The 56,645-nt window shown below is 49.4% G+C and overlaps 2 protein-coding genes across 7 annotated transcripts; both read left to right on the top strand.

The window, feature by feature from the left end:
- The first annotated feature begins 8,371 nt into the window (after positions 1 to 8,371).
- SERPINA5 (serpin family A member 5) lies at positions 8,372 to 19,415 on the top strand. 3 transcript variants are annotated; one of them, XM_037831963.1, is made up of 5 exons: positions 8,372 to 8,499; positions 15,309 to 15,941; positions 17,030 to 17,300; positions 17,686 to 17,833; positions 18,349 to 19,415. In XM_037831963.1, exons 2-5 carry the CDS (start codon positions 15,326 to 15,328, stop codon positions 18,532 to 18,534), a joined length of 1,221 nt encoding a protein of 406 aa, XP_037687891.1. In that variant the 5' UTR covers positions 8,372 to 8,499; positions 15,309 to 15,325; the 3' UTR covers positions 18,535 to 19,415. The 3 variants fall into 3 exon arrangements, with proteins under 3 accessions (XP_037687891.1, XP_037687893.1, XP_037687892.1); XM_037831965.1 differs by having other exon boundaries at positions 18,311 to 19,415; XM_037831964.1 differs by lacking the exon at positions 8,372 to 8,499 and adding an exon at positions 10,849 to 10,973.
- Positions 19,416 to 33,569: 14,154 nt separating this feature from the next.
- SERPINA3 (serpin family A member 3) lies at positions 33,570 to 48,195 on the top strand. 4 transcript variants are annotated; one of them, XM_037831959.1, is made up of 5 exons: positions 33,570 to 33,669; positions 35,694 to 36,345; positions 41,813 to 42,086; positions 45,047 to 45,197; positions 47,218 to 48,195. In XM_037831959.1, the coding sequence occupies exons 2-5, from the start codon at positions 35,709 to 35,711 to the stop codon at positions 47,419 to 47,421; spliced, it is 1,266 nt and encodes a 421-aa protein (XP_037687887.1). In that variant the 5' UTR covers positions 33,570 to 33,669; positions 35,694 to 35,708; the 3' UTR covers positions 47,422 to 48,195. The 4 variants fall into 4 exon arrangements, with proteins under 4 accessions (XP_037687887.1, XP_037687886.1, XP_037687888.1 ...); XM_037831958.1 differs by having other exon boundaries at positions 33,591 to 33,673; XM_037831960.1 differs by having other exon boundaries at positions 33,598 to 33,673; positions 35,697 to 36,345.
- Positions 48,196 to 56,645: the final 8,450 nt, after the last annotated feature.

Raw genomic sequence — 56,645 nt, 5'->3', positions numbered from 1 at the left:
CCTGGCCCTGGCTTCTCTCTGTCCTCATCTCCCACTTGTCACTGGCTGGCTCTTTTCTACCCCACAACCCACCTCTACTGCTTTGGGCTGTGCTGCCATTATCCCTGCAATTTCCTCATCTAGAAATGCAGCCCCACCCCCTGTGGGATCTTCTTTCCATTCCCCCTCTCCACTAAGCGACAGCTGCTAAATATCTAGACAATGGTGAAAACTCCAGCTCAAATGTTGCTGCTTTCACAAAGGATTTCCTTTTCCCTTCCTGACTCCAGGCAGGCAGGATGGTGAGGAGCACAAGGAGGTGTGGTGGCTGAGAGTAGGATCTTAGCAGATGCTTAGGTCAGTAGTGCCACCCCTCAAAGATGGAGAAGAGAACACAGGAGAAATAGGAAAGTTGTTAAGGCACAAAGCCTACATCAGGACCCCGACTAAAGGTTGGATCCCAGGATCAAGGCAAGGGCCTAGAAACTTGGTGACCAACCCACCCCGATTTGCCTGGGACATTCTGGTTTTAGCACTGCAGTTGAAACTCTGCGGTTCCAAGCCAACTGGACAGCTGGTCACCCTACCAAGAACCAAGCCAATGTCCAAGTCCAGGGCAGAAGCAGCAGCCAGGACCTAAAGTGGTATCCCCTAGGGCTCCAGAATCAGTGTCCCCCAGCCACCCCACCCCCCCCAACACACACACACCCAAGGCCAGGATGAGCCCCAGGTCCAGTGCTGGGAAGTCCACTGCTGGGGTAACAAAGGATGTGGAACCTGAGGGCCAAGCAGAACATTCGCTCTAACCAAAGCAAGACACCGAAAGGGCCAACATTCATTTTTCAGCCTTTCTTCCAAAGACCATTTCCCCAGTTTGAGCCCTCCCATCCCCCAGAGGCTCTAGGAGATCAAATTCCCGTATTCTGGCCAGTGGCTGACCCAATGCTTCCCTCCTAGAGTACCATGATCTGACACCTTCTCCAAACCTGCCACCTTAAAACGTACACATCTCCAGTCATGGTTCTTCCAGAGCCCTATCAGAGTGCCGATGGGAGGTCATGAGTCACCATAGACATTCCTCAAATTACCAAGATGTTATTTAAAATGTAAACTTGGGAAATAGTGCATGTGATATCTCTTCTCTCTTGAACAATCACAGCATAAACTGCACAACTAGCACACACATTATTGAGAAGTCCCAAAGTAACGTGGTTAATACCATCTTTCCAAAAGTTCTTTCATCTCATAATGATTTGGGAGTGTGTATTCCCTCTTGCTGCTATAATGAATTTCACAAACTTAGTGGCTTAAAACAATGCAAATTTATTCTCTTAGAATTCTGGAGGTCAGAAGTCTAAAACAGGTCTACTAATCTGAAACCAAGGTGTCAGCAGGGCTGTGTTCTTTTTAAGGGATCAAGGGGACTGTTTGTTTCCTTGCCTTCTCCAGCTTCTAGAGACCATCAGCTTTTAGAGACCATCATGGCCCCACATAATATCATCTTTCCCCTCCCTTCTTCCATTGCAACATCGCCTTCTTCCTCCTTTGACTTTCTTGCCTCCCTCCTGTAAGGACCCTTATGATTATACTTAGGACCCACACAGATAATCCAGGATAATCTTTGCATCTCAAGATCCTTAACTTAATCACATCTGTAAAGTCCCTTTTGTCATATAAGGTTTCAGGGCTTAATGCATGGATATGTTTGGTAGGTCATCATCCAATCCATTATCTGATCTCCAAAGATTCATATTCATCCCACATGCAAAATGCATTCACCCCTTCCCAACATGCCCCAAAGTCTCAACCATTACAACATCAACTCAAGTCCAAAACTTCTTCTAAATACCATCAGCTAAAAAAAGTCCCAAATCCCATCATCGAAATCAATTAAATTGGTATGGGTGAGTCTCTAGGTATGATCTATCTGGAGCAAAATTCTTCTCCATCTGTGGACCTGTGGACTGGAAAACAAGTTATCTGCTCCCAAAATATAATGGTGGGACAGTCATGGATAACAGTTTTGGACGTTCCCATACCAAAGGGAGAAAATAGTTGGGAGAAATGAGTCTTCGTTCCCAAGCAATTTCAAAATCCAACCAAGCAAACCCCATTAGGATTCAAGGCCTGGGTATAATTCTCAATCCTCTTGGCTGGTGGCTTTGTCCTCAGAGTCATCCTTTCCTCTCCATGAAAGGCAGAAGGTGTTTGCAGCTAAGTAGTTTTATTGGCCCGTTTCCTGCCTATAGAATTTTGGGAGTTCAATAGCTTTCTTTCATGTCACTCTCTCTGTTCCTTTTAGCCCAACCTGGCAGTGTTTCTGCTATTGTAACATTCTCAAAAATCTTGTGTGCCTCTCATGCATGTTGTGGAGATCCACAAGATTAGACAAGGGGATCCTCCACAGATCTTTGCTGGATAATCCCACCTCTATTTTTGGTTTCTGTTGAGATGGCTGAAAGGATCTATGAGTCACATGCCCAGTCACAGAGCCCTCTGTGGGGACTGCATACTCTGAAATTTGATCCTTCATAGGCACTAGCAAAAGGTTTTCTGTCCCCACATTTGACTTTCTCTGCAGAGCACACTTCCCTGGCAGTGAATCTCCTAATTTCAGGATCTTTTGCAATCTGAATAGGCTGATAATTTCCCAAGTCATCCAGTCCTGATTCCTTTTTGCTTAACAGCACTTCCCTCAAACTGTCTCCTTCCCCCAGCATTTTACAAGAAGCAGCAAGAAGAAATCAGGGTGCACCTTCAACAATTTGCTTGCAAATCTCCTCAGCTAAATTTCTGAGTTCATCCCTTACAAGTTCTGCCTTCTGCATAACTATAGCATACAATTCAGCTAGGCTTTCTGCCACTATATAACAGTATCCCCCTTCCTCCAGTTTATAATAACATATTACTTATTTCCTTCTGAGCCCTCACCATCAGATCCGTTAATGTTCAGTTTTCCACCAACAATGTACGATGACAATTTTGGTATTCTTGTAAGATGGTGTGCCAGTTTAGATGTATTATTTCCCCAAAAATGCCATGTTCTTTGGTACAATCTTGTGGGGGCAGACATTAGTGTTGATTAGGTTGGAACCTGTTGATTGAGTGTTTCCATGGAGATGTGACTCAATCAATTGTGGGCGAGACTTTAGACTGGATTGTTTCCATGGAGGTGTTGCCCCACCCATTCAGGGTGGGTCTTGATTGAATCACTGGTGTCCTATAAAAGTGCTCAGAGAGAAGAAGCTCAGAGCAGCTGAGAGTGACATTTTGGAGAGCCGTTGCAGCTTAGAGAGACATTGAAGACGGCCATTGAAAGCTGATGCTGACATTTTGGAGAATGCCATTTTGAAACTCAACCTGGGAGCAAGCAGATGCCAGCCACGTGCCTTCTCAGCTAACAGAGGTTTTCCAGATGCCAATGGCTTTCTCCAGTGACGGTACCCAATTGTTGATGCCTTACCTAGGACATTTTATGGCCTTAAGACTGTAACTTTGTAACCGAATAAACCCCCTTTATGAAAGCCATCCATTTCTGGTATTTTGCATAACAGCAGCATTAGCAGACCAGAACAGATGGTGTTCCGGTTTGCTAATGCTGCCAGATTGCAAAACACCAGAAATGGATTGACTTTCTTAAAGGGGGTTTATTTGGTTATGCAGTTACAGTCTTAAGGCCATAAAATGCCAAGGTAACGTGCTGACAATCAGGTGACTTCTCTGGAGGATGGCCAATGGTGTCTGGAAGACTTCTGTTAGCTGGGAAGGTATGTGGCTGGCCTCTGCTCCAAGTTCTGGTTTCAAAATGACTTTCTCCCAGGACAGTCTTCTCTAGGCTGCAGCTCCTGTTCAAAATGTCACTCTCAGTTGCTCTTGGGGTGTTTGTCCTCTCTTAGCTTCTCCAGAGCAAGAGTCTGCTTTCAACACCGTCTTCAAACTGTCTCTCATCTGCAGCTCCTCTCTCAGCTCCTTTGCATTCTTCAAAGTGTCCCTCTTGGCTGTAGCAAGCTCACTCCTTCTGTCTGAGTTTATATAGTGCTCTAGTGAACAAATCAGGGCCCATGCTGAATGGGCTGGGCCAACCTCCATGGAAATTATCCAATCAGAGTTATCACCCACAGTTGGGTGGGTCACATCTCTATGGAAACACTCAATCCAAGAATTACAATCTAATCAACACTAAATCATCTGCCCACACAAGATTGCATCAAAGATGATAGCATCTGGGGGGATGTAATACATTCAAACTGGCATAGGTGGTATAGGTTTTCTCTACCATGATCCTCACTCCCTTCAGAACCCTAAACAACAGTGCCTTTAAAATGTTTCTACCAATAGTCTGTTAAAGATGATTTAGGCCTGTGGAGAATGCAGGGGTATTCACTTACCCCACCTCGATGGTTGCTAACATGACCACAGACATAGGGGACTGGTGGTTTGATGGGTTGAGCCCTCTACCATAGGTTTTACCCTTGGGAAGACGGTTGCTGCAAAGGAGAGGCTAGGCCTCCCTATAATGGTGCCTAAGAGCCTCCTCCCAAATGCCTCTTTGTTGCTCAGATGTGGCCCTCTCTCTCTGGCTAAGCCAACTTGAAAGGTGAAATCACTGCCCTCCCCCCTACGTGGGATCAGACACCCAGGGGAGTGAATCTCCCTGGCAACGTGGAATATGACTCCCGGGGAGGAATGTAGACCTGGCATCGTGGGACGGAGAACATCTTCTTGACCAAAAGGGGGATGTGAAAGGAAATGAAAGAAGCTTCAGTGGCAGAGAGAATCCAAAAGGAGCCGAGAGGTCACTCTGGTGGGCACTCTTACTCATACTTTAGACAACCCTTTTTAGGTTCTAAAGAATTGGGGTAGCTGGTGGTGGATACCTGAAACTATCAAACTACAACCCAGAACCCATGAATCTCGAAGACAGTTGTATAAAAATGTAGCTTATGAGGGGTGACAATGGGATTGGGAAAGCCATAAGGACCACACTCCACTTTGTCTAGTTTATGGATGGATGAGTAGAAAAATAGGGGAAGGAAACAAACAGACAAAGGTACCCAGTGTTCTTTTTTACTTCAATTGCTCTTTTTCACTCTAATTATTATTCTTGTTATTCTTGTGTGTGTGCTAATGAAGGTGTCAGGGATTGATTTGGGTGATGAATGTACAACTATGTAATGGTACTGTAAACAATCGAAAGTACGATTTGTTTTGTATGACTGCGTGGTATGTGAATATATCTCAATAAAATGAAGATAAAAAAAAAAAAAGATTAGATTTCTGAGGCCATAAAAATGTCCAAATTAAGGCATCATCAGGATGATACCTGAACTCCTCTATCAGATGGCAAAACATCTCTAAATAGCATCCTCTTATAGATATTCCAGTAAATGGGCTAAGACTCACTGGAGGCGTGCCTCAACTGAAATAACCTAATCAAAATTTCCCACACACATAATACTACACTCATAGGAATGGATTATCATTAAGAATATGATCTTCTGGGGTCTATAAAACTTCAAATTATCACATAGTGTGACCCCACCACATTCAAGATAGGCCTTTACTTCTCTTATTTGAGTCCTTTACAGTAGAATTAAATTCAGGTAAAGAGAGAAAAACCGTGGAGGCAAGGAGCTGAAAGCAACAAAATCTGGAAAAGAGGGGACCAGCAGACACCACCATGTACCTTGACTTGTGGCAAAGGAACCAAGGATCACTGACAGCCAGTCTTTGGGAAGAAAGCATTGTTTTGTTGATGACTTGATTTGGAAATTTTTCTCAGCATCAAATCTGTAAGCTAATAAATTCCCATTGCTAATAGTGAAAAAAAAAAAAAATTTGTTTTGTATGACTGCGTGGTATGTGAATATATCTCAATAAAATGAAGATAAAAAAAAAAAAAAAAGATGATTTAGCTATTCTCTAAGACACCATAGGTTTTTTCTACCTTGTTCCTCACTTCCTTGTGAGTCCCCACTGGCAGAATTTTTAACATCCATGTTTCTACCCTATCATGTTCCCCAAATTCTTCAAGCCTCTGTCCATTACTCAATTCCAAAGCTACTTCCACATTTTTAGGTATTTCTTATGCAACAGCTGACGTCTAGCGTTAAAATCTGTATTAGTTTCTTAGAGCTGCTGCGCAAACTACCATGGATTTAGTAGCTTAAAATAACACAAATTTATTTTCCTACAATTCTGAAGGTCAAAAGTTGCAAAGAGTTTCACTGGGCTTAAATGAAGGCATTGGCAGGTCTGTGTTCTTTCTGGAGACTCTGAGGGACAGTCTGTCCCTCGCTTTGCCAGCTACTAGAGGCAGCCAGCATTCTTTGGCTAGTAATGTCATCCCCTCACCTTTTCTCCCCCTCCTTTTGTGATCACATCACCTTCTTCTGACTTAGATCTCCTGTATCTCTCTTATAAAGACCCTTGTATTTATATTAAATTATATTTACATTAAGATAATCTTTATCTTTCTAGACCCTTAATTTAATCACTTCTGCAAAGCCTCTTTTGCCATATGGGGTAACATCACAGGTTCTGGATATTAGGAAGTGGATATCTCTAGGGGACTGTTATACACCCCACCATAGGTGTGTAACACCAATTTCCAATTGTGAATCTTTTTAAGGTCATGTGTCAATTTAACTATAGTGTCTAGTTGTTTGGTCAAGCAAGCAGAGGCCTGATTGTTACTGTGATGACATTTCATGGATTTAAATCATTGGTCAATTGATTACATCCATGGCTCATTACCCGTACAATCAACAAAGGAGACTGCCTTCAGGACTGTGAGAAGTCTCATCCAATTAGCTGAAAACTTGAAGGGAGAACTGATGATTTCAGCAGTCAGAAAGAAGAATTTCTCTCTCTACTTCAGCCAGCCAGCTTCTCTTGGAGAATTCTTTAAAATCTCCAATGGAGTTCCCAGCTTGTGGCCTGCCCTACGGAATTCGGACTTGCCAATCACAACAGCCTCTTGAGCCAACCCCTATCATAAATCTCATAATAATTGCAATATATATATATTTCTTGTCAGTTCTGTTTCCTGGAGAACTCTGACTAATACAAACATAGATTAGGAATCTCGGATTAACAAAATAAAGGATTCTTGCTTGTGCTACATGGTGCAATGGAAACGTGAAAAACGTAGACACTGGGTACCTAAATTTCCCCTTATCAGTTCTCACCCTTACTACCTGTGTGGCTTTGGGCACATTCCCCAATGTCTTCCCGCTGCTGGCTTCTGGCTTCTCAGTGATTCACTGGGGAAGATAATGGCCCCCACCTCTCAGTGCTTTATGAGGACACTGAGTGCAAAATAAGCCCCCAACACCTAGGGGGTGACTGTATTTATCTCTAAATTGATGCAGAGGCCAGGCATCCTGGCAGGATTGTTGCAAAAAAGAGAAAATGTACGTAAAGCACTTAGTTCAATGTGTAGTCTGTTTTAGGGTCTCAATTTGTATGATTCTTATCACTCCTGGGAAAATCCAAAGGTCCCTAAACCAGGCCCCAAAATTATGTAGAAGAAAAAGGAAATGTCTCGGAGGTTGTAGAGTGAGCTGGTTTGCTGACCATCACGATCTCTTCCTCTGGGTAATACCAGGCCCTCTCTTTCCCTCTCCCACCCTCTTACCCCAGCAGCACCCACACAGGCTTCCTGACTCATGGCCCCAGACAACGCCCAGGGGTGCTAGGAAGCCCCAGGCACCGGACCTCTAGAAAGAAAAGTGTTGAGCCAACACCCTGCACCAGCATCTTGGAAATACTCCCAGAAGGGTGAGGTTGAGTTTGGGATCCTCGATTTCAAGGTAGAAAAGGACAAGTCTAGCCTAACCCAAAGAAATCCCAGAGACAGTCCTTTTTTGGAGTCAGTGGCCCGGGCACTAACCCACACTCGGCCCCGCACTTGGTGTGCGACTTTCAAAATGCCCTTCCTCTTTCTGATCCTCAGTTCTGTTGTTTGTGGAATACAGGGATTGATGCCATGATCCCTTCAACTCGGCCACTCTGAGGCTCTCTAATCCCTTTAATTTAGACCAGAATCTGACTGTCAGGGTCTGTGAGTCCCGGAAGCACAGGAAACCTGTGGCCAGCTTGGGCTCAAGCCCCAACTCCACTGGTTCTACAGCAAATTGGCTTCAGAGAGTGAAAGAATGGAGACTAGTGAAAGTGAGAATTTTCCAGATGGTGTCCCTTTCCCTGTTTCTGGAATGTCGGCAGCGGGTCGCCTGGTCTCTCTGGAAGGCCAGGGCCACTGCAGGCAAACAGTGGCCGGGGTGGGGACTGCAGGGCTGTGAGGCACTGGCTGGGGCAGCCTTGTGCCTCGCTTCCCTCTTGGCTGCAGGCCTGCAAGGGTGCACACCGGGGCCGGCCAAGGCGGGGCCAGGAGAGGGGTGGAGCAGGACCCGCTGCCATCGGCAACAACTGCTGGCTCCACTCCTGCCAGCCCTCTGCCCCTACTGAGCCTGCCGGACCACTGCCGCCGTTGTCTGCTGTGCTCGGCCACCGGCCACCGTGAGTACAGACACGTGGACTGCAGACGGGAGCTTTCATAGGCTTAAAGGTCATGCAAGGAGGAGTGAGGAAAGGACCCTAGAATTATGGGGTTTGGAGGTGTCCAAGAGTGATAGCAGACCAGAGCAGGAAGGGCCCTCTGTCGTGGCAGGGCACAAGGCCAGGTTTCCATGCAGCAGAAGGGGGTCCCCACGAGCTGTGTGACCTTGGGCACGATTCTAAATCTGTGTGATGGTCAGTTTTCTCATCAGTGAGATGGAAATAATTATTCCCTGTATATGGTGTGACATGAAGACTAAATAAGGCGGTGGTTCTCATCTGGAGTGGCGTCACCCAGGTGACATCTGGCGTGTCTAGAGACAACTTTTGGTTGTGACAGCTGAGGAGGGGGGCTGGCTGCTGGCATCTAGTGGGTAAGGGCAGGGGATACTGCTCAACACTCTACAGCGCACAGGACACCACAAAGAATTATCTGGTTCAAAGTGTCCATACTGCTGAAGTTGAGAAACCTTGAGATAAGGTTCTGGGGACAAAACATCCGGCACATCGGAGGGGCTCAATAATGATAGCTTTCATTGGTTTCTGTGTCTGGGAACCCTAAGAAATCAGGAATAACTGTGAAACCTAACCTGCTGCCCTGGGACAAGGCCACCCGGCTCTGTCCTGGAGGCTGCCCCTGAGCAGTGTCACTGGGGCTACTCAGGGACTCAGGATGCTGTGTGGAAGTTTGGTAAATAAACAAAACATAGACATAAATCAGTGGAGTTTTCTTTTTTTTTTTTATTCTTAGACTAGAGCCCTTGGCAAGCAATGCAGTAATAAAAGGGGATGCCCTCCCTCAGTCCCCCCCCTACTCTCGCCCCCATCTCTCCCCCCACCGGGAGCTGTGGGGAGGGAGCTACCCAAGGTCACCTGGCAAGTTAACCCCTGAGCCGGGAGAGAGCCACCCTGGGACTGCAGCCTGGCTCTGCTTCCGCTCCGTGGTGCCCGGTGAGTGGTCTCACACCAAAGAGTTACAGAGCCAGAGGCAGGGGTTCATTCACTCACTCGCCCATTCATTCATTCATTTCACAGAGGTGTCTGGAGCACCTTTCCTATGACAAGGAGGGCTCAGGGCCCCTGCTGTGAGCACACAGCCTGGTCAGGGAAGGAGCCGGATCAAATGAGGTCAAAAGCACATATGTAACTGCACAGTTCTAAGATGGAACTAGGGGAGAAATGCTGAAGGGGCTGGGATGGAGACAAACAGTGGAGGGAGAGGGGGTCAAACTGGCTTTGGCAGGACATGATGAAGAAGCGGTGTTTAAGCACAGACCTGAAGTCTACACGGTGAATCTGGTGCCGGTCAGAGGTGTCCTGCAGAGCAACTAGGATGTGCAGAGACTCAGGGGCAGGATGGAGCTTGCTGTGCTTGAGGGATTGAGAAAAGATGCAGTGTGCCTGGGGGAGGTGAGCCAGGGAGAGTGGGTGGAGGTGAGGCTGGTGGGAGCCAGGCAGATCCAGGTCACAGGGGCTTGTGGATTTTAGCACGAGGCAAAGTTCCTTTCACCCCAAAGCTTTCGGGCAGCAATGGTGTTTGCGAGCGGGGCAGTGCTCTGACTGGGTTCACGATGGAAGGAGATTCCTTGAAATGCTGCATGCAGAGTGGCTTGCAGGGGCAAGAGGGCAAGCTGCCGTGGTGGTTCACCTTAAAGATGGAGAGAACTTTTTTAGGATGGTGGCAGGGAACATGGAGAGAGCCAAGCAGATTTAAGACATATTTTGGAGATAGAAATTGACAAGCCTTGTTGATGGACTGGAAATGGAGAAGGAGGGTAAGAAGGCTTCCCAAGGTCACTTGTCCCACAAAGCTCTGCCACTGGGTCTCTTCCACTCCTAATCCAGTGGAAAGTGAAATTTTGTCTTGTCTCTCTCTGGGCAGATATTGGGCAGATCCCCTCAGCTACACACCTTCCAAAGTGGCCTGAGTGGGACTTTGTTGCCTAACATTTGGAATAAAAGTCCACAGATCAGGTCCAAGGACAGTGGGAACATCAGTGGGAGGACTTGCCTACCCTCCACACCCCAACTCCTGCCATCAAGGCACCTTGGCCTGAGACCCACAGACAGGCTCAGTTTGCTCAGGTCTCCACTCTTCCCTCAGACACACTGGGGCATTTCTGCCAAAATCCTAACTTCAGGGGCCTAGGAGTGGATGGCCAGGCCAGAGGCTCTGCTGGGACCCTGTGTGGGTCTGGCTCCCGAGTCCTGGCCTCCCAGGGCCTGGGGAGACCCACCCCTGGCTCAGAGTCGGCATGAAAGAGCGTGGGTTTCCCCTAGAGCACTGTCAAAGCTGCATGTTTCCAGCAGGAGCCGGGAATCCGATGGTTAAGAGCCTAGGCTGGAACTAGAGATTGCAGTGGGCCCCCTGGGACCTCCATTCCCCAGCTGAGCAACCTCTCTGAGCCTCTGTCTCCTCTTCTGTGTAATCGGAGGTGAGTAAATGAGCAATGCAGTTAGAGAGCTTTGAAGAAGCCTGGGGAATGCACTCCGGGAGCTGCCACCCCCAGAACCCCAAAAGGGAGGTCAGAGGGCAACATGTACACTGGGGGCAGGAGAATCTGGATTTCAATCCTGGTTCTGTCCCTCAATGGCTGGGACAGTCATTTCCATTCCACTGATCCTGCCTAGTCATCTACTTAAAGGGGTGAGTGTCTACTTTTGATGAAGATTAAATGTGGTAGTATTTGCAGAGTGTCTAGTAGGTCCTCAGTAACCAGCAGCTTTAATGAAAGCTAGACAGAGGGGGCCCAGATACAGCAAGGTTTCTGGGTCCCCACCTCGCCCGAGGGGAGCCTGAGTGCTGCTGGGGCCCTCTCCAATGAGACGTGCTCTCGAGGGAGACCCAGAGGGCCCTGGACACAGTGGCTCCTGCCCATCCCCCTCTGGTGTTCATGGCGGGGGGCAGGGTGACAGGCCTCGTGCCGCTGCTGAAGAGGCTGGGACCGGAGAGGGGAACGGCCCTGTCCAAGGCCATGAGGATGGGAGGGCGGGAGGCCAGCCCAGCCCTCCCGCTCCCCAGCCCAGGGCCTCTGGGCTCAGATCCCAGAAAGAAACACCCTTCCCCCAACTCCCCCCCAATGCCATTTTAGGAGGTGATCAGCAGGTGGACGCTCATCAAATGTGTATTAAATTGAGCTGAACTGTTTTTTTTAGAAGCATCCTGATAAACACTGCAGGAGGGACCATATTATGCTATAAAATATTCTGGTTTAGAGGACACAGAGATTAAACCACTCACGTGTGCTCTCTAAAGACCTCTCCCCACTGTGGGAACAGAAAGGGAGTGTCAGGACGGGAAGCCTTGACTGTGCTTCTAAATTATCTGCAGATTAGGGGCTACACCCAAGGCTTTGATACAAAAATGAAGACCATGGATGTCAGGAAGCCAAATGGTGCCAGGGTTAAGAGGCATCAGGGTAAGAACTGGTCTGAGGCCAAGTTTTGCCACTATTAACCAGGGACTTGGATTGCGTGTCTGTAGGATGTAGCTGGTAATACAGCCCATGCCCAGGGAGGGGGTGAAGGTTAGAGGGGGTGTCCTGTGTCAAGGCTGCCCGGGAGCCTAACAGAAGGCGAAAGTGATGCTCCTGGGCCCCCCACCCCTGCCATGCTGGGGGCTGCGGCTGCTGTACTGGGGTCTGTGTACAGGGAGGTCCTGGAGGGAGAATATTCTATGAAAAGCCTACTTCACTCCAATAGATGAGACTGCAGCCAGGTCTGCCTAACTCCCAAGCTTGAGCCCGTCCCCCTGGCAGTTTCCAGGGCATCTCTCAAGGCCCTTTGGAGTTGGGTTTGAGCCTTGTGCACCATGCCGCAGGCTGGCCCTGCTTGCACTTGGGTTGGGGACCTGAAGACATGGTGCCCTTGTTGGGGAGACGCCCAGTGGGGCTCCCAGGAGAGCGTGGGTGCAGCTACACAGGTGGAAGTGGGGAAGAGGAGTACAGGAGGAGGGGTGCTCAGCCAAAAGTTCAGAAAGCCATTTGGTGGTGGGACTCAAAACAGTTCAAATGCAGAAGTAGGAGAAAATTGCCGTGGAGACAGTAAAGTAGTCACTGCTCTACCAACAGACTGGGACCCTCTTCCTGGGGCCCTCGAAAGGGCAGAGGGTGGCCACTGTCCCCTCCTTCCCCCAGCCAGGAGCTACACACTGCAGGGAGGGAACAGATAAGGCTTTGCAGATCTGCTGCCAGCACCAGTGGTTCCCGCCTCCAGTGAAAGTTCTAGCACCAGCCCCTCTGGGCATTAACTCCTTAAGCAGGACGGGTTTGTCGGATCCATTACTGGGAGGTGTGATGGGCAGATCAGTCAGGATTCTCCAGGCAGGCCCAATAGGAGACTTTATAAATATGTATGTAAGGAATTGGCACCCAGAATTGCGAACTGTTAACTGTGAAATCTATAGGGCAGGTGAAAGCCTGGAAACAGCTGCGGGCTTCAGGCAGAAACACCCCATCCCTAGAAACCTCCATTTTGCTCTTAAGCCCCCCAGCTGACAGGTAGGCCCCCCACACTGTCGAGAGTGAACTCCTTTGGTTAAAGTCAGCTGGCGGCTGACCGCATCTGCAAATACCTTCCCAGCAGCAGTGAGAGTAGTGTCTGACCAGACAGCTGGGCCCCGTCACCCAGCCCGGCTGACCCAAGGCCTGGGATAGGTTGGGGGCCCAGGGCTCTCTGGGGAGGGCCAAGGGGAGGCTTTGCCAAGGGTGAGGGGGGAGAGAAATGTCCACCAGCAGGGCTGCAGGGTACGGGGAGCATTCTGCTGCTTTGAGACTGCAGCCCCGGGTTCAAAGTTGGCCTCGGCCACTCGTGGCTCTGTGAACTTAGGCAGCTACTGTTCCATTCTGAGCCTTGGTGTTCTCAGTTGTAGAAACAGCAATATTAATCTCTGATTGATGGTGTGTAGAGTAAATGAGATAGCAGAAGCTTAAAAAAAAATAGTCCTAGCACAGTGCCTAGCTCTTCAGAGCCACACATCGTTCCCTTCTTGTCCCTGGGCTGGACACACACTTGTGATCTCCACGGTGATGGGGAGAAGCTCCAGGTCAGGGCTGGACGAGGGGCTGCCTCCTCTGGCCAGGAGACATCAGAGCTCCAAGGCATGTGGCTGGTTGGTAAAGCACACTGTGACGTCATCACCCCTGAGCCCCCTCCTCTGTAAACAGGTTAGAATGACACCCACCCCCAGGCCTGGGTACAGACGAACACAAGAACTCCACGAAAGCACTGGGCGCAGAGCCTGGCACAGGCAGTAAGCCCCCAATTGCTGATGCCAGCCTTGGTTCCACTGTTGCAGGTGCTTAGGACCCGCCAGGGACTGCTTCAAGCACTTTGCACATTTTAACTCATTTGAGCCTCATAGCACTACTCTTGAGGCAGGTGCTGGGGCAAAAAGAAGAGCAGCCTTTGTTGTTGTCATTGTTGTCCCTATCGTTATGACCTGAACCCAGGGGGAGGCGACATGTGGCAAGGCCTGAGAATATGGGACGCTGCCACACCGAAAGTTCACACCCCTGCACCCCTGTTCTGTGCCAGCTGCTGCTCCAAATGCTTTCTATTAATGTCCCCCCACCACCCCACGATGTAGGTTCGATTAGGTAGGTACTGAGGTTACCTCCATCCTGCAGGTGGGGAAGCAGTGGCACAGAGCTGAGCAGACTGGGCTGAGATTTCCCTGCCACTTCCTTGTCCTGTGGTTCCTGCAAGTCAAGAAACGCACCTTATTTCTGTCAGGTGTTCCACTAGGTGTTTTCAGGCACGGAAATCACCAGAACTTTGTTGCACTTCTTTATACTTATGTTGGACATTTTCTAACCCGGGCAGTGGGGCTCCAGCATCTGGGCTCTTAACCGTGACAGGGGCTGGCAGAGGCCTCTGGGCTGCAGGTAGCTGCAGGAGGCGTGGGGAAGCCTTCTGGTTGGAGGGAGGGAGAGGGTGAAGGTCGAAGACGAGGCTGGGGTGATAGAAGATGCCGCAGAGACCCACCTAAGAGGGCCTCCTCCTCTGGAGGATGCAAAGAAGGAGAGGAGGGGGGATGTCAGGGCACTCACATTGCAAGGGCCGAATCTCCTCTGGGAGGGCGAAGTGCCTCTGACGAGGGCAGAGGGTGGCCTTGCAGTGTGCTGAACCTCCCCGGGGAGAAGGGGCCGATCGGCACCCACTGTGTTCACTAATCAAACCCAGAAAACTGGCACCCCATAGCTGCTCAGTGCATAGCTGTTGAATGAATGAATGAGGAGAAAGCCAGCTACCTGGAGTAGCTGGTCTGAGTTCAGAGAGGGGCCAAGAGTCCTTGCCAAATGCTGGATCCAGGACCAATGAGGTTAGAAGCCAGATGTGGAAGCAGGCCACTAGATCCCTGGTAAGCTCAGAGAGGCTGGCAAAGCTCAGAGAGCTTACCAGGGAACAACCCTCCACCGCCCCCACATCCCCCTTGCACACCCACATACCTGGATGAGACAGGAGGGTCCTTGCCCTGTAGGCCAGCCCCTACCTCGGGTCTGCCCATCCTCTCCCAGCCTTAGATGTCGCTGCTCCCAAGTTGCTGTCCTTCCCTACTTTGCCTCCTTAAACCCTCACCCTCATCCTCATGGGGAGCATCATTTCTCTTTGAGGCTGTGTGGCCCAAACCTACATATTGGGTGGTGGCATTTCTCGGGAAGTTTACTCCTGCACGTGCCCATCCTGTCTCTCTTTCTCACAGCCCATAGCTCTGAGGGGCAGTGCTGGGTCCAGAGCCTCCCTGAGATCATTTCCTCAATTCCTTGCAGGACAAGGCACAGCCACAATGCATCTCCTCCTCCTCCTGGGCCTGATGCTTCTCAGCCCTCTGGTCACCACCCTTGGTCACCACCACCGCCGTGAGCTGAAGAAGAAAGTCAAGGAACACCCCATGGACACCACGGCAGCTACCAGCAGCAGGGACTTTGCCTTTGACCTCTACAGAGCCTTGGCGTCTGCTGCCCCGGGACAGAACATCTTCTTCTCCCCCCTGAGCATTACCACGGCCCTGGCCATGGTCTCCCTGGGGGCCAGGTCCAACACGAAGACTCAGATCCTGGAGGCCCTGGGCCTCAACCTCCAGGAAACCCCAGAGGAGGAGCTCCACAGAGGCTTCCAGCAGCAGCTGCAGGAGCTCGGCCAGCCCAGGGACGGCTTCCAGCTGAGCCTTGGCAACGCCCTGTTCATGGACCAGAAGCTGGGCCTTCAGGAGGACTTCCTGAGTGCCGTGAAGACCCTGTACCTGGCGGACACCTTCCCCACCAACTTTGGGGACCCCACAGGGGCTATGAAGCACATCAATGATTATGTGGCAAAGAAAACTCAAGGCAAGATTGTGCACTTGGTCAAGGACCTGGATCCGACAGCCGTTGCCGTTATGGTGAATTACATTTTCTTCAAAGGTGAGACCTTTGGGCTGGAACATGAAATTTCTCTCCCCAGGCCTAAGAAACTGACCCCATAACTAGTCAGGGCAAGATCCAGGACCTTAGAGGGGTTTTATGGCATTTCCCAGCCCCTTCCCCCGCCACCCAGATCCTTGCCCCTGGGCCCCTCTAGAGACTGTTTCCTCTGCCAAAGAGCCTGGACCGGCACCTGTTCCTCTAGAAAGTCTCTTCTTTCCTGCTCAGCAAGAGCGGACCTCTCCATTTTTTTCTCTCTGACACTTCTTATAAACATGCCTATGCTTATCAGCTCACACGTCTGCTTCTCCTAGAGGCAGTGTGGGGTCTGGCTGAGAATGGAAAGGGCAGGGGAGGGGAGGGGAGGGAGTAGTTACATGGTTAAACTCCTCCTGCCCCGCTAGATGAACTTGCCTATTGTCACAATGGTGAGTATCAAGCTTGGGTCCTGAGATTTCTTGTCTCCTAGTCCAGGGCTCTCCCCATTGCATCAGGGGACAGAGAACAACTAGGAAATAAGCTAAATAGGGTATCTATTAAGGGGATGGAAATGATCGCTAGTAGCTCTTTGATAAAAAATACGCACAGGAAGCAGCCGGAGAAGGAGGCATAATCGGAGGCTTCCCAACAGGGATAATAATGCATTCCCAAGGACCTTATGAACTTCTCTCCCAAACTTGGATTAAAATTCAATACTGAGAAAAGAGTGGAAAACAGACTAACTCATCCAGATATCATACAGCATTGTCAGCTATTCATATGTTTTCACTCTCTTCATTTTGACATTTGACCTGAGTGAGGATCAAAGAATGTTAAGGTGAAGGGGCTCTAGAAGGTATGAAAACTAATCTCCTTGTTTTGCAAGCATGAAATGAGAAAACCCACAAAAAGTTGAAGGATATCCTCAAAGTTATAAAGGGACTTGCCTTTTTTCAAGGGGGTTTCGTCCTCACTGCTACTGAGGAGAAGGTGCTCAAGTCAACCTTGGTTGACTCTCTTGACTGTCTCCACTTTTAATTTGCACCTGAGAATTTCTAATTCTTGCACAAAGTTCCCTTCAACTTTTCCTTTCCCATTTTAATCTTTAGCTAAGTGGGAGACAAGCTTCAGCCGCCAAAGCACCCAAGAGCAGGACTTCTACGTGAACTCGGAGACGGTGGTGCAGGTGCCCATGATGAGCCACGAGGACTTGTACTACTACCTCCACGACTGGACCCTCTCCTGCAGGGTGGTGGGGGTCCCCTACCAAGGGAACGCCACCGCTCTGCTCATTCTGCCCAGCGAGGGCAAGATGGAGCAGGTGGAGAATGGACTGAATGAGAAAACGCTGAGGAAGTGGCTCAAGATGTTCAGAAAGAGGTGCTCTTCGGATGACCCCTGGGAAAGCCTAGCCCTAGAACCCCCACCCCTTGGGGGGGCCATATGCCCCTCTAAGGCCACATGGCTCCCCTAGTCCGGGGCCTGCCACAGGCATCACATGAAGTCCCAGCCCCTGGGGTCTGGCCCAGCTGGAGGGATCAGAGCTGGAAATTGGGGTTCATGGGGTGGCACTAGACTTGGCAATGACTCCCGGGGGCATCCCAAATGCAAGTCGAGAGCAGGCTGAGCCCCACTCTAGACAAAGGGCAGTGAGCCACGTGCCCGAGGGAGTGTGACCAAGCAGAGGAAGGACAGTGGGGATAGGAGCTCTGCGAGTCGCTGTCTCTCAGACAAAAATCTAAGGCAGCTCCTGCTCTCTTTCCAGGCAGCTCCAGCTTTACTTCCCCAGGTTCTCCATCACAGGCTCCTATCAGCTGGAGAAAGTCCTCCCGAACCTGGGCATCCGAGACATCTTCTCCTCCTTCGCTGATCTGACCGGAATGACTAACCACTCGAGCATTCAGATTTCTGAGGTGAGGACAAAGGCTCCTGAGCATCTGCTTTCAAAGACTCATCTCTTGCTCTCGTTCTGTTTCCCTCTCTTTCCCTTCTTCCCTCCACCTCCTCTTTTCCCTCAAAAAAAGGAAAGCTTTCACTTTGTATATTATCCCACGTGCAACAGGAGCCTTGCCTTAAGGGATAGGAGTCCTGTATCAGCACATAAAACTAAGAATCCAGTGCTAATTCCTTCACTGACTAGCTGTGTGACTTCCACAAAACTACTTGACTTCTCTGAGCCTCCTTTCTCCTATCTATAAAAACTGGAGTGTCACAGCCTCATCCCAGAGATACCATGAGGATTCAGTGAAATGCACGCATGCAACCACCTCCAAGCATGGTGGCTGCTTGGTCATTTAGCTTCCACCCACTGTGGGGCCCCTTTGGCTGGGATGCCTCAGTGGTGATGCCCGTAGGACAGAAGCTTTGCTCTTTCCCGTCACATCTGCCAGCCCCAGTGGCTCAGCGATGCCTGGCGTCTCTCCGGCAGATGGTGCACAAAGCCGTGGTGGAAGTGGACGAGTCGGGAACCACGGCCGCCGCCGCCACCGGGATGGTCATCATGTTCCGGTCGGCACAGCTGAGCACCCCCAGGATCGTTTTCAACAGGCCCTTCCTGTTAGTCATTGCGAAACGTGATTGTGTCCTCTTCCTCGGCAAATTCATCTACCCCTGAGGTGGGGGCTCGACCTGAAAGACCACAGGCCTCCAGGATATGAGGGGTGGGTGTTGTCCACCATGCCCCGCCTGTCTGCTGGTAGCTACTGCTGTACACAGGTTTAGTTAGCTAGAGAGATATCCCAGATAATTATATCATTGATATACTGATGATTCTTCTTTTCACACAATCACAAGACATGAACTCGTGCCTCGGAGAAACTTGCAGAACATTTGGTCTTGTCCTCACCTTTTCATCAATGAAAAATAGCCCTGAAACCCAGAGAGGCTGGGTGACTTGCCCAAGGTCACACAGCAGCAAAGAGAGGCCAAGATCCTTGGGCTCCTGAAACCTAGCCCAGTGCCACAAGCTCTGTAAAGGGGTTGTTTGGTAGATGAGGGCTCCCAGGAGGCATATTTCCAAGTCTATCAGCAACTCTAGATGTAGGTTCATCATGGATTGGAAAGAGAACTGGAATGGGAGTTAGGAAACTGACTTCCATCCCAGTCCTAACCAGCTTGTGATATTGAGGTGACACTATCCCTCTCTGGACCTTGATTTCCCCATCTATACTTTGAAGAAACAGGGCAAGGGACCCTTCAAGGATTCTTAAGGTACTAAAACTAAATGAGCCCTTGAAATCACAGAGAAAGCTTGAAGTGTTCCCTGCTAATCACAGCTGATTTCAATACACGTGAGTGCTACTCACTCATTAGAAAAGCAAGTGGACAGCAGGGCAGAAATTCTGGGGGTTAAGTTATAATCCCACGGGCCTGGCTGAGGGTGGGAACGGGAAGACGGAGGCCTGTTGCAAATGGTAGCGTGTCAGTTGGACACTGATGACTAACTTTTTGAATTTTAGTGTCAGCAATAACAATAAAGCATCTGGCAAACACCAAGTGTCATTGTCCTTATGGAGGTAGCTCTGTGAAGGGTGAAATTTATCACTTACCATGCTCCCGGCTCAGTGCTGGGAGCTTCAGCCGATGGCCACATCCCCAAGAGGCAGGCACTGTTGTTATACCACTTTACGGATGGCAAAGGCAAGGCTTGGAGAGGTTAGGTGGCATGTCTAGGTGCTGCAGCTCCTAAGTGGTGGAGCCGGATTTGACCCCAGAGAGGAAGGGCCCAGAGCCACGCTCTCAGCCCTGTGCCCTACCACGGAGGAGGGATGTCAGGAGCCAGAAGGCCTGGGTCAGGGGCCATCTCTGTCACTAGCCCACACTGTGATCCGCGGTGTGTTCACTCTCTTTACTACACCCAACATGTTCTTCATCTATGAAACATATAAATGCCTCAAATCGCCTCCTAATTAGCTGCCCCCAGGCCTGAGCCCTGAGCACCTGCCTGCCCTGTCCTGAATGTTCCTAGTGTGTTTTCCACAGGCCTGTAACTGTCACTCTGATCCAAGTGTGGACAGTATCATGGACGGGTGCCCCTTTGATCTAACAGGGTCAAAAACACCCAGCCTTGACCATCCCCCAGACTACAGGGCACCTACTGTGGACACAGTGGATTGATGATCTCACCTATCCCTCAACAACCCTGCGTGGTATATTGTTGCCCCTACTTTAGAGAGGAGACCATGAGGGCTTCCCAAGACCCACAGCTGATGACATTGAGGGGGTCCGGGCTCCAGGAACCCAGATGGCACAGGTGTTGGCTGATGGCAGGACAGACGGCTGCAACCAGACCCAGACAGCTTGTCTGTCTTTGTGTCTCGAGCTCAGAATAGTTCTTCAGAGTTGGGCCTTCTCTTGTAAAGTACGGGTTCAAACCCACTCCTGTGTGCCTCTTCCTTGCATAATTCCTTGACTGTCGTGGCAAATATTTCTGTCACTGTTACGCAGCCAGTCCAAGGTCGGGGGGAGGCCCCATGTGTGTGACATGTGTAGGTCCAGGTCCAGTGCTGCTGAATTCACTGAGCAAACAGCCACCAAGCCATTACTGAGTGTCAGAATCTGGGACAGGTTCCAGTTCAGCCCATTATTACTGAGCTTCTACTATGCGTTAAACATCAAAGCACAGGTTATTTAACTGAATTGTTACATAATTCTGGGATGAGCAAAATGTTAAAACAACTCAGACAAAAAGAGAGAGGGAGAGAGTTAGCCTTTGACCCATCAGGAAAGATTTCACTGAAGAGGGGGTACTGGGCTACTCTCCTATCAATAGATAGCAAAGACGCTGTGGGAACTGGGTGTTATTATTTTTCTTCACAGCTCAAGCAAATACCATGCAATGGGTTGGCTTAAACAATGGGAATTTATTTATTTGAGGCTAGGAAAAAGTCCAAATCAAGGCATCATCAAGGCAATGCTTTCTTCCCAAAGACTGGTGGTTCTGGAGCTGGCTGCTGGTGATCCTTGGTCCCGAACTTCTCTGTCACATGGCAATGCACATGGCAGCATCTCCTGGTTTCTACCTTCTCTTCTGGGTTCTGCTGATGTTCAGCTTCTGACTGCCCCTTCTGTGCCTTTTTCTGTGTGTCTGAATTTCCTTCTGCTTATAAAGGACCCCAGTAATAGGATTAAGACCCATTCTGATTGAGGTGGGTCACCCCTTGACTGAAGTAACCTCATCAAAAGGTTCTACTTACACTGGATTCACACCCCAGGAATGGGGTTTAAGAACAGGTTTTTCTGGGATACATCACTCCAAATCACCACACAGGGTAAAGGCTTTCAGGCAGAGGGAACTGCATGAAAAGAGCCCACGGTTGGGTAGGCCATGGTGCGTGCAGGAAAGCGTGGAGACTTCAGTGTGGACCAGGTGTAGGGTGTGGGAAGGAAGGTAGCTTGCGCCTCACTGATGGGGACCTGAATATGAGGCTCTCTCACGTTCATTGTTTGGTCACCCAAGCCTCATTCGAAGTGTTCCCTGGACTCCTTCCCGTTCCTCACTCTCTCGTCTGCAGATCGGAAGACACCTCCATTCACCATCCTAGGGGCCCCTCACATCCAGCCACATCTTCTCCAATGCCCCTACCCTCCCCCTCCTTGGATTGACCTTCATCCATGTCTTGTCCTGAGTGGTGACTGGATGAAATCAGGTAACAGGTCTATAGGATGCCCCACACATATAGGTGACTGTCCCCTTAGGCACCTCTTTCTCAGACACCCCCTCCTCCCCGAGTTCCTGCAGGTCTTGCCAAATTTACTCTTGTTCTCAGAAAACCCATTTATTTCCCTCCCTCTCTCTGATGGCATGAACACTTAGGGCCTCTCCTTGTGAACTCCATGGCACCAGAAACCAAAAACACAATGCTAGCACCTAGGGCTCCTCCCCCCATCTCTTCCACCAGAAACTGAGACTTGGCAGAAAAACATTTGTCTCCAGGGGAAATGCTTCACACCCCAATGAACAACCATACCAAGCCAACACTTGACTGGGGATTATTTAGCTCATTCATTCAGCAGCTATCAATGGGGCACCTACTCGGAAACAGACATGGAGCTAGTGCTAGGGGTAGAATGGTGAGCCCAGCAGACACAGACCCTGGCAACACCCAGTAAACAAACAAATCAATGTATAAGACAAACTGTGATGGGGGCAATTCATTTACCCACAGATGTTTATTACATGTCTGCTGTGGGCTTGGCCCTGTTCTAGGTGCTAGAAATAAATGAAGGAAACAGACAAAATCCCTGCCTTTGTGGAGCTTTTAGTCTAGTGTGGGAAGACAACAAAACAAAACAAAACAAAGAATAAGATAGGAAAGTAAAATACACAGCATGTTAGTTGATGATAAGTGTTACACAGTGTGAGCTCAGTGTTGTAACTCACTTCAAATGAATGAAGTGTGGAAAGGGGGAAATAGTAACTTCTACAGTGGAGAAACCTGGGGGATGCCACCTCGGCCAAGTTCAAGGCTAACATCACCAGTGACGTCATGTTGAGAGCACGGTACGATGCAATGAGAAAGGCACCTCACCTAGGTAGTCTTCTTGTGAAAAACGCATAAATTCAATCTAATCACAAGAAAACATCAGACAAACCCCAGTTGAGGAACATTCTACAAAATATCTGAAATCTCTTCCAGAAGTGTCAAAGTCACGATGAACAAGGAGAGACTGAGAAACTGTAACCAATGGGAGGAGTCTAAGGAAGCACGATGACTAAGTGCAATGTGGGGCCCTGTATTGAACCCTGGAATGGAAAATAATATTAGGGGGGAAACTGGCAAAATCCAAACAGTCTGTATTGTACCAATGTTCACTTCTTGGTTTTGATAAACATATCGTGGTGATGTAAGACGTTCCACTAGGAGAAGCTGGGCGAAGGGAATATGGGAACTCTGTCCTATTTCTACAACTTTGCTGTACATCTAAAATAATTCCAAAATAAAAAGTTGTTTAAAAGTAAAATGTTCTAAAAAAAAAAAAAAAGAAAAGCAGGGAAAGGCAATTGCTAAGACAGAAGCAGGGGACAGTTAAGGAAGGGAATTGGGTGCTAAGAAAGGCGATGTGAGGAAACTTCCTGCAGCCGTGACGTCAGGAGGGTCTCCCTGAGGAGGTGGCGTGGAAGCTGGTGCCTGAAGGCCCAGCAGGAGTGAACTGGGCAACGATTAACTGTGAGCATCGTGGGCAAAGGTCTAGAGGTGGGAAAGGGGGTGTCCATTCAAGAAACTGGAAAAGAGTGTTATGGGTTAAACTGTGTCCCCCCGTTTTAGTTTCCTTGGTTGTTCAAGCAAATACCAATGCCATAGTTTGGCTTAAACAATGGGAATTTATTTGCTTATGGTTTTGAGGCTAACAGAAAGTCCAAGTCCAGGTATCATCAAGGCTCTGCAAAGACTATGGTGATCTGAGGCTGACTGCTGGTGATCCTTGGTCCTTAGCTTGCCGTATGGCAAAGCACATGGTGGTATCTCCTGGTCTCTCCCTTCCCTTCCAGGTTCTGTTGATGTTCAGCTTCTGGCTGCTCCCTCTGTGGCTTTCTCTCTGTGTCTGAATTTCATTCCACTTATAAAAGCCTCCATAATGGAATAAGACCCATCCTGATTGGGCTGGACCACACCTTAACTCAAGTAGCCTCATCAAAAGGTCCTACATACAACGGGTTCACACCCACAGGAATGGGTTAGATTTAAGATCATGTTTTCCTGGGGTACATACAACTTCAAACCACCTACCCTTCCAAAGACACGTTGAAGTCCTACTGCCCCTGGTGCTTCAGAATGTGACCTTATTTGGGAATAAGGTCATTATAGATGGAATTAGGCAAGTTAAAATGAAGTCATACTGGAGCAGGGTGGGTGGCCTTTAATCCAATATGACTGTGTCCTTGTGAGAAAGGGAGAGGGGACGCAGAGACACAGAGAGAAGACAGCCATGGGACGGCGGAGGCAGAGACTGAGCCACATCACACGCTAAGGGACGCCGAGGGTCCTCAGCCACCGCCAGGAGCTGGGAGAGAGGCAGGGAACGGATCCTTCCCTGCAGACTTCAGAGGGAGCGAGTCCTGCCGCCATCCACTCGCAGACTTGTAGCTTCTGGACTGTGAGACAATAAGTTTCTGTGGCTCTAAGTGGCCCAGTTGGTGGTACTTGGTCACAGCACCCCCAAGAGGCTAAGACCGAGGGCAAGTGTGGCTGGAGCCAGTGAGGGAAGGGGCTGGGGCAAGGCTCCCTCCTTCGTCGGCGCCTATTTGCCTTCATTGCACTGGCAGGGTGCTAGGGGTGGGTGACGAGTGATAATGACAAGTAGCCCTTGGATGCCAGGAGCTGTGTGCCTGTCACCGTGTTTAAGCCTTTTGCATATAAAGGCTCAGTTAATGAAGCACCAAACAGATAGCTACCTCCCACAAGTCATGGAGGGACAGTGAGCAGATGACATCCCAGGCCCTCTCCTGTCTCTCATAGGGCTGCCAGCACAGCACTGACCCACAAAAGCCGGTTCCTTTGACCCCTTGGGAGAAGCCAGGTGTCCTAGTTTGCTAATGCTGCAGAATGCAAAACACCAGAGATGGATAGGCTTTTATAAAACGGGGGTTTATTTTGCTATACAGTTACAGTCTTAAGGCCACAAAGCGTCCAAGGCAACACATTAGCAATCGGGTACCTTCACCGGAGGACGGCCAGTGGTGTCCGGAAAACCTCTGCTAGCTAGGAAGGCAGCTGGCATCTGTTCCAAAGCTCCGGCCTCAAAACGGCTTTCTCCCAGGACATTCCTCTCTAGCAAGCTTGCTCCTCTTCAAAACATCACTCCCAGCTGCACTCACTGAGTTTTCTCTCTCTGTCAGTTCATTTATAAGGCTCCACTGATCAAGGCCCACCTTGAATGGGTGGGGCCACGCCTCCATGGGAACATCTCATCAGAATCATCTCCCACAGCTGGGTGGAGCACATTCCAAGCAAATCCAACCAGCACCAAAAACTTCTGCCCCACAAGACTACAAAGATAATGGCATTTGGGGGACACAATACACTCAAACTGGCACACCAGGTGTGAGAGTCCATGTGCCCTTCCAGAAGGTGATTTTTCATAGAAACATACAGATGCAGATAATGACACAACCCTGCATGCATCCACACTGCTTCTCACACACATGTGAGTATGTGCATTCATATACACACACACACACACAACCTTCTGGGCGCTGCCAGGTATTCAGCAGCTAATACAACCATGGCTCTAGTTGTACTAAGAGCTGTGCACATGTTGTGTGCCTATAGGTGCTGAGCACTGTTCCTGAATGAACCCCTGAGCCCTCTCCACCACCCCATAGTGTGGCCACCATGATGATCCTTGGGGTAGATGAAGGATCCAAGAGTTGGGGACCCAGAGTGATGTCTCCAGAGAGTCTTCTCCTCTCTGAACCCCTATTTCTCAGTCTTCACAGATGAACAGGTAAATATTCCTTCTCTCATTCCTTCACAAATGCTAAGGGATCCGGGCCAGGGTAGGGGTGGGGTTTGGGACGGTGGGTCCAGCAGGTGTGAGGCAGGTGGGGAGTAAAGAAGTGTGAGATATGGGGCAGGAAGACCTGGCTCGGCATCTCTGCTCCCAGGTGAACCACTATATGACATGTCTATATCTCCATCTGCACAATAGGACTGATTATAAAGATGGCGGGTCATGGGGCTGTCCAAAGGCTTCGAGGAAACCAGGCGAAAGAAGAAGATTTGACCTGCCTATGACAGCACATTCCAATCTGTGATCAACATCACCTGGGGGACTGGGTAAAATGCATATTCCTTGCCTGTACCTATTGAATCAGAGGGTTTGGGGCCGGGGTCCTGAAAGATGCATTTTTAAGCAGCTCTCCCTCCGGATTCGGGTGCACACGCAGCTTTCAGATCCTCTACTCCTTACACAAGAGAGGACAGAGATATCCAGTGCATCTCACTGTGCCTCTCTCCCCTCAGCTGCCACCCACCCAGCCCGGATGCCTGACGCTGCCTCTCATACCAGGCTGGGCAGGCTGAGAAGCTCTTTGCTTCTTAAGCATTTTTCTGTCTAATCATTGCAGGGAAACAGCCAGTTAACTATTATCACAAAACCTGATCCTTCTGAGAGCATGTCTTCAGGACCCTGCTCAGAGGTTCCCCTTCTCCGGGGAGACTTCCTGGCTCCCCCAGACCCATCCATTCCTCCTGCTATCACTGACTACACTGTGTGGTTGTCATCCCTCCATGTGTCTGTGTTTCCGTGAGGGCCTGAACCACCTCTGCACCCCCGGTGTCCAGTGCAGACTTTGACAGAAAGAGGGCTCCTGACAAATGTTGGATGGATGGATGGGTGGATGAATGGGCTGTGGAAGGGCATAACTTGCTAGGAAGACTCCCTGACTGGGCAGTCCCTTGGGCTACTGCCTAAGACTCCCCTACTCCTTGGGGGCAGGACCAGCCTGCACCAGCACCGAGTCCTGAGGGTAGGGCCACCAGACAACACGTAGGGCACACAGGGAAATGGGAAAATCAGATAAACCACAAGGAACTGTGTCATGTAAGAAATCCATGAATTCTGAGGTGGTTTGGTTTGCTAAACCTGGCAACCAAGCAGCCGTCCCAGATGGCAGAAGCCAACAGCCTCTGCAATTGAGACAAAGCAAGTAGTGAGATCTCCGGGCAGCAGATGAAGGCTGCATTCTGTGTTGGGAGCAGGAGGAGGGTTGGGTGAGTCAGAGGAGGGTCAGTTACACCTGAAGGACCAAGGAAGGTTTCCTGCCACGTTATACCCAACCAGAATATAACCAAAGGTTGATTCATCTGTGATTGCATCAAATTGGAAGCCTGAGACAGAACATTCTCTTTGGTCCCTTTGTCCATGGCAGAGGGGCTGACTCACACATGATGGGAAAGGGATTGTAACTGCCACCAACACTGACCTCAGGGAGTCAGCCTGGAGGTAACAAGGAGGCTTTTGTGCTGCACTTCCCCAGGGGGCTAGAGCCCCTCTGCCTGCCTTCTCCTGGCACATGTCATGTCATGTCACCCCTGAGCTCTGCCTTAAGGAATGTCACCCTTGCTGGGGCATCCCAAGGCTATGAAAAGGAAAGGGGTTTAGTTCTCAGGGCACTGGGAAGTCAAACAGGTGAGGGACATGAACTGACTTACCTCCTTGTGGAATATTCTTGTAGAAATACTCGGCAATGGCCGAGCGAGGGGTGGGCTTGGAAGTGTGGAGACCCCCAAGAGGTCATTGCCACAGGGAGCCGAGTTGCTGGCTGGGACTAGAAAGACAGCAGTAGAGATGGAGAGTAGGGGGCAGTTTCCAGGGATGGGGAGACAGAGATCTCCCCCATGCCGGGGCTGGGGTGGGGGGTGGCTCCCAGGTTCCTTGTGTGAGTGGCCCAGAAAGAAGAGGCGCCAGTTAGTGAGGTGGGGAAGGCAGGGCAGGGCGGGGGCAGATTTGTGGAGAAGCACCATGGGATTTTTTTTAGGACCTGATGGGCTTGAGGGGCCTGTGAGACAGTTGAAGAGAGAGCCAAGGAGGCTCTTGTGTCAAATTTCCGGATAAAAATTCCAGTGACCAGGGGCCTTGGAAACATGGAAAGGACCACAGCACCTAGGTAAAAAGTGGGAGAGGACCCCTGTAAGGAACGCACAGCAGGCCGAGGCTGCCCTGCAGAGGGTCTGAGGCTCAATGCATGTTGGAGGTGAAGGGGAGACAGCGAGAAGTGGAGGGTGTGCAAGGGTCTCACTCCAATAGCCCTGACATTAACAAAAGGCATCCAAAGGTGCATCCTTGGCCACTGATGCTGCCAAGCCGTAAGCCTGGGGTCTTCCCTGGGTTGGGACAGAGCACAGTGCTGGGGGTTGAGTCATGTCCCCCACAAAGGACTTGTTCAAATCTTGCTCCACATTCCTGTGGGAGTGAGCCCATTTGTAAACAGGACCTTTGGAAGATATTATTATTTATGCTGTGGCCCAAATTTAATCAGAGTGATCTTGATGCATGTGATTCGAGGCCTTATGAAGAGAGGAAATTAGGTCACAGTCAGTAGAAGCCAAAGTCAGAAGGATCCAGAGAGGAGAAAGGGAGCATCACGAGAGACAGGACAGCCATCGTCTTCTTGCTACTGACTCCAAGAGAGCACGGCCCGGGGCCTCTAGCCTCCACACTGGGAGCCAGTAAATTCTTGTCGTCTCAGCCAAATCATTGTGTAGTATTTGTCGTAGCAGCCTGGCAAAATGACAGCAGGCCAAGCCCCTGAACTGGGGTCAGGACACCTCCACCTTCCAGCTGAGTGGCCTCAGCAAACGGCTTCCCAACCCTGGGTCACCATCGGGCCGGGAACCCGTCAGCCCCGTGGGTAGAACTGCATGTGTTCTGGAGAAGGTCAGAGGGTGGACCCCAAAGCCAGACGGCCTGCTATGGAGTCTCAGCTCAGGGGTTAGTTAGCAGCTGTGTGACCTCAGGAATTTGCTTCACTTCTCTGTACCTCAGTTTCCCCACGTACACAATAGAGATAATCCTCAGAGGGTGTTTGGGAGGATTCGTTGAGTTCCTCAGCATAAAGTGCAGCTACGATTTTTAGCATCACTGTTACTGGATCTCTGTGTGATTGATTTGCTTAAATATAGAGAAGGAGGAATTAGCTTGCATTTACAGAGACCCACGCTGCGTAGGAGAAGTCACCTGTTTTCTTATACAATCCTCCGATTTCCCTGTTCACTGTCTTCCCCCTCAATCCTAAAAGCCCAGAGGGTGGGAGCTGTGGTTTGTGTTAGTCATCGACAGCTGCATAATAAATCACCCCAAGACTTGGCAGCCTAAAACAACAAATGTTTATGCTCTCCCATGGTTTGCAAGGGTCCAGAATCTGGGATCGGCTGCTCTGGGTGGTCCTGGATCAGGGTCTCTCATGAGGTTGCCATCAAGCTGTTGGCCAAGCTGTGGTCACCCCAAGGCTCTACCTGGGCTGGGGAACCCACTCTCAAGCTCGCCCATGTGGCTTTTGGTAGGAGACCTCAGTTCCTCCCCAGGGCTGCTCACGAGGGGTCTTCATCTAGAGCAGGCAACCTGAGCGAGAGAGAGACCCCCAGGAGAAGCAGAGGTCTTTTTATAACCCTCTCGGAAGCGACATCCCACCACTTCTGTAATATTCTATTTGGTAGACGAGAGTCACAAAGTCCTGTTCCAACCCAACAGAAGGGCCATGAAGTGCCATCTCTTGGGGGGAGGAGCAGCAAAGAAATTGTGGACAATCTTTAAAACGACCAGAGTAATCCCAGTGCCTACAGAGTAACTGCCCTCATAGGAGGTTCTGAAAGCAAATGGGTGGACTGAAGGAGCCAATAAATGAATGGGTGGATGAGGAAGGGATGACGTCCCATTTTGAATTAAGGAAAGAAATTGAGGCCCAGAAAATAAGAGGCATGCCCCCGATGGTCTTCATTTACCAGAAATTCAGAGATTATGCCAGCAAGTCATGCCTAAGGCAGTTTGAAACAGAAGCTGTTGATGGCAAACTACAGTAACCACAACCTCCCCAGAGGAAAACAAGACACTGAGAAGGAAGAGATGACTAAGCAGCAACCAAAACAGAGAGAGGAATTCTTCCTGCCAAACATGTCTGTGACTGCCTCTAAATGTTGGGGACCCAGCCAGGGAGTGGGTGTGCTGAGAGGAATTTGCAAATTCCACCTGGGATATGCACAGCCGCAGAACGAGTCCAGCACGAACACAGCCAGAGACCAGAGTGGGTGTCAGACAAACACAAGCTGTTGAGTCCATCGATTCTGACCTGAGACAGGAGTCCACCAGCCTGTGACAGAGAAGGCTGGACCTTCTCTGAGGTTTGGGCAGTAGTCAGCATCTCATCCCCCACCCCCACCCCCCAAGAATTCTTAGTGGAAATACACTTGACAAAAGAGGTTCAGAATCAGGAAGCAGTTGGCCAGCCAGTAGCAGGTAGCAGAGCCAGGAGCAACTGGAGCCTGGCAAGTAAGGCCCTTCCCCCTGACCACCCCCTCCATCTCTGAGGTCAGCTCTCTGGAGGGGCAGCTGTATCACCAACACTCAGCATTTGTCCCTCCCAGCCCCGGCTTCCCCGTGGAGGTTGAAGGGGGAAACCCTCTTTCTGGGACCCCTACCACTGACCACAGTTAAGCTCCAGAAGTACACTCTTCTCCGGTTCTAAGTCCAGCCCCAGTGTGGACACAGCCCTTTGCTTAAGGTTTCCGAGCACACTGTGCCAAGTCAGGTTGAAGAGTCATAAGTAGCATCACAAAGACAGTATCTGTGAAAAACTATAAAAAGCATCACAATGATCAAGCTCGCCAAACCCAAGCTTCTGATTTCAAGGGGAGTCCAGTCTGGGGACACTAAGAGAGAGTGTCTCCATGACTGCGAACCCACCAGTGCTGGGTCCCGGAGGGCACTCGCTGCCCTTCGTTTCCTTTCATCCCTTCAAGAAACCCTTTGAGGCAGGTGCTGTGGCCACACCTGCACAGGCCCCAAAGGCTGGTGTCACTGCCGGCCTCTGCCTCCCCTTGGATGAGCAGCTCGTTTCCTGCATCTCAGATGTAGGCTCCAGGAGACCTTGGCCCTGTCCCCACCAAAGCCGGGGAGAACCTTCCAGCTCACCTTGGACTGCCCACCTGGGCCCATTTTAAGTGAGAGGAATATAATCGTCCATGGTCAAATGGTGGGGAGGGGTCTAGGGGGCGGAGCTTCCATGCAGCTGAGACCCCAGTGGCCTTCCTGACCTTGGTCCCCAGGAAGCCAACACCTTACCAAAGCCATGAACTTGACACCTGTACAACAAGAATTATACCACTATGATTGTCATTTTCTCTTGATTGAGCTAGACAAAGGCAGTCTGTCCAGGCACTGTCACTGAGCACCCATCCAGGCCCAGCCTGTCCCCTCCTGCCTGTGCTGCTTTGCCTGCCTGGAATTGTCTGCCCACCCACCCCCACCAGCGCCTCCTTGAGGAAGCCCTCCAGGATCACCCAGCAGGGCTGCGGTTTCCTGTTTAAACGTGGACTCTGGGGACGCCCAGCCGGCCCCTGGCAACTGGCGGGTGGTGATGGCTGCGGCTCCCAGGCTGGACTAAAGAGGGTGAGACCTCGTGGGGGAGAAGAAAGTGAGGGTTTAATGGAACCAAGAGGCCATGGAGGACAGAGAGAAGAAAAAGAAGATTCGAAGGGGAGAGTGGTCCCCTGTGATGGCAAGGAGGGTGGGATGGGATTAAGGGGGTGGGAGGGGAACAAAGAAATTCATCCTAACTCCAAACCTCTGTGTATGATGCGTGAGCTGGAAGCCATGACTTGAGCCAGAACTAAAAGAAGAAAAGTGTTGGGTCACTTTTTTGGACTCCATATGTATCTGATGACTTCACAGTAAAAGGTTTAAGGGAATGGCCAGGAGACCCTTATTTTTCTATGCTGCTCAGCCCATAAAACAGTGCTTCTAGGCTTTTATCATGCATGCAAATCCCAGGGATCTCATTCAAATGTAGATTCTGAATTAGTGGGCCTGGGAGGGGTCCCATGAATTTGCATTTCTAACAAGCTCCCAAGTGATGCCAATGAGTTTTTCCTCGGGGGCAGGGCCGTCTCTGCCCCTAAAGGGATTGCTGCCTGGGGACATAAACAGGCTCCAGCAATCCTGCAGCCACCAATGGCTAGTAGGGAGATGGCCTAGAGGGGACCACTCCAATGGATTCTAGAACAACACTATCTGACATCAACTTTGTTACCTTTTCCTGCCTCATAATTCCCTTAAGTTTTCACCAGACCCTAGAGAACACTGTGACATGTGCCATCCTTGTATGGGACACACGCTTGCAGAATAAAACAGAAGTCCTACACCAATGCTTGGGGGCAAAGCAGACCAGGTAAGGCTGCAAGGAGTGAGGTGCACATGGCCCTGGAGCTTCAGACTGGAGCTCCAGGTGACAGGTGGCCACCAGGACATGCCAGTCCACCCCCCAAGCATCCTCACCTTGGAGAGGAGAGGAGTTATGTACCTTCACATCGGATGGAGGTTCAGATTAAGTCAGTTGAGTTTTAAAGAAAATGATGTCTCTCCTGAAGCCTGGAGAACTTGGGAACACTCAGGAAACATGTTGGGGCAAGATTATTAGTTACCCACAATGCCCATGTTCATCTCTCTCCCACAGGACTAGAACTCCTGATTTTTTTTTTTTCCCTGAGTCATGACCCATCCAGAATATTGATTGCCTTGCACAGCTTCTCTTGCAGCTAGGTGTGGCTATTGGCTGGAAGATGGACATGGGGATGAGCCCTCTTGGACCAGACAAACCACTGGCGATGGCAGAGCAACAAGATGATGGACCGGGATCCCTGACAAAGAGGAGACGCCTTGTCAACCCTACATCTGGACTGCTATATGAGACAGAAATGAGCTTCAATCTTGTTTTAGCCCCTATTTCTTTTGGATTCTATGTAAGTTTAAAACATGTATTCAATTCTGAAAACATTTAGAGTGTGGAAGGATACAAGTCATCGTTTAAGGGAAGGCAGGACCAAACTCTCATTGATCAGCTCAGTACTTTACATTCAGCAAATATTCATTAAGTACCCTAAGGATGCAGCACTAAGCAAAACAACAATCCTGTCCTAATCAAGCTTACATTTAGTATTATTTCACTTCATCTTTATAAATCCCCTGTCAGGGAAATTGTTATCTTTATTTTAGAGAGAGGACATTAAGGTGCAGGGATTTGTGGTAATTTGCCTGAGGTCACACAGGTGGTGACTGATACAGCCAGGATTCCAGTCAGTTCTACCTCCTGCCAAAGCCATGTTTTCTCCCCAATAATCCAGTGTTTTCCAAACTGTGCTCTGTGGAACCCCAGGGGTTCCTCTGTGGTTTATCTGGGGCTGTCGTGGATGAAAGGATCGTGATGACTAGGTTTCAAGGGAAGGTTTTTCCCAAGAGCGCAAGGAAGGCCCAAGATTAACCAAGAGAGATACCTGAGGGTAACTCAAGGTCAACCAGTGGTAGGTAAACAGAGAGGGGGCATGTGATAGGTGCAAGGACAACTCAGGAGACACTCCCCCAAACAGAAGGTCCTGGAGACCAGCAGCCCCCACCGTGCCCAGGCTCTCAATAAGGCCCCCTCCCCACCAGCTGCTCTCCAGATGCAACCCTGGGAAGGGGGCGGGGCTCAGAGGGTGACTTTCTATGCCCCCCTCCAAGGGAATGGGGGGTATGCCTCAAAAGCAAATTGAGCTGCTGAGAAATAAAATGTTGCATTTTTATACATATCTGTGTTTGTGGATGGAGAGTCACATGCACACACACATACACACATCAAAAAAAGTGACTTTAAAAGAAATACACCAAAATGTTAGTTATCTGGGGCCTTCCCTGGGAGATAAAATTCTGGGGAATTTTTCTCAATATCCTTTTTTTAATATTTTCTGGATTTTTTTTGTGTTCTTTGTAAACAAAAAAGAAAACTAACAAGAGAAAGTTATTTCTTGAAAAAAGGACAAAAAGTTAGGGACTGTTCCCAGAAACGAGAGAGTTTGAGTATACCTAATAAATCCATGTTACCGGAAATAATCGCTTGGCCGTTTCCAGTCTGAGAACAGAAGATCTTATTTTCCTGGCCAGTGTTTCCTAAGCAAGGGGAGGAGTTCTTTAAAGGGATAAATAACTGTTAGCATTCACGAAAATCCAGCCCTGCAGGCAGGCTGATTTGGATTCACCAACTACATCCAGCTCTCAGGCAGGTAATCTATGACGCTTTACACCTGGGAACCCATCTCCCTGGGGTGGGTGTAGCCTGAGACGCAGAGGGAGCCGGGAGGGGGTGGGTGATGGAGACAGTCCTGAGCTCCGCCTGCCACTGAATGTCCCGGGGTCTGAGGACAATTCCTCTCCCAGGTCTGGATTCTCACACACTCAGAGTGACAGAGGTGCTCCGGGACTGCGATCTCCTTACTGCCTCCAACATTTTGGGGCTCTGAGGTTCATGGAGAAGGTGGTCTCCATTCGAGCCACCATGGGGTCCCTGTCCTCCTCGGCCCCCTCCCTGCCCCTCCTTTCCTGTACCTGCTCCCACACCCCCACCCCAGGACCGGAACTCTCTGGTGGGGGTGACCCCTGCAGCTCCCTCGCCTGGCACAGGGTGCTGTTCTCAGAACTTGGTGCAGATTGATGACCGCAGGGCCCATCATGATTTCAGGGTCTCCATGAGGGGCTTGGAGGCTCCACTTTCCGTCCTGGCCCCTGCTGCTCCCCTGGTGGGACAGACAGGCAGACAGCTGCTCTGTCCAGCGACAGAAGAGACAGACAGCTCATAAACAAGCTAGCCCTCCAGCTTGCCCAAACAGACAAGGCTGTTTTCTCTGGAAATGGTTTATTTGGGGGGAGGGGGAGTGTTTAACTCTCTTCCAAAGAAATGGTTGCATCAGACGCCCGGCCCAAGGGCAAACAGTTGAGGCCACCAAGCTACCTCTGCCCTGAGGAACGTTGTCTCCTTAACTCCCCCCCACCTCCTCCCTCCTCACCTCCCCCTTCCCTCCCCTTCTCTTCAATTCTCCTCCCTTCCCCGCCCTCCTCTCAGTCTCCCATCCTCTCCATCCCCTTTTCTCCTCTCCGTCCCCTCTTCTCTCACCTCTATTCCCCTCCTCTCACCTCCCCTCCTCTCTCCATGCTCTCCTTCTGTCTCCCTTTGCCTCTCCCCTCTCTTTCTCTTCTCCCCTTACCCCCCACCTCCCCTCTCCTCTGAATTCCAGAACTGAGTGCAGAGAGGCTGAAGTTAGTAAATAATCCTGTTTGCTGCGGGTCCAGGGGCCTTGAACTCAGTCCTCAATCTGGCCTCCTGGGCAATAACTCAGGGACTCTCCCAGGGATCTGAGCAACTAGTTTCAGGGGGAGCGAGTACAACAGCGAGTAACGTCTCTGCAACACCTCTCACCAGTCAGGCCCCTTCACGTTTATCTCACCTGAGCCACTCAACAGGTTTTACAGAGATGGAAACTGAGGCTCAGAGAGGTTCAGCCACTTGCTCACAGCCACACAGTGATCACAAGTGGCCAAACATAAAGCCCAGCCTAGCTTCTTAGACTCTGAAGCCCATACCACTTTCCCCTCCACCACACGGCCTTTCCAGACTGAGGTCAGAGCAGTGACCATGTGGTAACCTGGCAGGAGCAGGAAAGAAAATTCTGCCTTTGTTTGGCCTTTATGCAGCCAGCCCTGACTGGGGGCCACCCGTGTCCCGGGCACCGTGCCAGCTGCATTTTGTGCACTCTCTCAGCTAATCCTCAGGTGCCGGCCAAGCAGTAGGGCACCTGCCCAAGGTCACATGACTCGTAGGGGACATATGGAGGGGAGGAGCCCCTCTTTCTGCTCACCCAGTAGGAGGGGGAGGAGACAGCCTTTTTACTGGGCAGCAGCTCACACCACCATTGGTTTCCAGACCTAGCAGCCAAGCAACCCTGGCTCCTCACCCTCGCTCCTCCACTGCATGCTGGGTGGCCTCAGGCAATCCCTTGACCTCTCTGTGCCCAGTTTCTCCATTGGGAAAAAATGGCAATAATTACAGAACCTGCCTCAAAGGGTGAGAGGGAACACAAAACATAATGCTGGATATGGGATGCTGGAAGAGGGCCTACTGAGGGAAGGTCACGAAGCTAGCAAGGGGCTGCAGAGCAGGGAGGCTGTGTGAGGAGAACCCCAGTGGTGCCCAGGTCACCGTGTCACCGTGTGACCAGCCGTGACCTGAAGAATCTTTGCTTTTCATAGTAGAGTGTGGAGAGGATGTCCCCCCTCCTGGCCCTCGGGCTCTTGGTGGCCGGGCTCTGTCCGTCTGCCCTGTGCCACCCGGCCAGCTCACTTGATGGGGAGAGTGTCACCCAGGAGGACCAAAGCAACGGGACACGTGTGGACGACCTCAGGATGGCCGCCAGCAACGCCGACTTCGCCTGCAGCCTCTACAAGCAGTTGGCTTTGAAGGCCCCTGACAGGAACATCGTCTTCTCGCCGGTGAGCATCTCCATGGCCTTGGCCTTCCTGTCCCTGGCGGCCCGTGGCACCACCCTGACGGAGATTCTGGAAGGCCTGAAGTTCAACCTCACCGAGACCCCTGAGGCCCAGATCCACCAGGGCTTCCGGCGCCTGGCGCAGGCCCTCAACCAGCCGCACCCCCAGCTGCAGCTGCACACGGGCAACGCCCTGTTCGTCAGCGGGGCCCTGCAGCTGCTGGACAGGTTCGTGGAAGACGCCCAGGTTCTGTATGCCTCTGAGGCCTTCACCACCAACTTCCAGGACTCCGCCGCCGCCGAGAAGCTCATCAACGACCACGTGAAGAGGGAAACCCAGGGGAAAATTGTGGATTTGGTCAAGGGCCTCGACCCACAGACAGTGATGGTTCTGGTGAATTACATCTTCTTTAAAGGTGAGTGCTGGGCTTGGGGTTCAGAGAGGAACTGACTTTTAGTTCTGAGCCTTTGGGCTGTTTCCGAGCTGGCTCAGCCACTGTGCTGTCAGGCAAACTGCTGTAGCTTGGGCTGCCGTTCTCGCCCAAGGCCTGATGGGGCTTGGGGGACAAACCGCGCCCTGCGTGCTTTCCTCTGGTGGGGTTTCCAAATAACACTTTGTCACTCCAGGATAGGAGATAACTGCCATGGAACCCCTTAACCCTTGGTTTGAAAAAGAGTGGTGTTTTTTATTCTGATTTAAACTTGCCTGACAAACAGAAGGAAGGAGCTCTCCTTTCAAACATTCCGTGTGGTCCAGAACTGCAGCTTCTTCTTCCTGGAAGAGAAGCTGTTGGAAATCATCCAGGAGGCGCTTGGCCTGGGCAGAGCGCAGGGCCACTCCTGACCTGCACCTGCAGGAAAGGCTCCATCTCAGCCGAGGGTCGCATGGAGGCAGGGCTGGGTGGCCATCTCCCAGGAGCCCAGCCACCCTAAGGTTCTGTGCTTCTATTCTCTTAGAAACTCGAGGGTGAAACAGCATGGACAGATCTCAGGAAGGGCCCTGGGGGAGGGCAATGCCCAAGAGGTGGTTCTTCCCCAGCCTTTCCTTGGTCCAGCATCTGATCCCACTGGTAGGGATGCACCCAATTGCAAATCACCGAGTCTGTCTGAGCCCTGCTATGTGCATGGCCAATCCTGTAAGTTTGAAGGTGCAGAGTCCAAGCAGCTAGAGCCTGCAGCTCCAGATGGGGAAGAAACAATATGGACACAAGGAACTCTACTTGAAGCCACGGGGTGGTAAGATGCACAAGGAGACACGGACCTTGTGGCGGCACAGGAAGCTCTGCACGAGGGGTGCCTGACTGTGTCCAGGGCAAGCCACTTCCCTCCTGGGTGGGATTTCTTTCTGTAGAATGAAGGCCTGGAGCAGAATTTCTCTCTGAACTGCTGTGCTCTCCTCCTCCCATCCTGGGGCTCTCTTCCCAAAATTCTCCTACCCTGGGACAGACCAACGAGCCAGTAGCTCATAGGCCCTTGTGAGGTTCTGCCAGGGCTGTAACAGTCGCTAACAGTGGGGAAGCAGGAGGGGTAGAAACAGAAGAAGGTAGTGGAGGTGGTGGTATGTTTCTGAGGGACCTCTCCCCACCCCAGTCTCTAATCTCCCCAACTACCCCTCCCCATTGCATGTTCCTGCCCTCCTCAGGGGTGGAGAATTGAGCTTCTTTCCATCCTCTCCCCAGCTGGGCTCCACCCTGTGGGGTGGAAGGGAGGATGGGGAAGGGGGCCATGAGGTCCAGATGCAGAGCCCACTGCCGTCTACACCAGCCTAGGCAGGGTCCACAGGGGATGGGTGCTAATCCCCTCCCTTGCAGTTCTTCCTCTTGCAATGGAGTCCAGTTAGGCACACAGGGCTTGATTAACTCTCCAAATGATGCTAGAACTACAAACTCAACTGTGTAAGAGGAAGAGGGCTAGGAGACTGGGGAGTTAAGAAAGGAAGAGAAAGGAAGACTCCTCCTAGCACAATTTTGTTTCTCTCTTAGGTCCAGATAGACTAAGAAGGGAAGGGCATTGCACCAGAGGGAATGGCCCATGCAAAGTCAAGGAGGCAAGAGAGGACATGGTGTGGCTGAGGAGGGAATTCACATTCACTGTGGCTGCCGAGCAGAGACCCAGGGGAGAGCGGCAGCAGAGTCCAGATCGAAAGGACAATGCTAGCCTTGTGAGACATTCGGACTCGTCTAGAGGGCACTGGGAGAATGATCTGCCACGTAGGGAATGGAGGGGAGGGGCTAGCCCAGAGGCCGGGAGGTCCATGAGGAAGCCACCTATATGGAGAAGGAGCCTGATCTTCTTAGGTGGGGATGTTGGGAAGTATTAGGGGAGGTAGGATGCAGACATGAGATTATAAAAAGCAATAGAGTCTGGAGCGACTGATTTCAGCCCCCAAATCCATCCTTCTTCCCACTCTGGCATACAAGGCAGCCCTGGGATCCCCCGAGGCAGCCCGTCTTCCTGGCAGGGACCCAGGCTAGAGGGCAAGCCAGAAAAAAAACCCCAAAGGAGCCTCGTCATCCTGTGTAATGTTGACCCTTTTCCCACGTGGTGGCCACAGAAGCCACCTGAGGGGCTGCTGCACTGGGTGAGCAGGGATGCCTCTTTAGCTGAAGCATCTCATGCACTGAGATGGGCATGGCCACGGACGCTTTTTGCATTTAGATTTACCTTCAGTCCCTCAGTGTTGGGAGGCTCCAAGGACCAGGGAAGCAGAGAGGGTCTGCGTGTGGGAGGAGGGAGGAAAGGCCAGGGGCCATCTTGGTCTCACAAAGCCTGCAGATGGGGAGAGTCAACAGGATCATTGGGGAAAGCAGGGCCACCCAGCATACCTGGCATGCATGGTTTATATTATAGGGGAAAAAGGAAGCTCACACTTATTGCACACCTACCATCACCAGCTGTCCACATGCATTACCTTGTCGAATCCTCATGGTGGCCTTGCAAAATGGGTGGTGATGTCCCTACTTTTTAGTTAGGGAGCATGAAGCTCTTAAAGCTGAGTGACTTCCCCCAGGGGATGGCTTGTACATGGTAGGGATTCTTTCTTGGCCTGAGTCTATTCCAGAATTCCTTTTTCTTCCTCTTTTTAACTCAGAAAGTAATTCTGTTGATGACTTCCATGAGCTATTACAGGGCACCTCCCAAAGCCGAGAATGGAGATGGAAGATGTAGAACCCACAATCTAGAGAGGGGTCAACAAACTCTTTCTGTAAAGGACCAGGTGGAAATTTAGGCTTTGTAATCCATATAAGGTCTCTGTTGCAGATTCTTTTAATTTACTTTTTTATTTTTTTGCTTGCAACCTTGAAAAATGTAAACACTATTCTTAGCTTGAGGGCCATCCAAGACAAGCCATGCTCTGTTTGGCTTGCAGGCTATAATTTTCTGACCATTGATCTAGAAGAAGAAACAATCATACCCAACTAAACACATGCAGTTCATGGGCCCACAGCAGGAAGCCCAAAGAATGAGTTTCACGGAATTTTCAATACTTTGTTTCACTCCATTGTCTTCTTGCTTGCATGGTTTCTGATGACAAGTCTGTAATACTTATCCTTCTTCCTCTATAAGTATGAGAGGTCAATTTTTCCTCAAGTTTCTTTCAATATATTCTCTCTGTCTTTGGTTTTCTGCAGTTTCAATATGATGTGTCTAGGTGTGATTTAAAAAAAAAAAAATTTATCCTGCTTGGTGTTCTCTGAGATTCCTGAATTTATAGTTCGGTGTCTGTCATAAATTTTATATCAAGTATTTACTTCAAATTGGCCATTTACTTCAAGTATTTCTTATTCTCTGTTCCCTCTTTCTTCTCCTTCTAGGATTCCCATTATTTGTATGTTATACCTCTTGAAGTCATCTCAGTTCTTGGGAGTTCCATTCTTCCTTTTTTTTTAATCATTCTTTGTCCACTTTGCATTTCAGTTTGAGAAATTTCTGTTGACCTATCTTCAGGCTTACCAATTCTTTCCTGGACTGATGAGCCCACTAAAGCCATTTTTCATGTCTGTTACTGTGTTTTTTTATTGCTAGCATTTCCTCTTGAGTCTTTCTTATAGAATTTCCCTCTCTATGCTTACATTGTCCATTTTTGCCTGTTGTCTACTTATTCCGTTAGAGTCCTCAACATGTTAATTATGGTTATTTTAAATTCCCTGTCTGAAAATTCCAACATCCGTGTCATCTCTGAGTCTGATCCTGATGATTGCTTTGTTTCTTTGGACCATGTTTTTCTAGTCTTTTGGCATGCTTTGTAATTTTTCTTGTTAAAAGAGGACATGTTGTACAGGATATTAGCAGCTGAGATAAATAAGCCTTTAAATGAGGATTTATGATAATTTGGCTACAAGTTGGGCTGTGTTTAATGCTTGCTGTAGCTATAGGAGCCAAAAGCAACTTTTTGCCTTTGCAAAATTAAGAGTCTGTGGGCAGGCTCTGGAGTCACACTGCCCCTGATAAAACCCTCAGCCAAGACATCTGATAAGGCCAAGGAGGGAGGAGGCTGGGAGGCAGGTGGTGCTGCAAGTGGGGATGCTGGGACAGGGCCTCCATCCAGGGCCACCATGCATAAACACTCCATACCTGGAGACCAGAAATTGGGGCTGGGCACCTGGCTCCAGCTGTTACGTGTTGAGGGCTAGGTGGGTCGTGAGGGGTTGGGGGGTGGGGGTAGGGAGAGGGTGCTGGTTCTGGGCTAGACTAGAGTAGAAGGAGTCAAAGATGAGGAAGACAGGCAAAGGAACCAAGTTATTCATCAAGAGAAAAGGACAGAAGAGGGACAGAGAACAGGGGCACAGCCTAGAATCCAAAACTGAAATGGGCTGGGGTAGGGCCAAGGGCTAAGTGCAGAGGCGCCTGAAGAATTAGACCAAACGACAGGGGTCTTTCCACTGGCTGCTGACATAAGCCATGAGACTGCTAGTCTGGGCTTGAAGGCCAGGACAGAGTGGAGCCACTAAGTTCTGAGTCCAAGGAGATGTGACAATTCCAAGTCTTTCTGGATAGGGGTGGGGGTGATGGGAGCTTCAGAGTCGGGATCTAGGGCAGGCCTGAGCTAGTAACTAGGACTGTGCAGGGTCCATAGAGGTGGACATGAGCCAGATGGCAGCTAAGGACCCTCCTTGCCCTTTTGGGTTATTAAAGTTAGCACCTTCCAGCACATCTTTTGGGAAGTCCAATGTCCCCCGCCCCCAGAGATGTCACAATGCCCCTGGACTTTCATTCTATGGTCACTCTTGGCTCTGTGTTCAGCCCTCCATTAAAGCACCCCTGCCCTGCCAGCCTGTTTGCACTGATGAGTGTTCTCTTCTGTCTGCCCCTCACCAGCCAGACCTGGGACTCAGCCAAACCCCTCCCAAGAGCTGTTGGGAAGAGGAGCAGAAGGTTTGGAGAGGGCAGAAGGGTAGCTACTTGTTTACATCCTTGCAGTGCCAGTGATGAAAAATATTTGACTTAGACATTGTTGTTCTTGAAAGGCCATGCCTTTTAAGGAGTTGGGAATTTCCCACTTTTCTCCACAGCCTCCAGCCTCCCACAGTATTGTCGTGTTCTGCCCCCCACCTCTTTCCCCAGCCCCCATCTCTCTTTTGCACTCCCTATTCCTAAATTTCCTATTTGAGTCCTTATTTAGTCCTATTTGAGTCCTTATTTAGAGCAATTATCCAGGTATTTGTTTCATAAGCCCATTTCAATCCAGGCCTGTGAGTCACCCCATCCCCACCAGCTCATCCACCTGCCTAGGTATTTTTCTAAGCCAGGGCAGTCCATCCCCAAGAGGTACTCACGGGTGCCTCTTGATGTCCAAGTGTTTCCACTGGGCAGGGAGGAGGGGCAGAGATGGGTGGAGGAAGTGCAGCCTTGTATTCACACAGTTCCTTGCTTGCCCTACAGCCAAGTGGAAAAGCCCCTTTGACCCCCAAGACACTTTCAAGACAAAATTCCATGTGAGCACAAGACGGTCAGTGGATGTGTCCATGATGAGCATCGAGGACCTGACCGCACCCTATTTCCGGGATGAGGCGCTCTCCTGCACTTTGGTGGAGCTGAGATACACGGGCAATGCCAGTGCCCTCTTCATCCTCCCCGACAAGGGCAAAATGAAGGCAGTGGAAGCCATGCTGTCCCCAGAGACCCTGAGAAGGTGGAGAGACTCACTGAAAACCAGGTGATTGTCGCCAGGGCCCTGAGTTAGTGACTGGGCCACCCTCCTCCCAGGCCACTCCACTCCTACTTGATTCCCCAACCCCAGACCCTGGGTCCCACCACCTCAAGGCATCTGAGATGTCATGGAGTCTCACTAATGTCCAGGGCAGGGGGTGAAGTGGTGGGAGAGCTCTCACGGGAAAGGTGGAGCATGACATTGCCATGCCCTTGTTGCCTGGGTGCCTTGGAGCCTAAATTTCATTCTTCTATAAGATGACAGCATTGGGCTAAGCAAGGGGTGAAATTTCCTCTGATTCTAACATGCTCTAAGTCATGAGGAATCTTCAACAAAATTCCCAACACTCACATGAGTTTTCTCCTTGTCTCAACCTCTTGAAGGTAGAGGGGGACAGAAGGAATTGTGAAGAGTTGAGGGCTGAAGTGAGACAGACTCTGAGAATCAGCTTTGCTTTGGCTATTTCATTCATTCATTCACTGATTCACTTAATTGAGAATTAACTGTGTGCCAGGCACTATTTTAGACCTGGGGTATATATACCAGTGAATAAAACATAAAATCCCCTGCCCTAGAGGAGCTTACTTTTTACCTTGGGTGAGAGAGACAGTAAACAGATCTAATCTGTAAATTATTTCGTGTGTTAGAAGTTGACAAATGGAGAGACAAAAATAGAGCAAGGTAAAGGAATTGAGAAAACTGGACTGGGAGGTAATTGAGAAAACTGGACTGGGAGGTAAATAGGATGGTTGTTAGGGGATGTGGGGAAGAACATTCCAGCAGAGGGAACAGCCAGTGTAAAGCCTCACCTGCAGGAACAAGCCTGGTGTGTTTGAGGAACCACAAGGAGGCTGGTGTGGCTGGAGCAGGGTGAGTGTAGGGGAGAGTTAGGAGAGGCAAGGGGGCCCTAGGGGTGGGTCAGGGAACGTAGGGCCATGGGGACCCTAGAAAACCTTGGCTCTTCTGGTGTGACACGGAAGCCACCACAAGGTTCTCAGCTGAGCAATGGGGTGATGTGAGTATTGCTTCAAGAGGCTCATCCTGGCTGCTGAATGCAAAATAGACTGCAGGGCCCAGCCGCGGGGAGGGGGCAGCGAGCGGGGGTCGGGCTCTGGGGAAGTCTGAGAGTAGAGCCCCAGGCTGGGACGTGGAATTTGGGAAACCAGTGCCCAGGGGGAAAGGCGAGGCAGAGTAGTGGTCCACGCCGATCCTGCAGTGAGGGTTTGGGGAACACATGTGGGCAGCTGAGCAGGAGAGGAAGAGAGCCAGACTCCAGTCACACTCCCTTGGGGCTCCTTACCCTGCCACCCTCATCGGGTGATGTGAGAATCCAGGAGGGTAATGGATGTGGAAGCCACTTTATAAGACAGAAAAGGAAAGGGGCATTGCATGGCAGCTCTGCCCAACCACTGCCAAGAGGGACCCCCTCATTCTACAGCCAAGGAGGCCCTGGGGCCTGGGGTTCTGCCCTAAACATCATTCCCTGCTCTGTCTTCCCTGCAACACCAAAAGCTAAAACAGCAGGGGGGCGGTGAATAGCTTTGAATGAATAGAATACACATCAAACAGCTTTGAATGAATAGAATACACATCGAACAGCTTTGATGCAGAAAACACTGAGGATGTATCAGTCTACACAGCCTGGCCTATGGTGAGTGCTCAGTAAATATTTGTTGAATGAATGGAGGAACCAATGAATGAATGATTGAATGAACAGATATGGAGGGCAATAGGACACCTTCCCAGCTCCCATGAGACTCAAAGCTTGGTGGGGTCATAGCCTCCTTGTATTTGGCTCCTGTTAGACCAAGCACACAGTGACTAGAGTCATGGGGGAGGCACAGACAAAGGGAGAGCGGAGCACGGAGGTGGGGACATCGCTTCATGCTCACTGCCCGCTCTCTGTCCAGCCAGGGTCAGGCTCAGGGTACAGCACCCAAGCAGACCAACCCCTGACCTCAAGGAGCTCATGGGGAAGGGAGGTGCAACATGGGAACATCTATTGAAGATTTCAGGATCCCCAAAGCCCTTCAAATACAGACTCCACAGCAGCCCCCAGACCCTTTGTGACCCATCCCCCCACCCATCCCTCAGCCCTCTCCTCCATCCCTAAGGCCTCCCTCTGCTCTGTGGAGTGTCCCCATTTCTTCCCAATTTCCTATGAGTTTTTCCACCTACTTCCTGCCCCCCTCCCCTTACCCAGCCAACTCCCCCTCTCTTTGGGACTCAGCCTTACTGCCACCTCCTTCAGGAAGACTTCCTGATCCCCCTGGAGCAGACCGCCAAGGAACCCTGCCGGCTGCCCCGTCAGCCCCCTGGAGGAAGTTTTTGGGGAGCAGGTGTTTCCCACGCGCTCTAAGCTTGCAGGGAAGGGGCGAGGCCAAGCTCAAGGCACTACAGGGCAGATTCAGGCCACGCTGCCGTAAGAAAGCACCACTAACTGGTGGCTGAAGCCAACAGACCATTACTTTCTTGCAGTTCTGGAGACCAGAAGTTGGAAGTCAAGGTGTCAGCAGGGTTGCTTCCTGCTGGAGGGTCTGAGGGAGAAAACCGTCCTGTGCCTCTGTCCTTACAGCTGACAGTTGTGGCACTCCCAGCCCTCCGGCCTTCCTTGGCTCATAGATGCCCTATTCCCACTTCTGCCTCTGTGTACGCGGCTGTTTCCATGTGTCCAAAGCTTCCTCTCCTTGCAAGGACAACAGTCACTTGACTGAGTGTCCAGCCTAGTCCAGGCTGGCCCCCTGCATGTGCTGACATCTGCAAAGCCCCTCTTTCCCCACACATGGCCACCCTCACGGGTACCAGGGGTCAGGACTCATCATGTCTTTTTGAGGGGACACAATTCAACCCACAACAGGCACTTACAGATGTAAGTAGATAATGTGTGAGGTCTAGAAACTCAGGGAAAGGTTACTTACTTCCAGCAGGAAGCACGAGGCTCAGGTGTGTTTTTTCTCATTTCCTAGCCGCATAGATGAACTCTACTTGCCAAAGTTCTCCATCTCCGGTGACTATGACCTGTCGGGCATTCTTCCCCGGCTGGGCATGAGGGAAGTCTTCACCAGCCAGGCTGACCTATCGGGAGCCACAGGGTCCAAGAACCTGACGGTTTCCCAGGTGAGTTTTGTTTTTTTTTTTTGGTTTTTTTTTTTTTTGGTTTTGTCAGTGCTTTCTTGTTTTGTTTTGTTTTGTTTTGTTTTGTTTTTTTAATCATCATTTTATTGAGATATATTCACATACCACGCAGTCATACAAAACAAATCGTACTTTCGATTCTTTACAGTACCATTACAAAGTTGTACATTCATCACCTAAATCAATCCCTGACACCTTCATTAGCACACACACAAAAATAACAAGAATAATAATTAGAGTGAAAAAGAGCAATTGAAGTAAAAAAGAACACTGGGTACCTTTGTCTGTTTGTTTCCTTCCCCTATTTTTCTACTCATCCATCCATAAACTAGACAAAGTGGAGTGTGGTCCTTATGGCTTTCCCAATCCCATTGTCACCCCTCATAAGCTACATTTTTATACAACTGTCTTCGAGATTCATGGGTTCTGGTTTGTAGTTTGATAGTTTCAGGTATCCACCACCAGCTACCCCAATTCTTTAGAACCTAAAAAGGGTTGTCTAAAGTGTGCGTAAGAGTGCCCACCAGAGTGACCTCTCGGCTCGGTTTGGAATCTCTCTGCCACTGAAGCTTATTTCATTTCCTTTCACATCCCCCTTTTGGTCAAGAAGATGTTCTCCGTCCCACGATGCCGGGTCTACATTCCTCCCCGGGAGTCATATTCCACGTTGCCAGGGAGATTCACTGCCCTGGGTGTCTGATCCCACGTAGGGGGGAGGGCAGTGATTTCACCTTTCAAGTTGGCTTAGCCAGAGAGAGAGGGCCACATCTGAGCAACAAAGAGGCATTCAGGAGGAGACTCTTAGGCACAAATATAGGGAGGCCTAGCCTCTCCTTTGCAGCAACCGTCTTCCCAAGGGTAAAACTTATGGTAGAGGGCTCAACCCATCAAACCTCCCAGGTGAGTTTTTAAATGTGGGTAATTCATTCTCCACGTCTGAACTTGAGTGGTGATTGCCAGGTAGACATTTGGGTAATATTGAATTTTTGTAAATAACTGCATTTCTCTTTACCCAATTCCCCTCTCTGGGACATCCCCCCTACCCTCACCCCCACCCCAAGAGCTGTGTTACAACAGAGCACTTCCCCTGCAGCGTAATGTGACACACAAGTCCATCACGGGACCCATCGCAGGGAAGAGAGAGCCTGGGCTTGGAATCACAGAACAGTGGACCCCATTGCATGCACTACCATTCACTGCCCCCTCAGTTTCTTCACCTGTAAGATGAGGATGGCGGTTTCAACTAGTACACAGGGCCTGGTGGGGCTGGGGATAGGTAATATTACAATGGTTGTACGAAAATGGTGATGAAAATACATTCAGAGAAAAGCATCCTGGGGACCCATGGCTGCACCTCTAGAAGCAAAGTAATCAGAACAAACGGGGGGCTGGGGACAACCCATGCACCCCTTGCCACTCTCCCTTGTCCTGTGTGTTCACACCCAGAGCCTTGCTCTCAGTTCCACATCCCTCCTTTGAACAGGCATGGGAGGGAACCCGGGTGGCCCAGGAACTCAAAGGCACAACCTGTGAAATGCAGTCACAAGGCCCAAGGATGTTTAAGCTGGGGAAGGAGAGGTGCAGCAAGCAGGGCCAGGCCTGTCCAAGGAGGCAGCCACCTCAGCTGCTGGGCCGAGGACAGGCTGCAAGAAGTTGCTGTCCAAAGGCCTGGCATTGCCCCCACAGTAGATATTTGGGGGGCAACACAGACTCCAGACCCCCACATAGAGGAGTCCAGATCATGGGGCCCCCACTCTTCACCTGTATGACCCTGCGCAAATCACTCGCAGCCTCTGAACCTTGATTTGCATGTCTGCACAATGAGATTCTGCAAAACTAGCTGGCGGGGTTCTTGGGAGGAACAAACACGTGTGACAAGAATCAGCACAGTGGCAGGCCCGCTGCAGATGTGCGAAAGTGCTGGCCCCTTCAGGTGCACGCAGGCAGGGCATTGGCCTCCCTCCCACCTGCCCAGGTGGGTAATGCTCTGGTGTCCCCACAGGTGGTCCACAGGGCCCTGCTCGATGTGGCCGAGAAGGGCACAGAAGCAGCTGCTGCCACAGGAGTCAAAATCATCCCCTTGTCCGGAAGGATGGGTCCACTGATCACCGTAAACCTCAACAGGCCCTTCCTGATGAACATCCACTCCACAGTCACCCAGAACACCCTCTTTCTGGTCAAACTTGTCAACCCCAACCAAGCCTAGAGCACTGCCGCAAGGCGGAGTCCCCGCCAAGGAGCCCAGAATGGAAGCATGGAGTTCCTGGGCCAGGCCTCACCCTCTCCTTGCCTGTCTGCTCATCCAGAAACAGCCCGTGCGTGAGGCCTGGCATTCGCAGGGAGCCAGTGGACTGTTTGATCCAGACACCCCGGGGCCTCCCAACAGCAGGAAACCATCCTCCTGGACCAGTGGGTTTTCGTGTGCCTTTCTCCTCCCCCCCTTTCTGACTCCCTGCCCTGTGGCTGCCTGGGCCCCAAATCCCCCGTCTGAGCTTCCTGCAGGTGTGGCTCCTCCCGCCTTTAGCTTCATCAGCCCCACAAGACCTGCCTGACCCTGTGCCGGCAGCCAAGACCACCTGGAGCTCAGGCCCAGGCCTGGAAGAGGACCTGCTGCCTTCAGGCCAAGTTCTGCCTCCGGGGCTCCCTGGTCCTCAGTTTCAGGTTCACTCTTTTGCTCCCCTGGGGCCCGGGATCTGCTGTCACGAGCCTGACCCTTGCAGGGGCTCCTGACCTAGAATCACATTTGGCACAGCCCCTGGGTCCCTTGCTGCTGCAGCTGGGCTGGGCCTTCCGGTGGGATCGTCTCCTTCTGTACCCCCAGAACTCCCAACCCAGGGAGCGTAGCTACTTACCAGGTTCCCAGCCCAATCCCCTCAACTGCCTTACCAGTTCTGAAGCCCCTTCCTCATGCATTAGCTCCCTTGGCAACCAGAATGGAGGGCTGGTAGCAAACTAGCAATAAAGGCATAACTGAAATAAAGGCAATCTGTACAATCATTTATTCAACTGAGGCAATGTTATGATGTCAACAGCAGCTCTTCTAAAGTGGGGTCTTTCTGCCTGGCAATCTGCTGGGAGCACTGCCTGAAATAACCCACTTAATCCTTGCGATGACTCAAGGAGAGAGATACTATTATTAGTTCCATTTTATAGGTGAGGAAAAGTGAGGCACAGAGAAGGTCAGCAGTTTTTCCAGGGCCACACAGCTAGTCATTAGTGCCAGTAAGATATTATCCCCAACCCACCGGATGCCAGAGGAACACAACCACGAAGCAATTCTGCCCCGAAAGATGATCACAGTGGTGGCCCCTTGTAGAGCTTACAATCTTATGGGCAAGACAGATGATGAAGCAAGGCCCGGGGGCATTTTGTAGGTGGGGTTAGCAACTACAACCAATTGACTTTAAGTAAAGGCGATAACCCTGGATAATTATGGGCCTCATCTAGTAATTGGAGGTCTGAAGAGCAGAACTGAGTTTAGGAACCAACAGCAGAAGGCAAAGCGATCTCTCTCTCTACCCTGGGAGGGGGGGTACAAGCACCCCTCTCTGAGGCACCCGGGGAGCTCCCAGCCCCAGGAACAGGTCTACACAGCCTCCCAGTCAGAAAGTCAGAGTCAACCAATGAGAAAAAGATAATATAAGGGAAACAAATATAACAGACTTCCCAAATAAATGCATAGCAAAAATTAAATTCACAGAAAACAAACAAGGAAATATAAGGAAAAGAAAAAGGACTAATTGACAAAGAAATATGTAATAAATCTAAATTATGGGATAAAGAACGTATGACATAGAATCAGAAACTAGAATATAGGTTACCAGCGGCCCAGGCAGGGGTAGGGAATGGGGAGTTAATGCTTACATGGTATAGCGTTTCTATTTGGGATGATGGAAAAGTTTTGGTAATGGGTGGTGGTGATGGTAACCCAAAATTGTGAACAAAATTAACAGCATTGAATTAGATATTTGAATGTGGTTAAAAGGGAAAAATTTAGGTTGTATATATGTGAGATGGTTTGGAGCTGTAGGCACCCCCAGAAAAACATTTCTTAAACTTAGTCCATTCCTGTAGGTGGGAATCTATTGTTAAGTAGGACCTTTTGATGAGGTGATTTCAGTTGAGGTGTGGCTCCTCTCAATCAGGATGGGTCTTAATCCTATTACTGGAGTCCTTTATAAGCAGAATGAAATTCAGACAGAAAAAGAGAAAGCCATGGGGAACAAGAAGCTGAAATTCAGTGGAATCCAGAAGAGAACTGAGAGGCCAGGAGAGGCTGCCGTGTGCATTGCAATGTGACAGAGGAGCCCAGGACCAAGGATCACCGGCAGCCAACCCCAGAACACCAGTCTTCAGGAAGAAAGCATCGCCTCATGATGCTTCAGTTTGGATCTTCCCTTGTCTTCAAAGCCATGAGCAAATAAATTCCCACTGTGTTAGCTAACCCATTGCATGGTACTTGCAGCCAAGAAAAACTAAAACAACATGTTATTAGAACACAAATTTAAAAAAAAAAGATACTATAAACCCTAATGTCAACCATGGACTACAATTGATAGTCCAATAATAAAAACACTCTTTCATCAGTTGTAACAAATGCATCATACCAGGGCAAGGCATTCATAATAAGAGGGTAGATAGAAACTCTGTATTTTATGCATGATTTTTCCGTAAACCTGCAACTTCTCTAATAATAAGGAACCTGTGACAAGAAGCCATACAATATTCCCCACCCCATGTGCAGTTCTTACAATGTGGCCTTGACAGCATCTCTTCAAGAGATGGAGTCCAAGTCCCCTCTCCTTGCACCTCATTTGGCATCTCCATGACTGTCTCGATGAATGCGGTACGAGGTAAGTGCTGCCATGTGGCATCTGAGGACGTCTGGGCCACATAGACAAGCCTCCTGCTCCAGCCCGGAGCTCCGACTCCAGTCTGCTGACAGCCAGCATCAACTGTCAGACTCGTGAGTGATGAAGCTTTTGAGATGACTTCAGCTCACCCCTGTCTGACTGCAACCCCGGGAGAGACTCTGAGTTAAAACAGCCTCGTTGAGCCTAGTTAGAATCAAATGTCAGAATTACGAGATGATAGCAGTGAAATGCTTGTGGTTGTTTTATAACACTACATTTGAGGTGGTTTGTTACATGGCAATAGAAAACTGGAACAGATTCTATTTCCTAGAAGTGGGGTGCTGCTGTAACCACAACCGAAAACATGTGCCACTGGCTTTGTTACAAGATAGTGCTCATAAGCCAGAAGGCCCTGGAGGAGAGTGTTAGTTAACGTTTGAAGGGCTTCATGAAAAGTGTTAGCAGAAGCCTTAAGCGTCTTGGGGAAGCTGTCAGTGCAAATTTAAAGGAAAGTGATGAAAGCGATACGTATGTTATTGGAAACTCCAGTAAAGAGAGCCCTTCTTACAAAATGATGGAAAGTTTTGCAGCATTGTGCCTGTGCTCACTATGAACATAGAAAATGTATTTAATTAACTGGATGAGCTAGGTAAGGAGATTTCTGGGCCGACTAATGAAGGTGCATCCTGGCTTTTTCTTTTTCTAGCTGCCTATAACAAAACAAAAGAGGGGAGAGATAAGCTAAAGGAGAATCTGTAAAATATAAAGAAGCCAGAGCATGCCAGATTCAAAACTAATCCTGGTTTTCATTCTCAACCTGTCTAGATGGCAAAATAATAATAATAATTCTCAATGTAAGAAATGGTTTCAGGGCAACATTCAAATCTAGGGAACTGTTAATTCCATAGAAAAATTTAAGGTGACACCCTATAGACCCTTTCAAACAGACAAAAGGCTATCTCGGGATCTTAAGACTATTACTTCTAGTCTTCCTGTGGTAAACAATAAGGTTGCTAAGATCTTGAGGGAATTTTCAAATAGCTGCCTCATGAGGTGGCTAAGGTAGAAAAGGGGTTATCTCCCAAAGGCATTTGTGGGTGTGACTTTTGACCAATGGAGTGGATTATGAATTGATTCATAGGAACACTGCGAAGTTTTTAAATGAATTGTTATCACCTTGAAATGAAAGCCACAGAGACAGCACAAAATTAAAAGAGGACTTTGGACCCCCAAACTTCCACAGGAAGGACGCAGGCTGTGAAAAATCCTTAGTGGCAAGCATGGGGTACATGTTAAAAAAAAAAAAAAAAAAAAAAAGGAAGGATATTTCAGAAGACAAATGCAAAAGTCCAGAGGGACTGAGCTGAGAGTCATGGGAAATCACCCTCATCTTTAACACTGAGCCAGAATCAACGTGTACCCAGCTGAACTGCAGAGTTGCTATGGAAACATGACTGTTGTGGGCATACTGCTCCACCCTCTGCTTGCGTGGGTGTGTCTATGGCATTTATCCTATATCTTTTCCCCTACTGTACCCTGTGTGGGTAAGGGACAGATAATGGCTCTTTAGTACCCAGGTCTTCAGATTGAAAGAAACAATACTCAAAAAACTATACCCAAGTTATGCTCATCTGCACCTAGACTTACTATAGATGATGACATTCTGTGCTTTGAGCTGATTGTCTAGTTGGATAAGATTTTGAGGTCTTGAGGAGGAGATTAACGTATTTGGTACAAGGACAAGATATGAAATGTTGCAGCAAGGTGGGGAGACTCTGGTAGATGTATTTTCCAGTGATGGTCATAGCTGTATCTCTCATCCCATATGCTCTTTTTACAATGTGGCTTTGCCACTATCCCCTCAAGGGATAGAATCTATATATCCTCTCCTTCAACCTGGGTCAAATTTTGAGACTGACTCAAACAATAAAGCATGGCATAAGTAATTCTATTTGACTTCCAAGGCTAGATTATAAAAGATGACACAGCTCTCACCTGGCTATTTCTCTCAGAACCTGTGTCTTGGGGGTTGTGAGATGACATGTAAAAAGTCCACCTGCTCTGATGTTGCCATGCTCAGCTAGCCATAGCAGCTGGGGCTTCCCAGCCTGGAAGCAGTTTTCAGGAATGAACACAGAGACACAAATTTTGTAAAAGATATAACAGTCATAAAACTGCTTTTGCCAAATAACATAGAGTTAATATAAAAGCAAAAAAGTAGAAATGCAGGAAGAGAGTCACTGACAAACATCTTTCAGGACTGAATATATTTGATTTTTGACTTATAACCAAATCAAAGAAATTTAATAGCACAATTGATAAATCTCATACATATACATATATATGTACATATATATATATACACACGTGTGTGTGTGTGTTGAGCACATCAGAACTATGCTCTTTAAAAGAGGTAAACCAAACAAGGTGAGTTTACTGTTTCCTTGCCTACTACCTGGAGGTATTTTCTAGGCCTTAGCTCAGGAAGAGGAAAACCAAAGAGAGCCAAGAAGTCTCCTTGAATTGGAACGACAGAGATCAGACTATGGAGAGGTCAAGGTGATTAGAACTTCTGAGGTGGAATACCAGAAAGGACGAGGCTGACAGAGAAAGAGAGAGCCACTGAGATCTGCAGAGAGGCTCACGTAAGTATTTGGCTGCATACTGATCTGCACATGCATGAAAGGAACCTACCCAAGGCCAGATAAAGAGCACCAAAAAGTAGTAGGGTTGAATATGACTCACATTGCCAGTAGCAGGAGTGGAAAGACCAAAGCATTTGGGTTCAGTCATCAGAATTAAAGGTAGGACCAAATTAGCCCTGAACTGAATGTTGCTTTTAATCTGCCTTAAAAAAAAATCATAAAAGCAAGCCAGAAAAATATCCAACACCATTTAGAGGAATGCAATAAAACACAGAACACTCAACAATGTAAAACTCATAAATTTTGCTGGTATGCAAAAAGCAATAAATATGACCCATTACCAATTGAAAAATCAATCAAGAGAATACCCAGAAATGACAGAGATGATTAAATATGTGGATAAAGACCTATCAGATTAGAAAGAGGAGAATGCAGTGTGCTAAGGTGTTAATTGAGGGTTGTCTGAGACTCCCAGCCACCAGAGGAGAGCTATTGCCCATGCAGCAATGAGGAATCCCAGTTCCAACCACTCAGTTGCTCCCAGTGAGGTTCAGTGGGTACTTGGCAGGCTATTGTTACCAGCAAAGAATAGTGCACAGTTATATTTTTTTAAAGTTGGCATTATTACTCACAGTGCAATGGTCAACAGAAGTAGCAGGGATTTACCCGTCACAGCCAGTCCTCCAGGAAGGCCTTTACCGTGGAATGGTGGATGATGCAACTCTGCACTCCCACTTTGTGCCAGAGGAGAGGGACCCTAAGCCATTATAGTATGGCTCTCTTTAGATACCCAAGAGGGGAATTTTTAGCCCCTAGATATATTGTGCAAGATGTCTGCAGGATTTCCACCGAGGCTCGAGGCTGGGGCCCTGGAGCACCTGCCTGGACCACAAGGCCCAGGTAAAGGGGATATGGTTAGGCAGTCCTTGTGCTAAGCTTATCTCTGCTGGTGCCTATGTGCATCAGCAGGGCCACTTGTGGTTTTTCCAGGAACTGACTGTAGCTAATTCACAGGGGAGAGAAGAGGAGTCTAGGGGACAGGGGACGGGTGAATGTCCTACATCACCCCAGTAGAGAAGAAAAGATCAGCAGAGAAATTCTCAAAAATAAATGCAAATTATCAAAAATAATTTGCAAATAAATACAAATTAACAGTAATAAGAATAATTTGCAAATAAATGGAAATTATCAAAAATAAAATGCAAAGAGCAAAAGGCCTGGGGGGTTGCAAATCAAGGACCTGTTGGAAATTATCAAATAAATAAGTGGAGCTCCAGAAAGAGACAAGGGGTGAGGTACAGAAAAAAATATTTGAGTAAAATAGTGGTTGAAAATTTTCTAAATGTGACCAATATTTTAAACACAAAGATCCAGAAAGGTCTAAAAAAAATTCCAAACAGAATTAACATAAAGAAAATCACACCAAGGCTCATCATAACCAAGTTTCTGAAAACATCTTAAAAGCTGTTGGGGAAAAAAACAGTTTATGCCCAAAGGAATAATGATAAGAATGACAACAGATTTCTAATATGAAATTATGCAAACCAGAATAAAATGGATAAACATATTTAAAGTCAAAATATCTTTCAAAATTGAAGGCAAAATAAAGATATTTCAGGCAAGCAAAAGATGGGACAATTCATTGCCAGCAGACCTGTACTATAAAAAAATGTCAAAGCATCTTCTTTGGGCAGAAGAAAAATGACATAGATGAAATCTTATATCTAAACCCAGGAATGAATAGTGCCAAAAATGGTAAGTAGATTTTTTTTCTCATTTTTAATCTCCTTGATGGAGAATTGACTGTTTAAAACAAAAATAATTAGAATATATTGTATTGTGGAGTTAATAACATCTATAAAAGTAAAAGAATGACAAGAATAGCACAGAAGGGTGAAAAAGGAAAATATGCTGTTGTAAGATTCTTACCCTTTACTTGAAGAGATACAATTATTTGAACCTGATGAGTTAAAGATTTATATTGTTAATCTTAGAGCAACCACTGAAAAATATAAAACAAAGAGGCATACCTAATAAGCTGATAGTTGAGATAAAAAAGGACACATAAAGAATACTCATATAACCCAAAATTAGGGCAGGGAAAGATTTTAAAAAACAAGAAACAGATGACTCAAATAGAAAACAAATAGCGAGTCAGAAGATCTCAACCCAACCATGTCAATAATTAATTTCTGTAATAAATTATAACAATTCACTCACTCATTCATTAATTTGGTCCCCAAAATTTATTGAGTACCAATTGTGTGCTAAGCACTGAAGTCTTTTTGAGGATACAATGATGGACAAAAGAAACAGGGTCCCAGCTCTTGTGGGACATCAAATGCAGTGATGAGTACAAACAAGTAAACTTGCAATTAAAATACAGTATTCTCTGGTAACATGGTGGGTCAGGAAGGCTTCCTGGGAGAGGTGATGTTCATCCTAAGGGTAAAAAGACAGGAGCTATCCAGGTGTGTGTGTGTGTGTGTGTGTGTAATTGTGTGTTACTGTATATGTGGGCATGAGGGGCAGGGAAAGTGTGAAATGTGTGAGAGTGTATTGTTTGTTTTTCCAGCATCTGAAGTTTCAATGTGGCTAGATCATAGATTTGGATTTGGATTTGTTTGGCGAGAAGTGGGGGAGATAAACAAAGGACCTGGACAGCAACAACCGGCTTCCACAGAGGAAGCAGGTGGCAAACCCATCAGGTGATTCTAGGCGGAACAGGTGGCTGAGTCATCTGTGTGAGGGCAGAGGGGACTTAAAGTAGACTCCAGGGAAACAAAAAAAGCAGGTGAGGAAGATATTCTCCAGGGCCCTGATAAAGCCCAGCTGAGGCACCAGCCGGTAGAATTGAGTGAAGGAGCCCTCAGTGGCTCTGGTGGAGACTCAGGGGAGGCAGAGTCTGGGGTTCCTCAAGAATTGTGTCTTTGTCTATGCTGGGGAGACAGTGGCCAAAGCATAGACCACATACTCCAATTACACAGAGGAGCGAGAAGGCAGAGGACTGAGAGACAGGGAAAAGTGGAGGCCTTTACCGTGGGGGAGAGGATAGTATGGGAAGAGCAGGGTTGTACCTACTATAGAGAGACAATAACTACCATTGAGTGAACACCTACTGTGTGCCAGTCCCGAGCGTGGGGACGTGTCTCCAATCCCACCGCAGCCGGGGGCGGCCCCTCAGCCCGTTCTCTGGTTTCTCTGCAGGGTGCCTGGCCTGGGCATTTCTCTCCCTGCCTCAACCAAGTGGGTTTGGCCCTTCAACCTGCGAAGCACCAGCCCGAGGGAGTTCTTGGTGGGCGAGCACCGAGCCGTGCGGCTGCCCGTGATGGAGCAGAGAGCCTGCCACCGCTTCCTCCGCAACCCCAAGCCGCAGTGCGGTCGCTGCAGGTGCATCACACCTGCAGTGCCACCACCTTCTTCATCTTCCCCGCCTGGGGCCAGCCTGGGCAGCGGGAAGACATCCTGCTGCCGGAAGCCCTGGTCAAGTGGGACAGTCTGCTCTGGACAAGGGAGCAACTTGCAGTGGAGTCCAGGGGAGGTGGTGGCTCAGGGGACCCATCCCTGCCACCTCGCCCAGTCACCAGACCCCAGAAGGGGCAACTTGTCCCCCCTCTGGGTGCCTGGGTACACTGTTCTATCACCTGCTCTTGATACCGTTCATTTAGCGGTCCTCGGTCCCCATCACCACCAACACCTAAAGACAGATCCTCTTGACCTTACCTATTTGACCTCCCAATGTCTTGCTCATCACCCTTGACTCTTTCCTTCTCAAAGCAATCCGTCTTTTGTTTTCCATGACAACATATTCTTCAAAGCTTCCTGTTTACTACACGATGAAGGTCCACCTCCTCTTCATGGCATTCGAAGTCCTCTGTGATCTAGTCTTAACCTACCTGTCTAACCTGTGTCCCGTGCTGCCTTTGTGCACT

The sequence above is a fragment of the Choloepus didactylus genome, chromosome 4 (genome assembly GCF_015220235.1).
Source record: "Choloepus didactylus isolate mChoDid1 chromosome 4, mChoDid1.pri, whole genome shotgun sequence".
Lineage (NCBI taxonomy): Eukaryota > Metazoa > Chordata > Mammalia > Pilosa > Megalonychidae > Choloepus > Choloepus didactylus.
The sequence above is the reverse complement of the archived record's forward strand: the minus strand, read 5'-3'. Positions and strand labels throughout refer to the sequence as shown.

Coding starts and splice junctions, on each gene's coding strand:
- SERPINA3 (XM_037831959.1), top strand. CDS start 35,709: ATGTCCCCCCTCCTGGCCCTCGGGCTCTTGGTGGCCGGGCTCTGTCCG. Junction 36,346..41,812: donor GAATTACATCTTCTTTAAAG/GTGAGTGCTGGG, acceptor CTTGCCCTACAG/CCAAGTGGAAAAGCCCCTTT. Junction 45,198..47,217: donor AGAACCTGACGGTTTCCCAG/GTGAGTTTTGTT, acceptor GTGTCCCCACAG/GTGGTCCACAGGGCCCTGCT.
- SERPINA5 (XM_037831963.1), top strand. CDS start 15,326: ATGCATCTCCTCCTCCTCCTGGGCCTGATGCTTCTCAGCCCTCTGGTC. Junction 15,942..17,029: donor GAATTACATTTTCTTCAAAG/GTGAGACCTTTG, acceptor TTTAATCTTTAG/CTAAGTGGGAGACAAGCTTC. Junction 17,834..18,348: donor CGAGCATTCAGATTTCTGAG/GTGAGGACAAAG, acceptor TCTCTCCGGCAG/ATGGTGCACAAAGCCGTGGT.